This window comes from Lytechinus variegatus, chromosome 5 (genome assembly GCF_018143015.1).
Source record: "Lytechinus variegatus isolate NC3 chromosome 5, Lvar_3.0, whole genome shotgun sequence".
Taxonomy (NCBI): domain Eukaryota; kingdom Metazoa; phylum Echinodermata; class Echinoidea; order Temnopleuroida; family Toxopneustidae; genus Lytechinus; species Lytechinus variegatus.
The window spans coordinates 30,927,378-30,983,747 of record NC_054744.1 but is presented as its reverse complement, the minus strand read 5'-3'; the positions used below and the strand labels follow the sequence as shown (position 1 = coordinate 30,983,747).

Sequence of the window (56,370 nt, the reverse complement as noted above, 5' to 3'; positions counted from 1 at the left end):
GCAAGAGCCAAAATTTTCCTGGTCATATCATGGTATATTGCCCAAAGCATTGGGGGTGAAAGATGAAGAAGAAGAAAAAAGAATGCACAGGAAAAGCCCACGGAAATGACCCTGCCATGTTAGTCCCGGTCCCGAGTAGCCGGGACATCGGGACAAGTACCTGCAGTATCTGGAAAATAGGCCCTTAGGCAGGTTTATATCTAGTTCGTCTAACTCGAATTTGTCCAATTGCTAACTTGTCTGGGCAACTCGTCTACTACCATTTCGTCTACTCACCACATGGTCTACTTTTATTTAGTCTAATGCCATTCTGTCTTATAACCAGTTGGTTTATTAGCCATCTAGTCCATATACCATTAGGTCTAATTAAACTATAGTGCAAAATGGATGAAAAGAAAATGGGTAAAAGACCTATACTGGTTATTAGACGAAATGGAAATAGACGAAATAGTGATTGGACGAAGTGATGATTAGACTGATGGTTAAATTGGACCAAATCGGGTTGTGAGACGAATGTCTCCTGGCATTAGACTAAATGAAGGTAGACAATGTGAAGAGTGGACAAGTTGGCAGTGGACGAATCAGCAAATTTACCCCCGGGGGGGGGGCACTTACATTGAGGAGTGGATACCATGCGCGACCCAAAAAAAAACGCGTAAAAAGGATGTCTTTTTCACGATAGGGCACGTTACGTACGTAACGTGATAAGGGTGTCAAAAACTAATGAAAAAAGGGTATCTATTTTGCTAGGAAAATTATGTGTTTAGGGTCGAATTTGCGGGGATGATAAAACAAAATTAAAATGTTTTATAAAGGATGCCCTTTTTGCCCCAACACTTCGTGTTTAGAGTCAGATTTGCGCGAGGTGTATAAGGTGGGGTCGTACTAAACCAAATAAGGTAAAACCGACGACCGAAGGACCCGTAACAATAAAACATTCCTGTACTTGTTTAGGGGTTCATTTCAGGGAACATTTACCAAGAGTATCGTTTTGTTTCCAATATAGTTAAGGGTAAGGTTTCACACGCCAATGCTTGTTAAGGGGTGCATTTTCAGAATATGGAAATTACGTGTTTAGGGTGCTTTTTCGAGACCCCATGGTCGCGCATGGTATCCACTCGTGAATGGAAGTGGCCCCCCCCCCGGGAAATTTACCCTTAGACATGGGTCTGTATTTTGAGAAAAATCCTAAATCAGTTCACGGTTTAAAAACTTTGAATGACCCTAAGGGTTTCAAGCCCCAATGCCTCACCGACAACCCCGTCCAATCATAATCCAATTACCCCCCCCCCTCCCGGCCCCCGGGGCGGTTTAAATTACTTGTTTCCACTGAAGAAGAAAATTTCCAGAATTCTGGGAAATCCGGATCAGCATTGAATTTTCTGGAAATTAAAAAATACAGGATATTCCTGGAAATCAGAAGATTACAATTAAATGTATATCATGTGTTTTGAAGAATTGTTTGTCTCATAATACTACTGGTTGCTCTGTCAAAATTTTCCGCTCGCGCCAGTCCGTGCGCTCGAATTTTGTAATTTTGTTATTATTTTTAAAAAGTGCATTGAAGAATTAAAGGTTAAATTTCTTGATTTTTTGTAAAGAATTTGGTCACTTGGACCCCGGGGGCCACTTACATTGACGAGTGGATACCATGCGAGACCAAAAAACACGTAAAAAGGATGTCTTTTTCACGATAGGGCACGTTACGTACGTAACGTGATAATTAAGGGTGTCAAAAACACAAAAATAATGAAAAAAGGGTATCTATTTCGCTAGGAAAATTACATGTTTAGGGTTAAGGATTTCCTTTTTGCCCCAACACTTCGTGTTAAGAGTCCGATTTGTGCGAGGTGTAGAGGTGGGGTCGTACTAAACCAAATAAGGTAAAGCCAACGACCCGAAGGACCTGTAACAATAGAACATTCCTGAACTTGAAAGTTTAGGGGTTCATTTCAGGGAATATTTGCCAAGAGTATTGTTTTGTTTCCAATATTTGTTAAGGGTATAGGGTTTCACACGCCAATACTAAATTGTTCAGGGGTACTGCATACACGTGTTACACCGGTGTGTTGGCTCAGTTGGTAGAGCGTCCGTCTCACAACCGGGAGGTCGGGGGTTCAAACCCCGGCCGCGTCAGACCAAAAGACGTTAAAAGATGGGAGTTGCTGCTACTCTGTTTGGCGTTCAACAATTAAAGGGATAGAGCCTCGTCGATCTGGCGCTGCACGGTGGCTGCCGGGCCCACGATCAATTGGGCAAAGCAAATTTTCGGAGTATTTCATTTCATGTCTATTTCGAACAATAAATTATGGATTTTCATTTTTTCATTTCATTTTCATTTTCAGAATATGGAAATTACGTGTTTAGGGTGCTTTACGAGACCCCATGGTCGCGCATGGTATCCACTCGTGCATGGAAGTGGCCACCCGGGGACTTTTGGACCAAGTTTTTTTTTTATTATGGTCCAATTTTTGTTTAAAAATACTATTTGAAAATTCCAGGATTTTTTAATGACTATATTATATCAGGAAATGTTTAAATTTATTTGGGATTTGATACTGCGGTAAATTGGGAATCCGTTTTTTTTTCTCGCCTGCGTAGCAGAGCGAGACTACAACGGCGCCGCTATAACGGTGGCGGCCGGTGGCGTCGTCACTGCCCATATTATATACTGAATCCCTTTTTGAAATGTCATCACAATTTAGAAAATATATGGACCTATAGTTCATGAAACTTGGACATCTTGTGCTTTTTAAGGGGCAGCCGGGGGGGGGGGGGCTGGGGGCTTCAGCTCCCCCTCCACTTTTTTTTCTAAAAGTAAAACAGTGTACTGAAACGTAAAAATTACCATATCATATGATTGTGATTTTTTGCAAGTACGTCAGCCCCCCACTAAAAATTGGGGCCATGTTTAGAGATCTTCCAGCATAAAACCATACCCCATGTAAAGGGAATTCTATAAAAGCGACACATTCCAGCGGCACATCCGACATCCCTATGCCTTATTTCGTGAGTACCCCCCCCCCTCGGCCTCCCCTCCCCGGGGTTCCATGATCCAGGTACCGGGGGCCTATTGCACGAGAGGGTCTTTCAAAGGACCGTCTTTCGTGTCGCCCATCTTTTATGATGCGCTGTATGCGGGATATTTCTGAAATGTATGATAAACAAATACAATTTGTTAGCTAGCATTTAAATCAATTTGTAGACAAATTCATGATATATCACATCATTTCATAAACAAATATTTTGTTAAAATTAACGGATGAATGAAATATTTTTGCAGGTAATTTATTTAAAATGAGTTTCACATGGCGCATCATAATAAATGGGCGACACGAAAGACGGTTCTTGCAAAGACCATTTCGTGCAATCGGCCCCAGTACTACACGAATATAGCGCGCTACGCGACGGTTGGATTCGGAGTCTTTTCGGACGAGCGGTAAATACAAAAATCGAAAAATAAACATGAAAACTCAACCTGTTGCTGAGTGAACCTTTGTATTTTACTTTTAGGTAAGTGGGTGAAGTATAGCGGTTTATGTAATTGATCAGTCGTATTTTTGACGTAGATATATAACGTATAAGTAAATAACAGATCGAATTTATGGGTTTGTAAAATTCGTATTTTATTTGCCTAGTCCCACACGTTGATAATGATGTCATCCGATTCGGGCAATGCCTTGAAAATGATGAACACTGACAGACAAGACAGTGACCCCGGGGGGGCACTCAGTATATAATGGCTGCATAGTGGGTATGTGCCGCGGAGGTTTTTTTACACTCAAATTTCCGTTCCAAGGCATAGTATTTTTGTCTTATTGAGATTGAGAAAAAGAACGAAAGTCGCTCCAACATGTCCAACACTAGAGGCGCACAGCCAATATTGGAGACTGTCTCCAATGTGGGAAATTATCTCCAATATCAGAGACTTTTGTAAAGAATTTGGGTATCCAATTTCAGAGACAGTCTCCAGTTTTGGAGACCAATTTCCTTTGTTTACATTTGCAGCAAAAGGATTACCTTGGCGGCAAATAAAAATGTGATAAGCAGATTCCTCATGACAAATTACCCCTTTTCACCGTCTACTTGAAAAATTCACCGTCTACTTTTGTTTTGATAAGGATTTTTGTTGTCAATCACACACAAAACAAATGGGCTTCTGACCTCAGTGAGACAAAATTTTGGGCGGAAAAAATCATGCTTTTGTTGGTGTTGTTTCTTTTGTCCTTTTGCAAAGCAAGTCTCCAAAGTGGGAGATTGTCTCCCCTATTGGAGAGTCTCCCATATTGGCCGTGCGCCTCTACTGTCCAAGGCATGATTAACCCAAGGAACTCCAAGGAGCCCAAGATCGTACGTGCAATTTGGCATACTCACCTGACAAGCGTGAAGTATGGTAAAAATAATTCTCCGAATAAATAGTTAAAACAGAAATCGAGCACTTACCGCGATTATATGGATAATGGTCTAACGAGTGGCAGTTTTTCTGACATCCGGGCCGGGCACAGACTGGAACCTCAAAAAACAAAAAGTTCTCTCCTTCTACCCCCGTCTCGATCGGCCATTTTTGTTATGAATTGTAACAAAATGGCCGATCGAGACGGGGGTAGAAGGATGTGAGGGAATAAAACATATTCACTCAGAGTAAGACACTAACTTGAATGTTAAGGCCTTCATAAATTTAAATCTTAACTTAAAATATATTTAGGAGTCCTAGAGTCTAGATCTAGTTGAAATTTTTTATAAAAATGATTTTTAACGCTTAACTCCGAATCTCGGCCAAGATACTCCGTCCAAAGATCCTTAAAACTGTTGTGGATATTACGCAAGCAACAATCAAAATGCGAATTTTTCCTATCGAACTGTGTCGATTCAAGTCGTCGGCGCTGATGGCGCTACAACAGAAAATACCACTTGATAGCCCCCAAAAAAATAAAGAGGAAAATAATGTTGAGCGCCTTGAATGCAGCTAGCAGTACAAGCTTCAGAGCCGTAAACAAACCGGCTTATAAATAATATCTCGCGCCCCCTATAGGCCAAAATTGATTTTGTCGCTGATCGAAAGGCATCTACATAAGGATTGAGAAAAAATACATTTTTTGTCTCGCCTGCATAGCAGAGCGAGACTGTAGGCGCCGCTTTTCCGATGGCGGCGGCGTCAACATTAAATCTTAACCTAAGGTTAAGTTTTTGAAATGACATAACTTAGAAAGTATATGGGTAATGGACCTAGTTCATGAAACTTGGCCATAAGGTTAATCAAGTATTACTGAACATTATGCCCGAGTTTCAGGTCACATGACAAAGGTCAAAGTTCATTTAGGGTCAATGAACTTAGACCATGTTGGGAGAATTATTTTCAAAATCTTAACAGAAGGTTAAGTTTTTGAAATGACATCATAACTTAGAAAGTATATGGACCTAGTTCATGAAACTTGAACATAAGGTTAATCAAGTATTAGAGAACATCCTGCTTTAGTTTCAGGTCACATGAACAAGGTCAAAGGTCATTTAGGGTCAATGAACTTTGGTCAATTGGGGGTATATGTTGAATTACTATCATAACTTTGAAAATTTATGGATCTAGTTCATGAAACTTGGACATAAGGTTAATCAAGTATTAGTGAACATCCTGCCTGAGTTTCAGGTCACATGACCAAGGTCAAAGGTCTTTATAAAGAAAAAAAATTCTTTCAGGTCATGTGTTTGGATTTTTAAAAAGATGATGTAATATAGGGAAAACTTTTCAGCTGATTCCGGAAAGGGTTTTCAAGCGATCATTAGCCGATTCTTCGAGTAGTCTAGGCTTTCAGACCCTTTACTGACTAAATAAACCAATGTCTATGGACAATTACTCGCACTCAATTCTGCTCGAAAATTTGGCCAAAAAAGCCACATTTTGGGATGTATTTCCACTTTCCTATCTATGTCCTATATTAGGGCTAGATATATTAGAACTCTATTTTGAACCTTCTCCATATTTCTATTTTCAATTTTGAGTGGCTGTTGCAAAAGGAACTCATGCCAGGATATCATTGTTTTCTGGGAAAATCCCAATTTTTGTATCAGTGCCTCTACTGTCTTTTCTGTACTGATTGTACTAAGCCTAAGTCTTGCTTTACGAAATTCTTCATTTGCGGAGATATCAAGATTTGGCTGCTAAACTCATTTTCACTAGCCAGAAGCAGCAGCACCATATAACTGAAACTAAAAACATTTGTTTCACACAAAGGAACTATCACCACAAGAAAGTCCAGATGTCCACATCAAATTCCCCTTTGAATTTGATAAGTCAAATTTTGCCTTTAAAAATGTGGAAACTGTGCCACCTGGCAGTAAATTTTTCCCTCTGATAATTTACCAATCGAGTTAGAGATGGTAATGTGTGTTTTAGCAAAACTTAGTTAGAGCATCAGGGCTCTGTAACACAAAGCTTAGCAATGATCGTAGAACATTTTTCTACAATTGATTCCATTGACTACACTGTACAATCAATCGTGAAAATCAAGTGTATGATCAATCACTAATCTTTGTGTTACGGGACCCTGGTCTTAAATTTTCATATTTTAAAGCATGGCCACTGCTTACAGATACAGGGCACATTTTTATAAATAGAATTAATGGGTAAAAAAAAATGAATATCCAAGATAAAACCATTGATAGGTACGGGCATCAAGGCCAATCTAAAGAACATTCAAGTACATGTCTGTGTGTGTGTGTAATGGTGTTTAGTCAGACTCAACTATCAGATATGATTATTTACATAAAAGCCGTGGCCTTGATCGCCTTAAATTGATTTAGGATGGAGACCACAATTTATCGTTCCGTAAATTGCCTATTCAATGATCTTTGGTGTTTGAAACATGATATCCCTTGTTCTTCAGTGACATGTACAAAATACATTAAAAATAGAGAAAATCTTAGACAAATGTAAATTTCCATGCAGATAAAACTTTGGCAAACACATACATAACACTGAACATATATGATGGGCGGATTTCACTTGATATGCACTTTTTTTGCTCTTGATTTTCATGACTCTGTATATTTTGTGATTGATTTTTTTTGGGGGCCTGAAAAAAAAGCATTTTGTATCAAATTCTGTGATTTTCCCCCCATTTTCCAGATTGTAGAAAACTGGACTGACTGGACTCTCATTTAAGCCCTGTAGAATTAGGTTCAGCCAGCATCACATGAGTTAAACAATGTTTACCTGTCACTGTGTGACGCTAATACAGATTTTAATTGTTTTTTTCATGCAGCTGAAGAATTGGGTCATTGACATCTTGACTGGGCGCAATGGCATCCCCTTCATCCTCCATCAATTTCTTGCCGTCTGAGGTATCACCGACACCAGAGCCAAGACGAAGCCCCTCTCCCTTCAGCAGGGCTAGGAGCCCACTCCGGTATAGAGAGTCTGGTTATGGCCACCTGTCCTCTCTTGGCGCACTGCCCCTCTCTACCAGTGATCCCGCCCAGCTGCAGCAGGTGGTGGTACAGCTCAGCGCTCAGGTTAAGGGTCTTCAGCAGGAACGTGATCAGGAGATGGGTAAGCAGAAAGATATTCATTAACATTTCAAAGCTCTTTTTTTTGTTCCAGAACATGTGTATTGTATATTATGTTTATTTGGATGAGAAAAAAAAACAACCAGGGAGAGAAAAAAAGTCAGTATGTGCAGACATTATCAAGGCATTTGTGACTGAAAAATCATTTAATTCACAGTTTTTATATATACTATTTCATCAGTGATTAAACTTACAATTGATGGAAAGTTTGCCATTAAATAAAACCAAGGAAACCTTGTGTTTGATTGGTTGTCATTGGTTGCCATTGATAACAGACTTATTACAATAGGCTTTGTACTACTGCATCCTTGTGCAAAATTATAATAGTTTTTGAGAATCATCGGTGACTACCTAGGAGCATTCTGAAAACATATCTGTTTAAGAGTGCTTTTTGACAGACATTGATTTATCATTTTCATTGTTAAAGTTTGAACATACATGTATTAAATTTTTTTTCTCTCTCTCTAATGCTTTGAAGTAACTCGTGCATCTAATTAAGATAGAAAATGCACTTTACAATTCTTTTATTAGTATTTGTTTTTATTCAAACATCTTTCAGATAATATTACACAGCTCAGAAGAAGGCTGAATGATTCGGAGAGAGAAAAATTAGAACTGACCACAGCTTTCAATTCAGAGGTATGGTATCCTATAGATAAAAAAAAAATCAGTATTCATTCATGCCATTGCCTGTTTAACAATTAAAGTGTGCACATGATCACTGAAATTGCGATACACAGTAAATCTGGAATTCTAAACAAATTGGCCTATTATTTGTGGCTTGTTCAAGGTCTACCTAAAAATGTTGTCATGTATGACAGAATTATATTAATGTAGGTAATAAGCTTTCTCTATGTCTTATCTGATTTCTTCCAAACTTTCCTCATCCTAATTTTCTTTTTTTTTTGGTGCTTTTATTCAAATTATTTCATTACCAAATTTAGATTGCTCTTGAATTTACAATTTTGCCTTGAAATCTGTTCATGTGTAGTACCAACTAGTACCAACTTAACTTTGCTGTAGAAGGAGTGATCTTGCCTTTTTTTTAGAATTGAGGATTACCTGTTTTCTGCCACTTTCAGAACTCTGACCTGCAGGCCCAAATAGCCAAACTCAGGGCCCAGCTTGAGAAAGGGGAAGCTGATAAGCAGAATGTTGAATACGAGCTAGCAGTGGCTCGGCAGTCCGTGAGCAGGGAGAAGATGGGGGCATCTGAGAAAGAACAACAGTTAAAAGGCATCATCTCTTCTCAAAGTGGTAATGTTAATTTTATCAGTATTCCCCGTTCAAATAGCACTTACCACACCGGAACAACGTATCTAAAGTGCTGAACAGACATTGGGGAGTTTTCTCAATTGCGACGAGGATGGATTCTACAACATAATAAATCTATTGTCAAAAACTCTTCATGACAAAGCAGTTTTTGCCTGAAATTGAAGAATCAAAACAGCAGTTTCGTCCTGGATTCTGGACAAACGACTTGCATGTATTTGCAATTTTTTGTCAGCTCAGATTCTTACTACGATAAGGTGTCCTGGGTTCACTTATGTAGATCTCCCTGGGAGTAACTAATATAATGGAACTAACAGTAACTGTTAGGGGTCAAAGCATGTGGCTTTTGTGAATTTGAGGATGGAAAACAGATTAATTCAAATCTTCAAATGTGTATACTCTTTGTAGGTTACACATCACTAATGCTACTGATTTATTATGTTCTTTCAGAGAAACTATCCACATTGAGTGCTCAGGTGCAGGAGCTACAGATCCAGGCTAGCCAATATGAAAGGGAGATGGTTAACATCAAGAGTAAACACCACAGAGAACTGGATGAGCAGGTATGTGTATATGGCGGGGGGGGGGGGGGACATTGACACCTTTGATATGAAAGGGAGATGGTTGACGTTAAGAGTGAACATCACAGAGAACTGGATGAGCAGGTATGTGTATATGGCGGGGGGGGGCACATTGACACCTTTGATATGTAAGGGAGATGGTTGACGTTAAAAGTGAACATCACAGAGGACTGGATGAGCAGGTATGTGTATGTGGCGGGGGGGGGGGGGGGAACATTGACACCTTTGATATGGAAGGGAGATGTTATAACTTAAAGGACAGGTCCATCCCAACAATAACTTGATTTGAATAAATAGTGAAAAATTCAACAAGCATAACACTGAAAATTTCATCAAAATTGGATGTAAAATATTAAAGAAAGTTATGACATTTTAAAGTTTCGCTTCATTTCACCAAACAGTTATATGCACATCTCGGTCGGTATGCAAATGAGGGAACTGATGACATCACTCACTCACTATTTCTTTTGTATTTTATTATATGAAATATGAAATATTTTGATTTTCTCGTCATTGTCATGTGAAATGAAGTTTCATTCCTCCCTGAACACGTGAAATTCCATTATTTTAACATTTTGTGCTTCAGGCAAGGAGGTCCTAATCATCAAATTCATAAAAATTGAAATATTGTATAATTCAAACAATAAAAAACAAAAGAAATAGTGAGTACCATCATTCACTCTCTCCTTTGGATGTAACTGGCTCGTTCATATAGCTATTTTGTTAAAAATAAGCGAAACTTTGAAATGTCATAACTTTCTTATTTTACATCCGATTTTGATGAAATTTTCAGCATTGTGCTTGTCTCATTTTTCTCTATTGATTCTAATAAACATTTTACTGAAGTGGACTTGACCTTTAAAGAGTATTGTAAGCATCATAGAGAACTGGATGAGCAGGTATGTGTATGAAGGAGGGAGGGGAGGGGCTCATATTGATACCCATGATCAAGTCGGCCTTAAACAGGCTTAAAGGTGCACATTCCCGGGATTCAAGAAGACACTGTTGGAATATACGTACTCGCTGCAGCTGCCCATTGACACCAACGTTATACGACACTTACACAGATGCCATGTCTTGAATGCCAAAACTCTGACGATTCTCAGTTCACGTACTGTATTTTTCGACTAAAGGTCTTGGCAGATTGGCTCCACCTCCTTCTGCTGCGTGCAGTAACATCAGCAAATGTTTGGGCCAGCGTTGATTTTTCCCAAAGCAGCGCAGCTTATGTGTACCTTGCGTGACTGGCGGATAATTGACAGCTGCATGCAAATCAATCCATTGATCTTGGTAATGAAGATGGTGGCGAGTACAGCACCGTCCAACAGCGCCCTCTTGAATCCCCTTGAACATACACCTTTAAATTAGGATAATTGGGGTGGAGCCTAGGACTTATATAATAAATGATAATGATAATAAATAATAGTAATAAATAATTTGTATAGCGCAGCCACTATATAAATATACTCTACTGCGCTTTGGTTACTCCTACTGCCTATACTAACTAAAAATGATGATCTTATGACATGAGTTAAAAGCTTCCTTAAGCAGATGGGTCTTCAATAATGCTTTGAAAGAAGAAACAGACTGGGTCATTCTAATGCTAAGGGGAAGTTGGTTCAATAATTTCGGAGCTGCATAGCTAAATGCACAGTCTCCAAGAGTAGCCTTGGTTTTAGAGTAGGGTGTTTCCAAAAGGAATATCTACACCCGATAAAATTCATGCTCCTCACACTTAACCACTCTGTACTACATTTATTACTCTATGTTTTCTATTATAATTTAAAATTCAAGAGCACATGAATGATGAATAAACAACTGATGTTATTAACTTCACAAGCACAATGTCACGGTATTGCAGGTATATCATGCAAATAGAGCAAGCAAGAGATATGAAGGAAGGATGAGCGCCCTATCACACCATCTGTTGAAAATCATAAAATGTCATTTCAGCTCAAACATTACCAATAATGACAACTTGCACACCTAAACATACTAAATTGAACCTGAAGTTAAAATATTAAATTTCTTTATTAATTTTACAAGTTTCAGCTGACTCAATCCTTCACTTTACATATGATTCCAGGGTTTTAATGAGAAAGGTTGCATTTTTATGCTTTTGCGTGATATTGTCAATTAGTCACCTATTTGAGTCAAAATGTATAATGAACTTCTGTCTCTGAATTCCAGATGTAAATTTCTTGGTCATTGCATGTCTTCTTTGACTATAATAGTTTACATATATCATCGGCGTTCATCCGAAGCGTCGTATCAGTCAATTTTGGTTTAAAAAAAAAAAATCGATTTTGAGATTTTTGCAGAAAATGAAAGTATAAGTCCTATTCTATTTATAACTAAATTTATAGGCAGCAATTTATTTTAGTTTCTAGTGTTTTTTAGTGTTCCCTAAGGCGTTTTTGTACAGGGGAAATCTAAACCGCTCAAACCCAAATTACAAGCATGAACCTCTTTGCGATATTTTCTATGATCCTTGGTTTTGTGTAAAAATAAGGATACCATTGTCTTGGTCTTTCCAACCATGTATTTTTCTAGCAATGAATATGTTGTAAGGCTGGAGAGTGTGAAAATAACAGTAAATTTTGAAGTCGATTTTCTCTGAAATGGGTCGTATGTGTGATACGACAGTTTGGATGACCGCTGGTGATACGTATATGCCTAGAGAAAAGGGCACTCTGCAGACACTACCCCATCCATTAAAGAAATAAACAGGGAGATCCATAAGAACTTAACGTTATTAGGTTTTCACTATTCAGATATTTGCAGTTTATATGCTCAAAGAAAAGGCAGGGTTGGAATTTCACCTTTTTAGGATGTAACATTGTAAAAGTGAATGCTACACGTATGCATGGCCTTTTTATGCTACATGAAAAATACCCCAATTTAGACAAAAAAGCAAATGAAGCAGAAATTTACAAGTGTTTAAACAAGCTTGAAACAATGCCAATTACTCTCCCCTGAATGCCTGAGTGACTGATAACAACATGGATTATTGTTTGTAGAACTGTCATAATGTATACCTGTGCCAAAATTACTTTGGCACAGCAAATTAGTGTTAAACAAAGGTAAGATTTACCTAAAATATACAAAAGATTTTTTTTTTATTTAGTTTATTACAGATTTTATTTTGTTTTGTTTGCTCTTTATTTGTTTTCTTTTGCCATGTTGATGTTTGAAAGCTGTCTCAAGTTTTTATCAGCTAGTCATATCCCCAAGACCTGTGGTACATTATTCATTCCAAATATAGAAAGAAGTTAATCCAATAACAATGTGTTTATTTGAATTATTTGTTTTAAAGCTTGTGTATAGTTTTGGTAAATCCACCAAACTGCACCTATCACTATTCCAATTCATTGCTAGCTAATATGAATGGATATGCCCTATAACAGTTATGATGTGGAGGATATGAAATAAAAATGTGTTTTACAGGATAAATTTTGCGATTTTACATGGAAATTTAACTTGATCGGGTCACCCGATCAAATTAAAATATCTGTGTGTTTTTGTCTTTCAATCAAATCCTATTCCAAATCATGGAATGGGCTGAAACTTTCAAGATATGTTCTTTGTCTGTAACTTTTGGATATCTAATCACTAAATTTATAAGATAGTGCTTGAATGCCCATTTTTTAAATTTAAAACAAGCATCGCCGAGAGAGGGCGCTATATATCCAAGATTTGAATATTTGAAATTTTCTCAGAGAAGTGCAGTTGGAAAAATATCTAACGGTCTCTACGCTTCAGTAAGACTGTCATATTAGATGATATTCGATTATCAATCACATTATTGACCCTTTACCAAAGCTATACACAGGCTTTAAGTAATATTTTATTTCAATATGAATATGTAATCTCTAAAATTGCATAAATAGTGTTTTGAATCATTAGTCTAAAGTGCTAGAAATATTGAAACTACTATAATTATGAATAATATGATAAAACTTGAAAATTCACAATTGTTTTCATTATTCCGTCAACAGAGTTCCTTTTTTATGTTATCTCTGTACTTTAGCCAAGTTTTTAGTGTATTTACAAAGGCAATATGCCATGTGACATCAAACAAGAAAACAATGTGCATTAAAATGGCAGTTTAAAATGAAAGTTCACAATGTGATGACAATGACTTGTCAAAAAGATTTAAAAAAAACTTGGCAGAGAATACTGTTTATGATATTCTTTTCAGCAGTGGGGGGAAATGGTACATGAAGCCGTAGAGTTCATAGTCTTGACCCAGTTGTGGTTGAACTCTTTTCCAGATTAATCATTGTCAAAGTCAAGTTCTCCGATGTCAATATTGGCGATGGTCTGTTCTCATGGTGAAACATGAATCATTTGAACTAAAAACTTGGCTCATGTGTGCACCTGGTTTCAAATTAATGGTGATCTGTTCAGGGCCTGTCTTTCAAATAGTTACGATTGGTTCGATCAACTACAACTATGGAAAGCCAGCAACATCAAATTCTAAACTACATGTTTGTTTAAAATATTTTTTAAATGTGTCTATGCTTTTCTTTGTTTACAAAGGACATTTTTCAAAATTCCTGAAGAAAGAATTATGACATTGATGGATTTCCATATACTTGAGGTTGATGGGATCAATCGCAACTTTTTGTAAGACAGAGTTCAGGTTGGGTCACAGAATACTATACTGTCATTAAGGGCAATCAAAGAAATTGCTTGGACGTGTAGTAACTCCATAGATTGAATTAACAAATTGAATTCAATTTCAATTTATACATGGGAATGACAGTCTAATTAGATTATGAAGAATCTCACAAGTCTAAATTTCAATGTGTCACATCATAACACATCATAACACAAAACATAGCAATGATCGTACATTTTTCTTCAATTGATTCCATTGACTACAATGTATAATCAATCGTAAAAATCAGGCGTACAATCAATCGCTAACTTTTGTGTTACAGGACCCTGGAGATGGCAAAGGCATACATTATTAATGTTGACTGTGTTTTGCGGAGAATCTACCTAGTTTGTTATGAACAAACAGTGGATTATGGACAATACATTGTAAATTATATGAGTTCAAAATAGTATATAATAGCAGGGCCCGCTGGGAGAACAGTTTTCGGAACTGCAGTGGCTACCATGGGTAAATATACCTTTATTATTATTATCATTATATATCCTCATGTATCATGGATATGATTTGATATTTTATCAATCAGGAGAAGCGTCTGGCCAGTGTCATTGCTGAGAGGGATGTTCTACAGACAGCCAAAGATGAAATAGAACAGGTCTTCCATGAACAAGAAAGGTATGAGAACTCTATACTACACAATATTTTCTGGGTGTAATTTTATAGTAAATGCTATTTGGATCGGATGATGAGGAGGAGGGGAGGAGGGATGGGTGTTACAAAAATTCAACAATTTTTTTGTTTGTTTATTTCTTGATTACGTGGGAGGGGGGGCGATGAGGAGGAGAAGGGGAGGTTGATGATTAATCATGGAGTTATCCTGTGGAATTTGCTTTATGTTGATTCGGTTCTTAATCTCCTACTAATAAAATCCCATTTTGATTTCCTCCTGTTTCTTAGTCTATACTCTGATGCTCAGGAGAAGATCACAGAGCTGCGAATTGAGAGGGATACCCAGAGCCAGACAGTGAGGCAGCAGCTTCATGATCTTCAGCTTGCGGCTGAGAGAGATGAATCTACCAAGAGTGAATTAGTGGTCAGTATGATTATGATGATGATGATCGATGATGAAGGTGATGAAGATGATGATGATGATGATGATGATGATCGATGATCATGATGATGATCAAGATGATGGTGGTGATGAAGATAATGAGGATGATGATGGTGATGATGATGATGATGATGAAGGTGGTGGTGGTGATGCTGCTTCTGCTGATGTTGATGATGATGGTGATGGTGGTGGTGATATTGATGATGATGATGATGATGATTGATGATGATGATGGTGATAGACATGATGATGATGATGATGAAGATGGTGGTGGTGATGCTGCTTCTGCTGATGTTGATGGTGATTTTGATGATGATGATGATGATTATGATGATGATGATAATAATAATAATAATAGGTCCATTTATATAGCGCAGCTACTATGTGCATATACTCTACTGCGCTTTGATAATTGGTATCATATTATTACCCCGGCTGATAGACATGATGATGATGTGGTGATGATGATGGTGGGGATGATAATGTTTTGTTAGGTCTTTGAAGGAGAAAGAATCAGAGAATTAAATGCTAAGAAATTCATGTTTAATTTTTTTTATTTCCATGTAGGCTGCAAAAGAAGAGCTGAAAGAAATGCAGGAGAGAATAGAAAAGGAGAGAGCAGCACACACAGAATCCAAGTTTAACTTTGAAATAGTCCAGGTAATTTCTTAGATGAATGTCAATCTGCACTTACTTGAAAGCTTGATTATTCTGCTGAGATTATGATGAAAAAGAATTTTCAGTAGAATTGAGTTTTTAGTTCAGGGATCGTGTGTTACGATTTCTTCCCTTTATGAATATGTTTAAAGTTAACGAAGTGTATCGATTCTGGTTGATATATTTTATTCGGCACTGAACAACACATGATATCAAACACATGTATATTTTGCACATTTACTGGTTAACCAAGATCTGTTGAAGTGCCATATACTGCGATCTGTGATGTTTTGTATTTCGATTATCAGTTCTCTTACCTCGCTTGCATTTGTAGTGTCAGAAACGGGATCTGGAGGGAGCCCTCAGTGTTGAGAAGTCTGCCAGGGAACAAGCTATTTACAACATGGATGCCATGAGCAAACAAATCAGGTCAGAAATCAAACAATTCAGAGAAAGTAAACCTGTTCCTCATCAGTTTCAATGAGCGGCCCTATATTCTTAACAAAGTTTGAATTGTAACATCATTATGGTACAAAACCATGGACAGTGCAGAATTGTTATATTATTGTGCTTCAGTAAGGCACTCTTTGCCAAAACTCTGCATTTATGATGTTACTCTTTGTAGTTTATGTGATGAAATATGAAGCATACTTATGTACACAAATCTACATAGGCCACAATTTTGTGCCATGGTACAATTGAAATCTCTTTTGAGAATATACATGTAGGCTGATGAGTCTGCACTTTGTCATTGCATTTGTTTTTTTTTTGCTCATGCCTTTGTTTTGATACATAGCACATGTAGTTGGTAATCCATGCAAAGTCTTTAGATCACTGAAAGATATCTTTCTGATTGATGTGATGACAGGAGAAAAAAAATTCTTTAACCATAATGAAATTTTACGGAGGAGGGGGGGGGTTCATAAATGTCAGTTGAAAATATTAAAATTCACAAAGAGTTAAGTGAAACATAGAGTCGCACTTAAATGTCAGTTGAAAATATTAATATTTTAATAGGCCTTTATATTATGCCATCTATCTAAAAATAATCCATTCCGAGGCATTCTATTACAGGGTTCCCAGCCCATCAGGGAAATCAGGGAAAATTATTTTAGCTTTTTACAGTTGGGGAAAAAATTGATAAAAGATACCTCAAATCAGGGAAAAAGGAATCAAATGAGGGGAAAATCAGGGAATTTTGATCAGCCCAAAAGACAAAAGCATATTTTGTTGCATATCTAAAACAACATCCATTGAACGACTGGTTATTGTGGTACTAATCAGTTTTACATTGTTTTTATACTGAAAATACATGTAATTCACTGCAACAACTTAGAAAACTAGGAATGGGTTTGAATTAATATCAGGGAATTTTTAAACTTCATCAGGGAATTTTGTTTTGTTGAAAAGCTGGGATTCCTGTGTTATTATTAGCCAGGCTTTAGCTCAAGCTGCCATTTCCAGTGCTGATGTGCATTCAAGAAATAAATCCCAGTGGCTGATCCAGAGGGGGGCGCCCCGGGCGCGCGCGCCCCCCCTATTTTCGCCGGATTTTTTTTTTTTTGGATGGTTATATTTACTGGATTGGTACAATGTAGTCAATTACAAGGGCTAGATCTAGTCAAAACTACATTTTAACTTACGCTCATGGCCTTTGTGTTCGCACAAATGCACCTCTGTCATACTGTATTGCAATATGTAAATTCCGGAATTCCAGGGCGCGCAAGTCGATTGGTTGGAAAGTTGCACCACTTGTAATCGGGAGTTGCAGTGCAGTGACCAGTGTGAGGATGTTGGATTGGATATCATTTTTTCCCGAAATTTTGTGTTTTTTGTAACATGCGTTTGTCCGTCTTTATGGCAAATACATGTAAATTGTAAGTAACAGATCGCGAGAGAAATTGTCAACGATGCGAATGATAATGTCTATCCCCGAGATTATTCTTCACTCAAAGATGAAGCCCTATATCGGGCGCCACGTGCGCAGCATTATCATTCTGCCTTGGTCATGTACGTTTTCACTGAAATGTATAGGTCAGACATATTTGTATTTAATGTAAACTAACTTTTACACTTTCTGGTAGATTCAGAGGCATATTATCCAGGGCGCCCCAACTAAGTTTCGCCGAAGCAATCATTCCAACGAATTATCAAGGAGCAAAATTGTATATTCTCAATCACCAGTCGACCCCACTCCGCGTTTGCTGTGTATATATAGGCAGCTATATGTCAGCGTAAGGAGCGAAGATTTTATGTGACGGGGGGGGGGGAGAATAAAAATACTTTCGTGCTGGGGAAAAACGTCCCGAGGACACATTGTGTATTGTTAAAAAGTAGAAATTGTGACATTAACCCCCCCCCTTACCCCATTTTTAATGTTTGATAATCTATAGGTTTGCTGATTACAATATATCTTTTAAAAAAAATTGCCAGCAAAATCGAAAAAAAAATAGTTTTAAAAATCTAGGGGGGGGGGACGACCTCCCCCGAAATATTTGAGGGAGAACACGTCCCCCGTCCCCCCCCCCCCCCGATCGCTGCATGTTGCCATACGACTAAACAATTCTCGTTTGAAACACACAATGTAAATACACAAATGACAATAAACAGAATGGATTATTCGGAACTTATCGATTACAAGTCTCAGTTTCGTATCATTTAAATTTGACGTTTCAATCACACGATGCAAGCAAGTGAAGAGCCTTTGCCAAATGTATGTTTTGAATGACCGCTTATACGGTGTGTGACTGGAAACCAACTCCTAAATGAGTCAGTATGTGTCTTTTATTCATGAAGTTAAAGTGATTTAAGTGTGCATTTTTCTTCTAAAGGTGCTCTCAAAATACGACTTTTGGACATGATTTTTTTAAAAAGTCCTTGCCGTGGGAGGGGGGTATCCCCCCTCCCACACCCTCCCCCCGCTCGGTCGATTCGCTCCCTCGCCGCTGGCGCCCCCCCTATTTCAAAATCCTGGATCCGCCCCTGAATCCTGCCTGGTACTTTTCACCTCACCTGGGTTGAGTGCAGCTCAATGTGGGTAAATTTCTTGTTGAAGGAAAACAAGCCATGGCTGGGATTCAAACCCATGGCTCTCTGATTGCGTGACAGTCAGAACCACTAGACGAAGACACCCTCACTTTCATTTACTTCCATTTATTTCTTGAATAGTATATGTTTGGTATTTTAATACTTTTGAAAACAGAGAACTTGAAGCAGCTTACCAGGAAGAAAGAAGGGAATGTGCATACAACAAAGAACAGGTTCAAAGGTTAGTAATACACTGGGTTGAAGGCATCCATAATCAAAAGAGAGACTTCACAAAGAATGATTTAAAAACAGTCAGTTTAAACCATGGTTAACACAGATTTCCTGTATAAATTAACGCCTAATTTACCACCTATATCAAAATGTCCAAAGCTGATGCATTCTTTTGTCACAGTGCACCAAATCGACGCCTGTTGCCATTGTTATCCATGTTATTTCATTCATGAATCCAATGTTTTGAACCGTTGATTCATCAATTAAAAAAATTGTTCTATGCTATCTCACCTCAGCATATGAGCTAAGTAATTCGTAATCCTCCTTATAAATTATAAATCAGTGAATAACTGTATTATGGTGTATCTAACTCCAGAGCATGCACTTGTAATATAAACCCCTCAAAAAAGTTTGGAAATCTGAGTTTGGCAATTAATTTCTCCCAACTCCCAATTCCACACAATGCTTATTTGATATCATTCAAAAGATCATTTGATTCTCTTTAAAATGATACCATGCTTGTTATGATCATGCCATCACGAAAAGAGCAGGATTCAAAAGTGTTGGATGATGTCTGAATTGAAAAGCTGCAAAACGAGCAGAAATAGTCATGAAGGGTCAATAAAGAACATGATTCTTTTGTCTGTGTCAATAGAGATAAAAATCCATTCAAATCAAGACCCTGCTTCTTTATTTTCGATGTTGTGGTTTATATAGTGATGGTTCTGTGAGATAACATGGCTTAAGTCGTGGTTTGAAATACCCATGCATGTTTGTTTGTTATGTACTTGCTTGTGCAGAGGTGTGTTTGATTCCATGTTAATGTTGATGTTAAGGTGCATGAAAACAAAAGAAACCACTGAGAAACTCACTCATCACCATGGAAAAAAAAGAACAGTGACTTTCAATATTGTGTCATTTTGCAACTTTTGAATTTTGACCTTGCCCCACATTTCAAGGCACTGCACCTCCATGAGAACCTTAATCATATCATGTAAAGAGCATTCAATGATCTATTCATTGATATCAATAACACATTGATAGTCACTAAAACCCAGGAGGGATTATCGATCAAAGTCAGATTTCCAAACTTTTTTTGAGGAGTTTACATATATGTGACCTGCCACTCCTAAACAGCACTAAGAGGCCCAAAATCAATTTTCAGATTTGTGAAAAGCTTTAAAATAATATATATAACATTTTGATATTGATCAGATCAACAGTAACCCACACAAGTAGAAGAAAGTTGGTGAGAGCTTCAAAGAACAAGGAGAATACAATATTTGAGGTTCAGGGTTCACTAAACCATGAGATGTGGACACTGTACAATCTCAGCAAAACTTCCAAGCAGTCTGAGTAAATGATGTCAAAGGAACTCTTAGACTTTGTCTTTGAGTTAACAGTTACTATTTTAAATTTTGACAGTATGAATAATAATAATTATGAAGCGCTTTGAACACTCGTAGATTGATGAAGCGCTATATAAATGCCAATTATAATTATTATTATGAAGGAGAAGAGTTACTCTTTCAGATATGCTAATTTTCAAATTTTTGCTCTTCAAACACCAAATTGCTATTCTGGCTTTTTTTCATAAAATCTTCTCTAGTGACTTATTGGCTTTTGGTTGGCTGGTCACAAATAATGATAAATAATAATAATTAGACATAGGTCGTGCCATATCCACTCTGTAGAGTGCTCAAGGTGCTTTTTAGGAAATTATAAAAGAAATTAAGAAGAATTGAAGAGAAATGTTTTAAGGTATTGTTTGAAAGTTTAAATAATACTGCCCAAATATTGCTACCCATGATGATTTTTTTTCATGAATAATCTTTTGATAGACTCACTGCTGAATACGAGACGACTAAGAACGCTCTTACAGCTGAGGTAGATCAGAAAAGAGAGGTATTATCAGGAACATCAAAACAGATCGACCTCTATCAGAAGAACTTCAATGGTTTAAAAGATGAACTCACAAGGGTAAGTATTCAGTCTGAAAGATACCAATGCAATTGCAAATCTTTTCATCCCAAACATGCAAATTTGGGCTTAAAACTACCACCCTTCTAATCAGATACAAATTGCCATCATTTGATATCAGTTTTTACTATCAAATTCATATCAAAATTATATTTATAATTTATGATTTTCAAATACTAAATTTTAAGATTGCCACAAAAATTGCCAACTTTGAACTCACTGGACAAGACATGATAAGAACTCTCTCCAAAATCGTGTCCAAGTATTTGAATATTACATGATTTTATTTTGACAGGCCAAGAAGAGACAGATCTATCTGGAGGAGACCTACGGCGGATGCATGCGAGAGCTTGAGCTACTCCTGACAAACTTCCATGTGATGGGGGAGGGCAACCTCCGACCAAAGAGAAAGACGGTGAAAGGGAAGGGAAAGAAGAGTGGGGTTGAGGGGAGCGGGGTGGGGTCACAGCCGGAGCTCTCCCCCTCCCTGGTGCTAGAGACCCTCAGACACACCCTGACAAACTACCAGCAGAGGTTGGATGAGACGACGCAAGAGGCAAGTGTGGATTTGAAATTCATAAAAAGCAAAAAAAATTGTACAGATTGTTTTCTACGACTTAAATAATCATTTTTCAGTGAGAAGTGTGGCTGCCTTCCTGCTTATTTTAGAGCCTGAGTTAGACCTACATTATTAAAATGGGAAATGTTGACAAACATTTATTTGATAATAGATGATTTGTTTGGTATATTATTGTACATCTCAATGGAGCTTGCACTAGCAAACTACCTTCTGTGAAGGGAGGTAGACAAATGTCGGAAATGTGAATATATCCCCAGAAAAAATTGTTATTCCTGTCAAATGAATTTATTACTATACCTAGGAAATATGCTACCTTGCAAAATGTTCTGCAGGAGGGGAAACACCTCACCCCCTGGGGGCTCAGTTGCTGCAATTCTTCACAAGCAGCAATTCATCTCTTAAATTTATTTTTCAGTCTCCTACAACTCATGCCTCAAAAAGAATGCGTGAGGAAGAGGTAGTTAAGGTTCACAGATGTACATGAAAGATTGATTCCATGCTGTTTGTAAGATGGATGGTGAGAATGGGGATGGTGTGATGTTGTAACTGATGTTGATGGGATATCTTTGTTTAATGATGGTGATGGTGATGATGATGATGATGGTGATGATGATGATAGCGATGATAAGGATAATGCTTATGATAATGTTGGTGATGATGATGAAGATGATGATGATGATGGTGATGATACTGATGATGGTGGTGATGGTGATGATGATGGTGATGATGATGATGATGATGGTGATGTTGATGGTGATGATGATGATGATGATGGTGATGTTGGTTGTGGTGGTGATGTTGATGATGAAGATCATAATGATAGTATAGAGAGGAATGTAGAAACAAACTCTAAATATTCAACTTTGCACCATGATAGAGATCAATTCTTATTTATGCATGTTGAACCAAATATATACTCAACTGCATTTATAACCTCAAACACTTCCTTCTCTAATAATGATATTTCTTCTTCCCTCTTGCAGTTAAAACGTATGAAGGTTATCCATGAAAAACTTGCCAATGAGTGTGAACACTATAAGGAAGTCACATACTCAAGAGACCACATGGTCAAGGTGAGTTCATTTGCAATTTGTAACCATTTTGCCGGGCTACTGGTTTAACTTGATTATGAATTAATATTTTTCAAGGTATAATAATAATACTGAGATGCTGGTCTTCAGACTTCTACTGTATCTTGTTTCAGGCCTTGACATCTTCCCCTTCAAGCTTTTAAGGGTTATGATGTACAGCACATCTGTCGCTCTCAGATGGAAACTAACTGGCATCCCTGATAATGACATGCAAATTTTTAAAGTACTTAATACAGTATTTCAAAGCAATGCATATTCTATCCCTGGTTTCAACATAGCTACTGTGATCAGATGTTTGAGCATTCAAGGAATTCCTTCCAACTGGGTACTTATTTACTATTTACTACAATTGTGTGGAGAGTCACAAATGTAGATAAACGCCTTCCATATGATGTGAGTGCTGTGGTAGGATTTGAACCATGGACCTTGTGATTCAAAGTCCAGAGACTTATTTACCGAGCTACATCACCTACAAAAATAAAAATCTTTCACCCTCCCCCCTCTCAGGACCTGCAAACCAAGCTATCATCGACCGTCAAAGAACTGGAGAAGGTCAAAGGTCAGTTCAGCGAGCAGGAAACGACCTTGTCTCGCCTGAAGGTCAAGCTACAGAGGGCGCAGCAGGGTCACGAGAATGAACAGACAAAGGCATACAACATGGCCGATGAGTTTGTGAGACAACTGACTACCTTGGAGAATGAGCAGGAGGTACATGAATTACAGATTTTTATAATGAATAGATAAAAAAAATGTGTGTACATAAATTATATTGCATGATTTCTGTAATTCATGCTCATATCCACATTGGTAATAACAGAGCTGCCAAGTAGTACGATTTTTCCGTATTTCATACGGAAATCAATTTAAAATACGGCAGTACGCTTTTTCATGATAAAATACGGGAAAAAACAAATTAGAGGAGAAAATGTATTCCGTGTGTTGCTGCCCTCTACGTTCAATGAGTTATGCTTTCATCAAGGCTTTCCGATTAGAATTTTCGATATCCTGGCGAATCAATGCGGGTGACAAGTTCCGAGCGCACGCACGTAGTTTACAAGCGCAAAGCAGCGGCTCAAATCGCGATATTTTGCGACTGGTAAATACGTCTGTAAGGATGATGACGTCATCCAAGATGGCAACTTACGTTGACCGACGGAAGGATCGAAGATGACGATGTTTCGATCATAATTTGAAACGAATTAGCCGTAACTGCGGTCTAAGGTACGATATTTCTGAATTTCATACATTTTTCCGTAAATATGGATGCAATTTCTTTTTCATGATGTGATATTTTATGATTTTATGTGCAAAAAACGATCGGAAAAAACAGGTTTCCGTCGAATGTTAGATCTAACGTTACTGCTAATACGTTGTCTGTACGTACGGGCCTCCAAATTCTTCAGTCTATGTATTGGTGAGTCAGCCAACGCAGTTCAATTCAATTCAATTCAATTTATTTTTCTCAGTATAAAAACAATACAAATATAGTACAAACATTAAATAAATCAGACATGGATATAAATAAAATATTATACTGAAAGGGTAGCAGCCAAAAAGAAGTTAACCTTATGTACGGCCGACCCAAATAAAATAATACATTATTTGAACAATTAAAGTAGAAAAGGGGAAAGAATTACCTAACTAACCCAAACAAACAATCAGAATAATAATTAAAAAATGAATAAGTAGTGATGATTTTATATTTACAATTTCTCCTAAAAACATTAAGTTCAGCGGAACAACCAAAATCTAGACTGAAGCTTTCGGTCTCGTGTCGGTGTGGGGCGCAAAATAATGTAAGAAGTGATCGAACTTTGCCACTATGCATGCATATTTATCTCATGGTAAAAATACGGATTTTTTGGTCAAAATACTGATTTTGGGGGATAAGAATACTGAAAATGCAAAATACAACTTGGCAGCTCTGTAATAATAATGATGATGATAGTGATAGTAATAATAATATAGAGGTTATTTACGGGGTACACATTATATCCACCTTGTAAGGGTGCTCCTATATTACCCCAGCTATTAAAAGCCATGCTGAATATGGTGCTTACAGCCTGTTCATCCCGACACCCATTTACCTCACCTGGGGTAAGTGCAGCACAGTGCAGATGAATTTCTTGCTGTAGGATATATTGCTATCATGGCTGGGATTCAAACCCTCTGATTATAAAGCAAGAATCAAAACCACTAGATCAAGGTGCTCCCGCTATTTATTTACTTATTTATATACTGAAATTGATATTCTAATTGGTTTAAAATGTTGCTGACTGGAACATGGCAATCAAGATTCAAGGATGAGTCTGTGGACATGTTTCTTCTTCCTTGAGATAGAATGAAATCCATCATTCCATGGATGTATATTGAATTATTGTGTTTATTTGTACTTATCAAGAGAAATTTTGAGACTGAACAGAGGACTGCTCTCACAAAAGTCAGTTCTTTACCATTGTAAGATTCCCATTTGAAACATGTAGTGTAATCAGTATTTATATTGAATACTTTGACCCTGGCTTACAAAGAGATGCAATAGATTAAAATAAAAATCAAATTGTGATTGATTTTTGTAGTTTAGACAGGAATTTCAGGACCATCATAATTTCAATTTTTTTAAAATCTTATAACAAATCTCTTTCAGACAAGAATTTTAGGACTGTCATGTTTTCAATTTTATTTGTATTTATGACGAATATTTGTGAGATGCGGCCCAATAATGCACTTGAGCATATCTCTCAGATGTAATAAGCATTATTTAAAAGCAGATACTTATTTGTATTATTAAATTCTGACAATTCTAGAATCGGAAGCTGTACCTTCACAGTATCTACCAGCGCCTGCTGGCTGGTCGGGTGGTGATGCAGGAAGATCCGGCCAAAAATGGCGCCCAAGGCCTGGGCTGGCCTGAGCTTAGTGCTGGGGTGCAGGAAGAGGTCATTCAACTCATGTCCAATGTCAGCAAGGCCAATGAAAAAGTGAGTTGGTCTCAAGTGTGTAAAGGTTCGGCCACACCTGGCGGGTGTTTCATAAAGCTGTTTTTAAAGTTACATGCGACGTTAGAATGACTGGAACATGTTCTTTGGTGATAATTCAACTTCATAAAGATATATCATTCAGCACAAAATAAGAGTCACCTGTCTAAATGAACAGTGTTATAAAAACTTCACCTGGATGTTTTACTCAGCTTATGCCGACGTACTGTACGTGTGGGCAGCCGCTATCTCATTTAATCCATTTCTTGGTATCAAGTATTCTATTATTAATATCAAGAATATAAGATATCAAATTATTCACATGAAGAATATGAATAATCATTTTTGTTAACAAAAGGTAAATCTTGATATCAAGGAATTAGAATGAGAAGAATTGCTTGCCATATTCTATGTATATCAGCATATGCTGGCTAATTTCCAATACATTTCAAGTTAAAATATACTAAATTACCCACAATATTATGATATTGCTTTCAGAAATTAATAAATGAGTCTCTGTTTTGTGAAACCTATTATTTTTTGTAAGAGATATATTTAAAATATTTTGCTCTTGGCCAAATGAATACATTCATTGCAGTAACATTTAACTGCTTTTTGGAAAACATGTCCAAGTTATATATATTTTGAAAAAGAGTTGTGTTATTTAAAAAAAGGACCAAATGTTAGTTTTCTCAGTTGCAACCTTGTTTATGATTGGTAAAATATTGGGATTATATAAAAAAAATCTTCAACTGTATTCAGTTATTATTTTTTGTTCAATTTTCAACTTCTTTTTAACAGATTTCAGTGACCGGTACCAATAGATTTGAGTTTGGCACAATCACCTGTATCTGAGTAATTTAGGATTTAAAATTGCAAAAATACAGTAAACGTAATACTATTTTGATAAATGTACTATTTCAATTGCTATTATTTTTAATCAATAGGTTGTTCTTCTAGAGAGTGAGTTACGGACCAAGAAAGAACAGTTCATGCGACTTGAAGACAATCATAAGGATGCACTGGATAGACTGGCACAATCGGCTCAACAGAGGGAGACAAACTGGGTCAGAGAGAAAGAAGAACTGGAGCATAGATACCAGAAGAAAATAGAAGAATTGAAGATCAAAACACAGGTATATAAGAGTTTCTTATTGATTTCTTTGACTAGAAAACCATGCAGGATACTTATACCAAATACCTGTTAATCGCATGTAAATCATTAATTGGTAAAGTTTTCATTGCATAACAGAATAACTAAAACTTAAAACCCAATCACATAGTTGAAGCCTGAAAAGTTTCACAGATAGACTTTCGTTCAAACCCCCTTTCACAAAGCTAAATTCACACTAGGCCATCAACGTATTTGCTCTTTAAGAAAAAGAGCTCTGAGAAAGCGCAGCTGAATATGTTCATATAAAAGATGCTCTATACAAATTTATGTTTGCTCATTATTATTTAGGGTATATTGAATGGCCTTGAGTGGGATGCGTTGAAATATTGTTCTTCAGGGAGTAACAATATTTCTAAGCATCCCACGAAAATTGGTCATCCAATATTCATACTATTATTTAGATGCCCCCACAAAGCTAAACATAAATTAATAAAGAAATTGTTGTTTAGTCATGTTAGTAGTGTAGGCCTAGTGTCGTTTAGTCATGTTAGTAGTGTATGGTACCTGTACGTAAACGACAAATTCACACACATTGAATTGTACATAAAATTTTCACATAAATTACATGTAGATGCATAATTATGAAAAGCGCAACTCATATGCCATGCAATTTCGTTGTGACGTTACAATAGCTTCATGCGCACAATCATTTATTAACCAATGATAATCTTGTGGGCGGGGCAAAATATTTAATAGGCATGCACGTTAAAAATCAATTTCAATATTTTGTCTCCTCGAAACAACCTCGCAAGACGTCAAAAAATATCTGCACCTCTAGAACCCTACATCTAAATAATATTAAATATCACTGAGAATTGTCATCTGAATGAATGTTCGAGTAGGAGGAAAGAGCATGTTGCCCGATGACCTATTGTGTTGCTGTAAAATCACACCATTAATTGGAAAGAAAGTTCTTTACTTGCTTGAAACAACGTAAAGACTTGTGGATTAGTGAGGCTATCCATATTTGTGCGGAATGGAACCTCCTTATGAATAGAGACTTGGGACAAATACGCTCTGTCCTCGACATACAATCCCATTTAAAATCGTGCTGCAGCAGTAACTATGAAACTTATGACAAAGGTCTGATGAATCTTGCAGTCTCACAAGTGAACATTTACCAAAATAATTAACATGATATGATTGTAAACAAAATAACTTTTCTCAACATATGAATATCATGTAAAAAAGTTATTTAATATGAGGAAATTAAAATAAGAAGACCTAAGCCAATCCTATCCTGGTATTTTTATATTATTTCATTTTCAAACCCTTGATATAGCAGATATCTATTTGCCTAATGAGATATGCTTGGGAAGTTGGAAAAAACAGAAAACCATTAAAAATACTTGGTCATGATTCTAAGTAGGATAGATGAAAATATTGACAAGCAATGTAATGAAAGATATGTCAAGTTCTGAAATGTGTAATAGACATGTCATCAGATGTTTTACAGAAAACTAGCAATCATATTTTCTCTGGTATCTTCAAATAGAAATCAAAGAACCTAGCAAGTGATGCCCTCAGCAAAGCAAGGCACGACGGCTCAGCCAAGCAGGAGCTTGAATCCCAGATGTCACAACTCAGCGCCACACTCACCACCCTGCGAACCGAGAATTCCTCCCTTCTGGCCGCCTGCGCCCTTCTCGGGGGCGCCCTCCTCCCAGTGTACACCCGGCTCGGACAGCTAGCGGCTCAGAGACGCATCCTTGAGCAGCAAATTGGCAATGTTGATGCGTTCAAGCGCCAGGCGAGGGAGCTTGCACAGATGCTGGCGATGGAGCCTGGGAAGGGGGAGACGTTACCAGGAGCCAACAGAGATCCATCTGGTACGAAGAGAAGGAGAAGCAGTCGATGTTTGCTGATGAGGTTTAGGGTTGCTGCCATAGCTGTCATGGCTGCACATAGGTGAGTGGAGTCTAACTTTTGCAATTCAAACAGACATAAATAAATTGATTAATGAAAAACAAATGATGATGATAATGTATGTAATACAGGTGTGTGTTTCATAAAGCTGTTCGTAAGATACCAATGACTTTACGAACGACTGGTGATCCTTTCTTGTGCTCTGTGATATCCCTATGTAATTGAGTTATGACCTAAGAACATGTTCCATTTGTGCATAAAGTCGTTCGTAACTTTACGAACAGCTTTATGAAACACACTCCATTAAAGAAGAAGCTAACATCATGTTGTCTTTTTCCTCAGATTATTATATTTGGCTGGCCAAACTGATCTACTGTTCACCACAAGTGAGAATACGAGTGGATCTTATGCAGTACCGCTATGCCTTGGCAATACACATATGCCTCAAAGAAGCTTTTCAGGTACATTTTTTTTCCTTCAAATATCATATTCTTGGCTATAATACATTCTTATTTTTTCTGTGCCCTTCCCAAAAAAAATATAACATCCACCAATATTTTTAATATGATCATATTAGAAAAAAATTTATTTATTGATGTAAATTCTTCTGAAAGCAGTTTTACGTTGGTATCAACAGGCAAGGGATGGGGGAGGGGATCATATCGTTTGCCCCTCCCCCATGGATGCCAACCTCCCCCCCCCCAAAAAAAATAAACAAATAAAAGAATCAAAATAAAATAATATGTCAAAATCTATCACAAAATTCATTTTTTTGTACTAAAAAGCTCAGAACTTTTGTTCTTCTCCCTCACAGGTTATTAGAAATATTGCCTCCTTTTTCATGTCTTGGTCTGAGAGGTTTTGGTTCATTACATTACTGTCTATGTTACTCTTTCAAGATAAGCAGGAAGCAATGGATGAAGACAACAGACCCTGTAAATATGCACCAAATTGCAATATTTTAAACAAGATATGTAAAAAAAAAAATCTCTACCTTAGGAGGGAGACACCCCCTCCCACTCCCTCCTGGCTCACGTCTTGAGCTCAGGCTTTGTTTCACTCACCCCCCCCTTTTAGAACTGGTTGACACCCTTGGCTTGGTACTCTAATAATATTTCAATTTTACTTGTTTAATTTTACCCTGTCTGAGCAAAACAATGCATTTGTAGGTAATTGTGTAACTCGGGCATTTTGTTTTGTTTTTCATTAAAGGGATGGTCCAGGCTGGAAATATTCATATCTCACTAAATAGAGTAAAATTCACAGAGCAAAATGCTAAAAATTTGATCAAAATTGGATAACAAATAACAAAGATAATGAATATTCATGACGATGTGCATATAACTCTATTCACAAAATATTGATAAACTTTAAAATCCAAATGTTATTTGCTATCCAATTTCGATGAAATTTTCAGCATTTTGCTCTGTAAATTATACTCTATTTATTTAGATATAAATATTTTCAGCCCGGATCATTCCTTTAAGAAATTGTGTTGTTGTTGATTTATCCATACTATTAGGTATGAACAGTATCGCAAGCACGAGGTCTCTTCTAGAAGCTCAGGCAGCTGGTTGGTTGACTAGTCCTGATCTTCAGGCCAGGGTTATAGCTTCTGTAGCTGATCTTCAACAGCTGTTAGGACAATCTGGTAAGATATTCCTTTACTTGATAATCTCTCCTTGAAGCTCAGAAAGCTTGTTGGTTGACTAGTTCTGATTTTCAGCCCAGAGTTATTTATGATCCGGAATAATCTGTTACTGACTGGTAAACTTTTCAAGTTTGTCCAAGGGAGGGGTATATAAAAGTATTAAGTTATTTATTAATCAAACAGTACCCTTTAATACAGGCTTCTGATGGCTGTGAAACATGCTTTGGTATTTGATATTTTAAAGTGATATTAAATAATAAAAAAAAATTTATAACAACGTTTATGTTTCTTTTTAAAAATATCTTCATACATGTAGATAAAATTATTTTCAATGTTCGTACTGTAATAAACTATTAAAAATGGCAACATAGGCTATTTTTAGAATTGCATTTGAATGCAAATAAAAAATTGAATTTGACATTTATGATGTTGACTTTAAAAGTATGATATCCCCTAAAGGTACAGGCAATTGCCCAAGCAATCACTCCATCATCCAAGCTTCCATGTCAGCTTTTGAGAGCCTGGTGTCCCGGCTGGCCCCCTGCTTCACCACCGTCTCCACCCTGGCCCCCACCGCACCCTCTAGTTACCCCCCATACCGTCAGCCAACCTACATGGTGAGGGGACCCCTGTTGCGGTGCCTGGGGCATGGTCTGAATAGACTCCTAGCGCATACATCACTGGCAGGAGTCAAGAACCAGTATGTCACTATTGAGGTACGTAGGTTTGTGTGCTTATTTGTCCTCTCTTTCTCTATCCAAGTATTTCAACACCAGACCTGCCAACCAGTACGTTTTTGCAACCAAAATATGGCAGTAAGTTTTTTCTTTAAAAAATTTTTTTTTTTTCACAAAATCGTAATTTCTTGTGAAAAATCATTTCTATTTGTCTCTATTTCATAGATTTTACACAAATATGGTTATTACATCAATGTAATTTCAGGTAACCTGTTCAATCATTTAGTTAAACCAGGGTGAGATGTACACATGTTTAAATGTTGTTTTTTGTCATCTGCAAGAGCAGTGTGCATATTAGCTTGCATGCAGCCTGAGTGCGCCACGCATTAATTATGAAATACACTTTTTTGGGGAAAAATACATTTTTTTTTTAGGGATCCTTGAAAAAGTTATTTGTCCTTTTCTTGTTGCATACTGGAAGTAGAGTGGTGTACATTGATCTGAATCTGAGTCAGCATTCCACATTTTCTTCTTCTTTTCCTTTTGTAGCAAACTATGATCACCTTGCAGAACCAGATGGTAGACTTCTTAGACAGGCTCCACCATGCAGAGGTAGATAGAAGGTCACTCAAGAAAGAGAATGGCAGATTACGGCAAGAGACTGGCCAGCTAAGACTCTCATCAGACATAGCTTCAGACCTTCAGCAGCAAGTGGCTAAGCTTCAAGAAAAAGTGGGTTTATTTTACTTCTAGTCCTGTAAATGCATTTTGCTGTTATTAGATGACATTGGGAATGTTCATTATTGTTGAGACGCTGTCAACTAATTTATGTGTGGTTTGTTTTGAAAATCATTGTATTGAGAAGTATTGACAATTGACAAACTAATGAAAATATGATTGAAGAGTACTGAAAGGAGAAGGCCAGGGTCAACAAGTACAGTTTGTAAAGTTTTGCATGGTTGTACAAACCTCTCAAATATGGCAAGCAGTTTGAATGGTTTACAACAAGGTTTTTTGCCTCCGTGAAGGGAAGGTAATTTGTCTGATATTTTGGGGTCACAAAATCAAAGGGAGTAGTGTTATTGGCTTGTCACGATGATTCATAGGTCCAATCGATAAATCATAATTTAAATTGATTCATGCAAGGCATGGGAGTGATGATCTGATTAGATTGTGAAAGTTACTATATATCTAGTTATTTGTACTTCCCCACTCTAAATCCACTAGATTCAGGATTCTGTAGAAAGGGGTAAATTTGAGAAAGTTTTCCAGGAGCTTCAGCAGGCGTTGGGGAGAGAGCAGGAGGCCCAGAGGATCCTTACGGAGCAGAGCAACAGACTGGAGGAGATGGGAATACAACTCAACGTCAAAACAACGGAAGAGCTGGAGAAAGATCATAATATTACAGAAGCCATCAAGGTAAGAGGATAGGAGGATGTGATAGAAAGATGTTGATAGTGATGGTGGTGAAAAAATTGATAGTGGTGCTGATGATGATGATAATGAAAGTGATGGTGGTGGTGATAATGATGATTATGGTGATGATGATGATGGTGATGATTAAAATAAAGTCACGGTGATGATGATGATAATAATAATTGGCATTTATATAGTGCTTTATCAATCTACAACTGCTCAAAGCGCTTCACAATTATTATTACCCGATCACTGGATTCATAGCATTTCAAGCAGCCTGATGATGATGAGGATGATGTTGTTGAAGATGATGATGGCGACTAATAATAGTGATAATGGTGACTGATGGTGATGAGGATGAAGATTATGATGATGGTGATGAGGGTGATAATGATGATGATGCTGATAATGTTGATGATGTAGACTGATAGTAGTGATGATGGTAGTGTTGGTGATGATGATGATTATAGTTACAATGACGATGAGAAGGTGGTTGACGAATAGATGATCAACAAACTGTCTATCTTTTTATAGGGCCTTTCAGAAGCAAAGATGGAGCTGAGACGAAAAGAGCAATCAGTGCGACAATTGAGCAGGCAACTCTCACAGATGGAAAATGAGAGACAATCTCTACAGGATAGTCTAAACGCTGCAGAGAGCGCACTCAAGGCCAATACAAGGTACACTTTCACTCATCACTGTATTACGTAAAAGTACAAGATCGTTATAGAAATGAAATAATGATAACAATAGGTATTCTTTTTTGTGCAGCACCCATCTTAGTTATAGAGCAGAGAGTCTCATCTGGTCCTTCCAGTTTTAGCTGGCCTCTGACCAGTTCAAATAGGCCATGGCAGGCCATGTTGCTGTAATTATTATACGACGTAAGAATGAACTTTAGTGAAGAGTCCAATTTCAATTCATTCATCTAGTTATAGCTATGTAGTGTTGCAACGGTGGTGGCGTGGTGTCCTGCATGGTGTAGCAAGTCCTTGACAGTTTAAATTGCTTTTCACCATATGTTAAAAATAAAGCATACCTTTAAAAGACTCATGTTTATGATGTCAATCTGGATACAGTTCAGAAAGACTTAAAGCATTCATTGGTTTCACATTATTTATTGTTTGTTTTCAGAGATCGCGAGAGCATAGTTACGCAGCTGAGGTCTCTCCAAACAGCTGTATCTAACACAAAGCACCACCTCCTGGCCAGGGCAGACAGCCAAATCATTGATAGTTCATTAGCAAAGGTACATGATTATTGAAGGTGGAAGAGTTCACAGAGGTGGTGATGATGATGATGGTGGAAATGATGATGGTGATGATGATGATTATGATGATGGTGATAGTGATGATGATGGTGGTGGTAATGATGATGGTGGTGGTAATGATGATGGTGGTGATGATGATGGTAGTGGTGATGATGATAATGGTGCTGATCAATGGTGACAGTGAGGATTGTGATGATACTGATGATGGTGATGATGATGATGATAATCATGAATCATTCATACTTCTGACTTTTGGTTGCTTGTGTATAGAACATATTCGATGATATCTTGTGTATTTATTTCAGATTGAGGCCCAGCTTCTTGTTACTGCCATTTCCTCTCCTGACATGATAGCTCTTCAGGTAAGTGAAGAAAAATTATTAAATTTGCATTTAAAAAGATAATAGACCCCCCCAAAAAAAAAAAAAAATCCTCACTATCAATCTTAAAGACTCTAGGCAGAAATTATCTATTTTGATTAAAGAAGCAATGGAACTCTGGCATGATTAAAGTCTCAATATTTTAGTTTAAAAGGTATATTTCAGATTGGTCTACAACCCTTTGGTCTACTTTCCATTAGGTATCATCCCATTTGGTCTAAATGCAAGTTAGCTTCATTACTATATTTTTAGGCTGAACCCATTTTACCTTGTATCCACTTGGACTAATATAACTTAGTCAATCCATATGTTTAGATTAAAGGTATTGTTTAACTTTGTGAGCAGCCGATTTAAAAAATTCTTAAACCAAGATGGAACATGTGTACAAGTGCATGTATTAGAACTAATCTTAAACTCTTATAGACACCTAAATAGTACACATAAGTGTATGGGATGAAATTAATATGGTGTTTCCGGTCACTTTATATTTCAATTTTTGAATTACTAAATAATTATTTTTGAACACAATTTTTTCTGGGCTTCATTTTTGTAACATATCACAGGCACAGGTGACAAGTGTGACCTTCTAGCTCAGATTTTTTAAAAGTCAAACCAATGTTAACCAATCACTTAAGGGTTTTAGGATTCAATTTAAATTTGACAAAGTAAAAATAGATAATCAGATGAAATGAAATTAGAATATTTGGGCATTAGATGACAGTTAATAGACCAAATGACTGTTGGACCAAGTGGTAATTAGACTTAATTGAAAATAAACCAATTGTATTTAGCAATGATGATGTAAGATGATATGAGAATTAAACCATCTGGTAGTAGACCAAGCGGTCATAAACTTATTTGAATTCTAATTATCTACCTTGTTTTGCCTTCATTATTCTTCATGCTTGTATTCTTTTAGAGTCTTGTGAGTACATTTGTTGAGACCCAGAAGACGGCCATCTCGCGACTCACTACTTTGGAGCTAGAAATCACATCTCACAAGCAGCATATATCCAGGCTGAAGGAAGAACTCGCCGATGCTTGCAGTAGGCAAATGGCGGAAGGAGAGGTAATACACAAAAAAATTACTTGTCACTTTCCGCCTGTAACCAATTTCTCTTGATGCATATTTCATTTGCTAGAGTCCCGTGTAACATCAATACATTCTGCAATAATCAAAAGGGTCTAGGCTGCAAATTTGACAATATAACGTCTTAATGAGTTTACACACAACGTGGATGTCTCCTACTCCTGATCAAAAGCTGATCGTGGAAGGTCTGTTGCGACTGAGAGGCCAAGGCTGTCTCGTGGAAACGTGGGGGATGTTTCACAAAGATTTAAGTATGAGACTTAAATTGCACTTATATGCAGAAGCGTATCTCAAATGCAACATGCAGTCTAAGTGATCAATACGCTGTAGTATGCATCCTCTTTGCAAGATCTGACCAATACGGTTATGCCTTTTATACCACACACAACTAAGCATTTAAGTGCTACTCTAAGTCATACTTTAATCTTTGTGAAACACCCCCCTGGTCACCCTCAAACCGATGTCATGTGTCTCTGAAGAGGCTGGTTGCATATGGCAGAGTGCTACGTATTGATAGGATACTATGGCACAGTACCAAAGACACTATTCCAGAAATGCCCCTCTCACAATTGCTTATGGGACTGTATTTGCAACCATTGTACTTGGGTGCAATGAATACTGTTACCAAGTGGATGTGAATATGTGCTTGACTTTGTATACATTTTATCATATGTTGTAAATAGTAATCCTGCATGAAACTAGACATATTTACATTCAAGAATACATGTTTTCTCATAAATGGTGGATTTCCATGTTTTTTGTTCTTGATCAGGTAACGCCTTGTGTGAATGGATATATGACCTCTACCGGTGACAGGTCTATAAGTAGACCATACAAACCTTTCTATGATACAGATAGGAGTAATAATGATGTCTTTCTACCACTAAGGTTAGTATGTAATTATGATTGGTCGATAGAATAAAATAGCTACAATAAATGATAAAAGAGAAAAAAAGAAGGAAAATTAGAGTGTGAGAGAAAAAATAGGGAGAGTGTGAAACAGAGAGGTAGAGAAGGAAAGACATGTATATAGGGGCAAATAGTGTTCAGGAGGATATACACAAGTGAAACAAATTAAAACCTAAAAATTCAGGTGATTTTGGCTTTCTGTGTTGCAATATTGATATTGGTGATTAATCTATGGACGTATAACCCTAGTAGCATTTCTGTCAAATTTCTGATTTTTTTAATGATGTGCAAACAGGATTAATTTAACATTTGTGGACATTTAAAAAACATATGAGTCAGATTCTGTATTGTATTTTGATTTTTTTTTTTTTTGGGGGGGGCAGAGAAGTGAGTAATCATTGTATGCAAGTCCTGTCCTCTCCAGCCATCGTATTGTCATTAATATGTATTAAAGACATGGTTATCTGTGATCACATATTATTTGTGCACTGCAGAACAGATTCAGTTTTAAAAATTAGTTCCTATAAAGGGCGTAGGCTGAGGGGGGGGGGGGGTGCACCTGCACCCACAAGCAAAGGCAGATGAGTTCCGACAGTGGCAAGCAAAACAAAATTTTTACCCCTTCTGCTTTCAGTAGCTGATTCTCCAAACTTTAGGTCCACCACCCAAGGATGTGCACCTCCTCAAACCAGCCTACGCCCTTAACTATTATTACTGTTGCTGTTATCCTTACCATTCATATCTCTATTTTAATTCTATTTGGCAGGGAAGTGAGTGATCACAGTATGCAGATCATGTCTACTCCAGCCATCGCAAGACAGGATTATCTTGCAGGTGTTGGGTGAGTAAACCAGTCAAAATCATCAAATCAAACAGGGGTGCATTTCATGAAACGATTGGTATGTGGTTTTCACTGACTACTGTTATAAACTACTGCAAATCCTTGCATGTGATTGGCTGAGAACAATTTTGTCATTTATTACCAAATTTATACATTATATAACAATACTAAGGGAGGATATGAACTATGCTGTAAAAAGATTTTCCCTAACTTGGCTATCATAAAATATAATGAATTATAGATCATACAAACAAGGAAAGTATAGCCTTTGTTTGGCATGGAGTTGCAAAGTGTGATCAGTCATGCATGAATAATTATGACTCATTGTATGCGATGGTGTATATTTTCATATTTTAGATGCGATCATTTAAGCATTTCAATGATTATAACTTATTTCATACTTTAGTGACGAGATGAGATGATATGCTTTCATTTGATATGCAACTCTTAGTGTTTTGGTTGGCATTATGCATTTCTCAAATTTTAAGCTAATGAGGGGGGGGATGACGTGACTTTTTGCAATTGAATAACAGGTATACTGGTAATATATGGACTATTAGTACTTTCCTTTCTTCTTCCTTTTATTTTTTGTAAAGAAAATCTCCTCCTTGTGTACTACATGAATAATCATGGGGGGGGGGTGGCTGTCACCCCTGCTGCCCCAGTGGCACAGCCCCATTGAGGATGATACACATTCTCCATAAACCATTGTTGGAGTATCTTAGGCATTGGGCTCGATGGATTAATCTTTCATTAGATTTGTTTACAAAAGACAACCTGTAGCTGACCTAGCAATGGCCATGAGCCAAGCATCCCTTTGTCTCAAAGGAATGCACGACATGTGAAGTTATCTAGCTTACCTGTAGGTCATTGTCTTACCAAGCAACAATCATAAACCATGCATTCATTGAGGTTTCACGTTACATCATTATCTTACAAATTCCGTTGGGTGATGCACATATTTACTATTCTGTACTTCGATAGAATCATGAATGGAAGAATACCTAACCATTGAAATTCAAAGATAGCCTGCTCACATTTTTTTTTCATTGTTGGCTCTCTGTTTGAATGGCTTTGCGAACTGGTCTTTAGGAATTCAAGTCTACTTGCAGAGATATTTGTATAATGAATTCCTAATTTGTATTCATGAATACATGATAAAAGATTCTCACATCCTCTCTGCTTATTGGATGATTGCGTTTGTATCTATTGTCAAACATCATGTTTATGCATTAAGTTCGGGAAGTCAAACCATGACGTGGTAGTTTCTTGACCAACCATCAAAAATTTTGCCTATCATTTGCCGAGGTATATAGGACAGGCCTTGCTTGCTTATTAGCTGGAGGCAGTGAGCAAGCAAGGTCAGTGTACAGTGACACATATAACAGAACATGTGACCAGTCATGTGATGATGTCATCGCATCAACATAACAATAAACATACACAAGACTCGACAACATACCATAACCCCATGCTAACCTTTATGCTGTATGCTGGCCTTGTTTATTATCTATTTATGTCAGCCTTTTTTCGGCTGGCATGAATAGGTGATATGCTAGTGGGCTGCGTTTTCAACTCAAAAGCAATTTATGCTAATTAGATTTGGGCATTGTAAGCAGATTGAGATAGAGTGGCCATTCTAGATTGTTTTGTATTTTTGGTGTATCTTTGTTGGCCAAGAACAAAATTTTAGGTAGACATAAGCAGGGATGCAAACTGTTCATTTTTTTTTTTTTTTTTTTTTTGCTATGAATAAGGAAATATGTTTCAGGTTTGTTGCCTTTTTAATGCCATTTTTTATCATGGATTTCCATAGTCAAGTATTATGCAAAATCTAATTCGATAGACAGACCTGCAGTGCCTGCATATTTTGAAGATGGTTCTGAGTTTATTTGATGGTTATGATTGAATTTCAGGTCACCTGATAGGTATCAGCAATTAGTATGATTTTTATTTTGGATTACTGGGGGCCAAGATGAGAAAAAACAGAGTTAAATTTAAATGGATGTCACAGTTAAATTTAAATGAGATAATATATTACAAATAAAGTATTATTGACTTTAATAATTTGCACACAAGACTAGTTGAAGCATTCCACTTGTTCATATTTCATTTCTTGTCAAAATAAACATTGTGATTTACACGACTGATCACAACTGCAACTAGGTGAAAACAAAGGCTATACTTACGATAGATAAGGAGTTTGTGACTTCCACTCATTTTACAGTGTTGTGTAAAGTGTACAAATTAATCCTATATATAAGTGTACAAATTGTCTAAATGATCGATTTATATTGCATTGTACTTGTTTTTTTAATTACAGGATGAGTACCCCAGCAGGCATCAGTTCTTCCCCCATCAAACAACCAAGAGTATGAGCAAGCAGTTAGCCTGATCTGGTGGGAGCGTATGGTTGACATACCCTGTGATTGATAGTGGACCCTGATCAGCTACAATGTTGAATGTGAAACGGGCATTAAACTCGGGGGTGTGAGTGGTCACCCAAAAAAAAAAATCTGAAAAAAAGCTGAAGAGTGTTGAAAAAGTCTGAAAAAGAAAGACCTCTCATACTTTTTGCACAGAGGAAAGCCAAAAAGAAATTAAGCTGAAAATCAAAACAGAAAAAATAATCTGATATCAGATAAAAATCTGAACTCTCACACCCCTGTAAACTGCGAAACTTTCAAAATTAATGTGATGGAAAATGATACCGAAAATGGAGAGATCTTGAGCAGCTTTGGCATTTGACTCCACTACTTCCAGTAAGAGAATGAATCATTAGAGAGGCCATTATTAGCTCCAATGTGAAATGGGTTGTACACTAGTTTGAATGCTAGTATATATAAACAGCCTTGTGTTGTGATGGGGAAGACGTAGACCGTCTGTACGTAATGGGACAAGGAAGAACCATGAGTAACGATTTAGAATTGGGATGTTGAACTGAAGTAAGCAACCTCCTCCTTTATTGCCAGTATTAACCACCTTGATTTTGTTACAATTACCTCAGTTGTATGTATAGACCAATGAATGTTGGCTTCTTAGAGAATGCTCCCCAGGGAGTGTAGAAACTGTATAAACTAAGTGTGAATGCTAACCAGAATCCATGGTCTGGGGTAATAATGTATATACATGTATGATATATAAATGTATTTAATTCCTATATAAGCTGAAATATTTTTAGTTCCCGGGTACTTTTTTTTACTTGATGATCACCATTTTATAATACACATTTTCCTTTACCAAAGCCAAGTTTGAGATTTTAAGTGTGGATTGCCACTAATAGGCACAGTGCTGATTTGGGTGGATTTTTGATCTCATTTTCCGAGTTGGCAGGTATGTCCAACTTTGTTTCATGTCTGTTTGGTCTAACACGCATAATGCTGACAATTTCATCAAATTAGGACGTAAGTTTTGCTTATTTTTCAAAAAACAGTGACATGAGAGAGTCAATGTCCTTATTTCTTTTGTTGTTTGAATTACTAGTATACACAATTTTACAGATGTTAAAACAATGAGAGGACAAAAAATGTTTCACAGGACAATGAAGAGCATAAAAAGAAATGTCATGAATTTGTGAAATTAAGCAAAACTTAAAATATTAGGATTTGATGAAATTTTCAGTTTTATTCTTATTAGGGTGGACTTGTTCTTCAAGAGTAGGCAAGACAAATATATCTATTACTCCTTTAATTAATTGCAATTTAGAACAATTTCTCTATATACAAGAACACACATTTCATAAATAACAGAATATAGACATTAAAAGACAACAGCTGGTTTCTGCATTAATCATTGATACAAGTTAAGATTGTACATGCCAGTTTGTATTTCTACTTCATTACAAGGATATTTCAGAATAGTAGATGTCAGCTGCAATAAAATTGTATGAAATCCCCTCACTCAAATCAATTAATGCAAGTACTTCAATTTATAAAACATTTATGAATTGTAAATAATGTATATCAGAATTCATATTGACATTGAATGTGTGTATTCATATTTGTTCTGCTAAAATTATTTCCTATTAAAGCTGAAATGATTAGCAAAATACTGAGCACTTGTTACTCCTATTACAATAGTTTTTCCTTCCTACATAGAAAAGATTACAGTTTCAACTCTTGGGCATTTCAGAAATAAGCAACTGGTGATCCTTTCTCACGGTAAATTATACACAGATTTTCATTGGTGTTAGGTATGAACAGTTATGACAACAATTCCTAACGCATGTTATTTACGATGCAAATGCATATGTCAAATCAAGAGACTAAGATTGAGCATGTGATACACCACTTGGGTATTAAAGAAAATAATAAACCTTGGTTTTTCTCTACAACTATTTGGAGAAAAGTTGATAGAATGCATTTAAATGTTCTGTCATTGTAAATGGGAAGATATTTGATGTTCTTGTCTGCGTTTTCTCCAAGCGTGGGCAACATGAATATTAATAACATCAGATATGCTGACGACGATACCACGCTTTTAGAACTTGTCTTTGAAAAACTCCAACTCACAACAGATGCCCTGGAGAAGGCCTGCCAAAAATGGGATGAAGATTGATGACCATTGTGACATTACCCTAAATCACAAAGTTTATTCTTTTGTCTTCCTCGGAAGTGGAGAATGACGTAAAACGTCGCATATCCTTAGCCGCCTGGGCATTTGGGAGGCTAAAAAGCAACATCTGGTCCAACCAAAACGTCCAAAGATCAGGATCTACAAATCCCTCATTCTTCCTATTGCATTATATGGTGCAGAAACGTGGACTAAGATAGGTTTGCAGTCTTTGAAATTAAGATGCATTTGCACCATGTTAGGTGTACATTTATTGGACAAAGTCAGATATGCGGACATCAGGAGATTATATATAAAAACCGCCTGACGTGGATATAGGCACATATGCCGTAGGTCACAAAACCGCTTTCCAGTTCAGGCATAAAGAAATGACTTTGACAAGGGGAGACCACCAAGACGTCCCCTTCCAGATGGAGGGACCAAGCAAGATGAGATGTGGGACTCCTAGCCCAGGGTAGAACTGAATGGAAAAGGAACACCTGTAGGAGAGCGAAGAGACACACCGTCCTATGCGCATTAGTAAGAAACTATATCTGATTCATCTCTTTTGTCATCTTGATCCTCTGGCCAAAGCAAGTGCTTCATCTCGTGAGTGTAACTTCTCCATTAGCATATCCTTCAACTTCTTCCTTTGAAATTTCTGAAAAAAATCCAAGAAATATAACCTTAGTTTGCTTACATATGAAATTGAAGGGGGGGGTTTAACCCTAAAAAGATGGGGGGGGGGCTGATTCAGCCCCCCCCCCCTCGACATTTTTCGCGATAAATCTGCCGCGCGAAATTTTTTGACCGTGTCACTTGCTGACTTTTTACTTTTGAGACCAAAATCGTGACCCCGGGTAAGCGGTTCCGAAATTACGCAACATTTCGTAAGTGCATGCAGACCCAAAATTACTCAAAAACGTGAATTTGTGTACAAATCCAATGCAAATAGTGTTCTTAGCCAATATTCACAAATGCATCATTATTTTTCCTTTTACTGCTTAAAATCAACTAATTTTATCTTTTTTATGGTCAAAATAAAGTCCCCAACAATTTCCATTGAAAAAACAAAAAGTCGGAAAACTTAGAAAACAATAGAATACATAAGAAAATAAATGTGATTTTGAATTTTTTTTAAAATCAATTTGATCAGATGCCTATCTAGAGTATGTGAAACAAAAATTAGCATTTCAGGGGCATTTTATTAATTAGAGCAAACTTATGATTTTACGCATAAATTAGCATAATTAATGAGACATGAGATTTTTTGCAGAATTTGATGTTATAGTTTTGTAGATAATGCCATGGGTAACGCGTGTGCCAATTTTCGTCGCGATCGCACGATCGACGGCCGAGATCATAAGGGGGGGGGGGCTGAATCAGCCCCCCCCCCCAGTCTTGGGCGTCGAAATAGCCCAGTCTATTTAGGGTTAAAACATGTACAAAATTGTAAAAATGACCATCTGCGTTTTTGTGTAAACCATTCCGCAGCCCCTGTAAAGTATAGGTAACTTTCTATGAATTGTCACGTTGAAACAAATTCTTTTTAGAACATACATGTATTCACAGATTATACAAAACGTGTGTTATATACAGACACATCTCAAAAAAAAATTGTTTCTTTTTTTCAGGGGCTACTTTTCACAACCTAATGCCTAAATCAGTTTGTCTCAACATAGCAATCGCCAGCCTGTTGTAGTGAGATCGGTGAAAAAACTGAAATGACTCTACTTGATAATTCAACCTTGTGCTCATAGTTGCGCTTTTTATGCAACAAGTTACTGGCCGCACAGTGAATTATACCCGTCTGTCGGACCGGCGTTAGTGTCACATGCTGTGTATAATACATACTCCATGATCGGAAATTTAAAAAAAGGTAACAAATCATACAAGAAATAGTGTTGTATTCATAGCAAAAAAGGGAACAGTTGAAGACATGGAATCTCCCCCTAGCCCCCATGTAATTATCTTCTAAATTGGATCAGATTTGTGCAGTCCCTCGCCCAAGCCAAAGTTAGCCATACCAGCATTCATAGCAGAAGTTTCCACTCTTTCAACCTTTAAGCAGACACACCTTTTAACTTTAGAATTTGAAAATGATATGAAAAATGCAGAAATTACCTTTGAATTGAGAAGTGACTTTATCTGTTGATGCCACTCGGAGTCCTGGTCATGAGAAGGCAGCTTTATCTATGTGCATAAAAAAAAATCAAAGAACAAACGAATCTATCAACCATTACTGTCAAACAAACATGCACAAATAAAGACTACATGAATGAATATATTCTACTTGGATTGCTCATAACTGTTTTAACTCTTAAATGAAACCGACTCTCAATAAGACTAGCTTAATTTTTTAATCCATACAATGCTTTTAAACCTACATTTATATCTAATGTCTCCATACCTTTTACTATGATTCTTGGGGGGTAATTATTGATCATTTCAATTTACTGGGCCAATAAAGTTCTACAAATCATCCATGTTTCCTCTCTTGGCACCATCAAAATATCCCTAAAATTCTGATTTATTGAAAGTTACTCTTAATACCCCCCTTTCCGTAGTATATGTTTATACAGTCCAATCTATCTCATCCGAGACATGTTTGGACCAGGACTAATCTTAATAAGAGATTTAGCCAGATATGGGAGACTGTTTAACACTAACTAGGCCAGGCTTTTTTGGCTGTTCTGTGGCGGGGGGGGGGGGGGGGGGGGGGGTGGCGACAATCGCATGAGCGCCGCAAAATTTTCCAAAATAATGAGATTTTATTATGAATTTAATATGCTAATTTATGCATAAATCATACTTTTTGCTCTAATTCACTAAATAAAACTCATTGCCAATTTTTGGCAAAAATATTTTTTGTAGCATTCTTAACAATCGCAATTGAAGAAAACTTCGGTTTGGAAATAAATTTCTTGTGTATTTAATTGTTTTATGAACGAGCAGGTCTATCGAGCAGGTCTTGGACATTGGGGAATGTGTCAATAAAACTTAGTTTCATAATACGATCATCAGGGCTTTGCAAAGTCACCCATTGTTTTACTGTAGGTTCAAACATAAGAGATGGCGCTGTTTGTAAATGCAAGACAACAAGTATTCAGACTTCCACCGTAATACAAAGCTCTCTCTTCATTCTTGTCTTAACTCAGTGTTTTTGTGTGGTTGAGCTTGTTTACAGAAAATCCACACAAGTTGGGAATATATGACATTTTCATCTAGAAAATTGTCATAGATGCTCATTTTGTTTGATTTTTGTTCTGATTAGTCAAATGAACTATGGTGACTATGACGGATTGACGGCACATGAGTGTGATGGTTCCTTGACATTTGCTCCGGCGACAATTGCTTCACGGCAAATTCCACATACTAATCGAATGACTACATGTAACTTCAACCCTGGATTTACTACTAGATATACCTTATTGCAACCCTAACCCTACATCTTAGACAAAATAAAGCTGAGAGCAAATGTTGTGTCACCAAGAGTGATATCTGCAGAAGAGTATATGTATTAACATATTCTAACAGGCACGTTAAATTAATAACTAGCATAACAGGTATTTATATATGTATATCTAAGAATTGATATTAAACTGTTTGCAGGGAAAAGTTGAAATTACCGGTTGAATGGCCTCCCGTTCCTTCTCTTCTTCCATGAACTGTTCAAGATCTTTGGTGCTCATGTTGAGGATGGATGATGCAATGGACTGGGCTCTTATCATGGACTGGTCCTTCTCAGGCTCTGGTCCAGGGGTTGGGGTCCTGGAACTCTTCGCTAGGGCCTGGTCTAGGGCAGCCTGAGCTTGTGATGAGAATTCAGTTGCTAAGTCCTGAAAAAAGAAAATGGGGAAAATACTGATCAATGGTATATGCCCAAAATACTGCATTCTTTTTATCCTGTTTTAAAGCATAAATTAAAAAAAAAACATACCCCAAATCACAATTGTTACAAGTTTTAAAAATCCTATTTCTGGGAAATAACTGTTTGACTGGAATAAATCATAACTTTGTAAATTCTTTTCCGATTTTGATCAAATTTTCAGTATTTTTTTTCTTATCTGTTCAAATCATATCTTCATCCTGAGGTACCCTTTTAAAATCCTACAAATTGGCAGCTCTGATGTACCATCAACCTCAAAAGCCGATTTTCCAGGCAAGATACTGCCTAATGAATTTACACCAAATCCTTACCCTCCAGAGATATGCCATACGTTTCATTGTTTGGTTGTTAAGACCTTGTATATCAAACTTTTCAATTTTCGTGTACAGTTCAAAGTTGCAAGCTCGTATTGAATGAAAACTGTCTCCACATTCCTGTAGAAAAACACCTCCTATAGCAAGGATGCCACTTATTTTACAACTGATAAAAAATTCTGAAAAACCATCTAGACTGACACCTTTTCTACATGAGGATAATGTTCAAATGGCCGAAAAAATATGTCTGAGTTCAGATTGTTTTCTAAAAAGTGGCATTCCTGCTGAGTGCACAAGACAAATTTTCAATTTATCTGTCAAATGACTTATAAACTATTGCTAAAACAAAAATTGATGATCCAAAAACATGTAGACAATTACAGCAAAAATACACCTGCCGCCCGTTTTCAAAGAGTTACAATTGATCCGATCAATCACATCTATGGATGGCCAGCAACATCAACATTGTTCAAAATATTTTAAAACTGTGATGTATATTCATGCATTCATTGTTTTCTTGCAAAATTCACTGTGCTTCTCTTTGTTTACAAAAATTATGACACTGATGGATTTCCATAGACCATAGAGTTACGATTGATCGGGTCAATCATAACTTTTTGTAAGATGAGGCCCTGGATCCCATTTCATAACAAATTTGCAATAACAATATAGAAATCATTCAATTTGATTGGCTAATCATAAATTTGTTATATTAACTGTGCATTTGTTATTATAACAAGTCTTTATGAAACTGATCCCTGTACCTCAATGAAGGCTTCCAGCTCACGGACTCTAGATTGGAGCTGCTTGAATTTAACATGAGCGGCATCTAATGCTGTCTCTGATTGGCTGGCTAGCATTTGAAGCTGCTGGGATGCTGTCGTCTCCATCTCTGTGAGGGCGCTCTCCGCTTCACTCAGTTTGGACAGTGTGTCCCGGAGTACCTTAGCCTAAATCAATAGAATCATCAAAAGGTTGCAGAAAGACATACTTTCCATATACAATGACTGTAATTGAGAGGGGAAAATTTATAGATCTAAATTTGCAATATTTTTTTTTTACACCACTTCTACATGATAAGATGTGAGCATTGATAACATTCATTGATTTTGAGCATGATGAAATACCCCTACAATCAAAATGTGGTGGGAATTGGTCCATGGGGGCATGAGATATGACCTCATGAATACATAATTAGCCCCATTTAAGTTAATGTATTTTGGCCTGGTTCTAAAAGTTAGGAATCAGGCCAATAATACAATTTTTAGTGGGGCTGATTATGAATTCAAGAGGTAATATCTAAGTCCCCCATGGACCGATTCCCACCAGATTTGATTTGTGGATGTATTTCATCAAGTTCATTTGAAATATGGAATAAAAAATGTTGAAATGCAAAACTAAGTTTTTTGTGACATCACCACTTCAGTTCTCTATACATAAAATATTTATATCAGATGTATTTTAACTGACTGTTAACAAATTCATATATCAGACAGAGCGGAACAAAATGTTGAAAAAGTGAAAACAGTTGTAATAAAACACAGCTGTGATATACTATAATTTTTAACTGGATGGTCTTATTTGAAGAGATTAAGCAAAATCCATATTTCTAGACTAAAAACAAGAAGTCAGTCTCGTACCTTTTTGTCTAGTTCACTCTGAAGATCTACTGCCTGCTGTTCAAAATGATGTTTTTCCTTGGTTATCACGGCAACCCGCTTTCTTAAGGAGTCTATCTCTACCTTTTTCTTGTCCAGTGTCTCTGTTAATCCCAAAATTTTGTTCTCTAGCATATCCTGTGACAAAGAAATAAAAGAGGAAAGTATAGAACTATGACAATGTGTCTCACACACGATACAAATACTGAAATAACAAAGGCAGGACAAAATAGGACAAATTGACACTTTTCACCCTCTAAACCTTTGCCACATTGCTCTGGCGTTAAGAGGTGGTGAACTTATTTTTAATCTCAGAATTTGATAAAGTTTGTAATTTCTTGCTGATAAATATTGCTAAATCCAAAGTAGGCAAAAATACTTTGGGATGCAACCCCCTTTGTGTTGTGTTCCCCTGGTACCAATGCTGGTAAATGAAGTAGAGAGAGAGGGACAAAGTTTGTAATGCAATGGAAGTGTGGAGAGTGAGGAGAATGATCATGACATGAAATAAAGAGGGGGAGGGAAAGGGTGTGGGGCTGAGAGGGGACATAGATAAATCATGAAAGGGAAGATAGGAATGAAAAAGGGACTCTAAAAAAATCCCAAAGAAAAGCAACATCAAGAGATACTCAGCCATAAAGAAATGATGTAGAGAGGGGGGGGGGGGGGGGGGGGGGAAGAAACTGATGGAAGGAAAGGAAATTGAAGATGAGAAGAGATCAATTGATAGGGGAGATGGGGGGGGAGAGTGAAAGTGATAAAAAAGGCAAAGAAAAGAAACGCAAAGAGAGACATCAGAAAAGAATTGAACAGGTAGAATAAAGGAAATACAAGAGATCGAAGGAAAGGGGAAACTGCAAGGAAAAAAACAGAGAATATGTGATAGCAGGTATGAAAGATTAGAAGGAAGTAACATGAATGGTGCTGAAAAAGACAAGATGTAGAAAGAATCTTGAATGGTGGAAGGAAATGATAAAGGACAAAAAGAAAGAGGAAACAGAATGTGAATATAGAAAGGGAACATCATGAAAGATGGAAAGGAGAAAAAATGAAATGAGAAGGACATTGCAAAGAAAGGAAAGGAATAACACTAAGATGGCAAGAATAAAACATTTGAAAGAAAAAATGTGAATGGTAGCAAAAGGAGATACTGATTGAAAAGAACAGTAAGGAGACAACGTGAAAGAGAACATGAAACAAAAGATAATCAGAGAGTATATAAAGAGAGATTGAAAAGAATTTGAGAAATGGGACAGCAGATTTGAGAGATAGAAAGAAGAAAAGAAAAGAAGTAAACAGAAACAGAGAGTATACGACATGGAGAGAAAAGGAAAGGGGTAAATGGAGATTGCAATGAGAGAAGGGGGGGTAGGATGGTGGGAGTAACATCAAAGAAGATAAAGGAATGGTAATGGGAGAATAAAGACAAGAAGAGGAGACGGAAAAGCCACAAGAGTAAAGGAAAAAGGGACAAAAGATAGAATGGAGAAAGTAGAAAGGTAGAATAGAATTGAAAATAGAGGGATTGCATGGGGAAAATGGTAAAGAGGAAAGCTAGAGAAAAGGATTTAGAAGAATTAGAAGAAAATAAATGGAGGAAGAGAGAAAAGACAAGATAAGATGAGAAGTACAAAAAGATACAGAATGAAAAATTTAGACATGAAGGAAGAAAATAGAAAGAGGGGTTGTTAGAAAAGATATGGGGGTAAAAGAAGACTGAGAAGTAAAAATGAACAGTGGGGAGAAAACAAAAGGAGATACAGGGTGTAACAGATAGTAAAGAGAAAGACATGAAAAGAAAGATAAAAAGGAATGAGAAGCAAAAGATTGCAAGGAAAAGAATGGGAGAAAATTAGCCAGCGAGAGTAAAAGATAGGAGGGAAAGTGGGACAATGAAACATGGAAGAAGTAAAATAGAAGGAAGAAACAAGAAAAGAAAAGCACTGAAGGAAAAGAAAGTCGGAAAAATGGAGACAAGAAAAGAAAGATAATGGCGGAAGAAAAAGAAACGAGAAGAGGGAGATTGTGTGGATAAAAGGAGATAGCAAGAGTAAAGGGTAGAAAAGAGAAAAAGAATGGTGAAACGAAAAAAGGAGCAACAAGTAGAAAGCTCAAAAATAATAAGAAAAAAAACATGGAAAGAAATGACAAGCAGATGATTTAAAGACGAGAATGGAAGAAAATTACAGTCAGTGTAAAAGATAGAAAATGAAATAAAGGAGAAGATGAGAAAAGAATAAAGTAAAAGATGAGGGATAAGATAAGAGAGGAATCAAGGAGGCCAAATAAAGAAAATTGAACAGAAAGAAAAATATCAGGCAGTCATGTCCAAATCATTTTAATTTCCTACAACCTGCTATCACTTATGTAAAGACCCAAACTCGACATACATCACTAAGGAACTCAGACAACAATTTCAATTGATACTTTTTCAACACAGATGCCTTATCTTATAATGATCTGATCCATGAAACACATCTCATATAAACTGATTCTAAACCTTTCAACACAGAAATCAAATCTCATATAAAATCACTATCTGCTCTTTCAAAACAGAGATCATATCTCTCATAAAATATCTCTATTTGCTCACTTAAGTTACCCTCTTAAAGCTCAAAATATAAAACAAAGACAAAAGATAAAACAAATAACACAAGACTCTACTTTAACAAGGTTTATTCCCTATGGAGGGAAATATTGCAATTAAAATCAATACATGAATTATCTTATTTACAATATTTACAAAAATAATTGCACATTAAAGCATAATGCAATACATCAAAGGTGTGAATTGGAAAGTTCATATCTCGAAAGGTCACATTACTCTTCAGTAGCGGTGTGCATCGTCCTGGTAGCCACAGTCAAGAAGATGGCCAAGTTGTCACGAAGAGCCTCCAACCTCCTGGTAGTCTTGGTCAGATTGATGATGCACCGAAGACAAGGCACTTCATCCTCCAGCATGAAGGCAGTCACCGAAGCCACCCGAGGCATCAGCTCCTCATCGATGCGCTTGATGTTCTGGCTGAGGAAGATGTGGAACCGTTGAACTGTCGACAGGGTGGAGTCCTCGTGGTCGGGAGACGCCTCAGCGCTTCGGACGATGCCCTCTAGGAGTTCGTCCTCGATGCACTCGTGGTAGTCGACAGATGAGGTCGGTTCGGTGGTCGAAGAACGCAGTCTGATGTGGTTATCGATCATCCGCTGGGCATGCTCCCGGGCGACCTCATCCGACTCCTGGCTGGGAATGAAGTTGGGCACATCCTCAGAGCCATCAGAGTAGTAAGAGTCCACATCGCTGTCGTAGGAATCAACGTCGCTGTCGACGACATCAGCATCGAGCTCAGTCCCAGGTACAGAGTCTGTGATGGAGTACTCAAAAGCAGGTGTGGCCAGTTCCCATGGTGACTGCTCTGGAAACGGAACCTCAGCGGAGTCAAGTAGCGAGTCTGGAGGAAGCTGGAACTGAGATACAGGATAGAAGACCAAGGCACCGTCTAGAGCTGACTCATCGACATCGACGTGGTGGTGTGGCAGGGTGGGTGGCACAAGGGGCGTCGATGTTAAAGGATCGAAGTACAGCAGCTGGGGTGGAGGCACGGTTGCAATGGGTCTAGGAGGGCTGTCCGGGGATGATACCACCAGCGGGTCTTGCAGACGAGGAGGAGACGCGGGAGGAGAAGCAGATCTGCCAGTTTGGTTGGTGAGGTCGCTGGAAGGAACTTCTGAAAATAGATGAAAAGAAAAGAAAACAAAAATTAGAACAATTTGAATTTTACCTTAAAAAAGCAATTCCATTATTATATGTAACACTTAATGAACAGAATGAAAGGTTGGATAAACATGATCAGATGTTTTCATATAATTTCTGGATGTGGAGTTTGATGATGAATTATTCTGCTATTCAGAATGTGCAATTTTAACGCTAAATCTTTTTCTTAAAAAAAAACTTTTTGATCCTTTGAAATTCTCAAAAGTATTTCAGTCTTTGGTCAAACTTGAATATATTTTCCAATTTAGTGATATCTTTAATTAGTCATTCAAAATGACATAATCATAAAGTAAGTAAATCATAAGTATTTAAGTCTCAGTAAGATTAATCTGGGATGATTTCATTTTATTAATTGACGTTGTTTTCAAAAGATGATTAAATTTCTTTACTCACCACCATTATCAATGATCTCTGCCTTGTAGTAGCTACGTTTGTAGCGAACTCGAACCTCTTCGCCAACACTGAGAGGACCTCGTTGTCGAACTCGACTACGAGAGACCGTCTCTTCCATGCCGCGGTAGCGGGGTGGTTGAAGCCAGCGGACCGTAACAACAGCGGTAGGCATTCTTGAACTTGAGTTAAGATAATATTGAAGACGAATAAAGCTGAAGTTGAATAACTTTGCGAGGAAGTGCGAAGAAGTGATGTTTGCTCGACCGAATCTAATTCTGATATGAAACCCTTCAGTCAGGTCAGAGATGATTAAAGGTGATGGTTGGATTTGCGCTCAACGGTAATTGGACGAAAGCTTGGACCAATCACAGACCTCTGTTATATAATAGGAGCCCTATTCATCGCGCGATGCGAAACGCCTCCTCCAGCCCCACACAAGCCCCGGACGAGCGGTGACCGGATTAGCGAACAGACAATACGCGGCTGACTTTGCGCTTTTGTTAGGCCCAAAACAGCGATCATTGCCTATTCATTGTTAATTTCAAGATATCCCTTTTAAAGCATGCTTTATATTCGAAGCTTTCGTTCGTGAAAGGTGTATGAATGGTATAATTATTACCCATAAGAAACGTTCAAAATTGTTAATTCCTCGTCCTCTGCAGTGTAATCCAATTCGGCATACATGTGGTGGATGAGATTGAGAAAGCCAAAATGATAATAGAAAAAACAAATCATACATAGGCCAACTAATGAACTTAGAAAAGAAAGGGGTTTGATCTGTCTAAACTTTTTTTTATTAATAATAAGTCGCCTCTATGAAAATGTTGGAAATTGTACTTTTAAGAAACAACAGCTTGTGATTGTTTACTCATTTCATTCATCTTTTTGAGGAGGGCATGTGCTTATGTGAAAGTTTGAAGAGTTTTAATTTGCAAATCAATTTCTTCATAATAATCTTTGAGTACTATAGACTATAGTTATCAAAAAGTTCGCACTTAGCAGTTATGAAATGGATAAGTTCTACATAGACCAGTTCACAAAACATTTGCAATATTTGAATAAACGTTAAAATTCAATGCATAGACCTACACCCGCTACAAATTTATCATTATTATAACCATCGTGAATTTTGATTGGCAAATCAATTAAGTTATAACAATCTATATTAAGTTAACGACAAATTCGCCTTCATGATGGAAATTATCATAGGCCTATTCACAAAACATTGCAATCTGAATGTTAAAAGTATATTCTATGATGATATCAGTGGGCCCCCATTCTCGCAATTTATGACGGGGTTTTAAAAACTGTGCATGGATTGCTACTGTAAAAAATATTGGGTAATATTTTAACCAGCACGAGATTAATTATGTGTCCAATTTGGGACAGAATATTACCCAATGCGGGAGGCATATTGTCCAGTAAGGTTAAAAAATAAGCAGCAATTACTTTAGAATGGGCAAAATTTTCATCACACTGGATAAATAAAAATGCCCATGCAATATTGGCTGGACACATATACCCTTCACCTCATGGATCATTATACCAAATATTTTTTTAGAGTGCAAAAAAAAATCAACTGCACTGTTAAAGAAACCCTGATTTTACAGAAAAAAACCCAGAAGATTTTGCAGAAAGCAATAACAGAATCATTCTGTAAATTCCTAAAACAGGAATTTTTCTGAAATTTATAGAACAGGTCTGTTAAAAAGGGGAAAAGGGTGTTTTATTTAAGGAAATTTGTAAGATTCCATACACCAAATACCAATTTCCTGTAAGATTATAGTACGCAATCTGGTAAGATTACAGGTGTTCTTGAGACTCTTTATTTTAAGGATGAATTTTCTAACAGCGTGGTAATCAATTTAATAATTATTGTGCATAAATATCCATTATTAATATACAATTAAATTTGATAATCAATATCAAGTCTATAGGAGGAGCAAAAAAAAAAACACGAAGAAATAATAATGGATATTGTAATAATAATTTCAATACCAAATGGATTAAAGAAACCAGTGCGTTAGTGAATGTTGTGTCCGACCGACAAAAAAAAGATTAATGCTGTTCAAAATCAACTGTCCCATATTTCCTGCTATTATTGATCATGATTTCTGTTGACTTTAGTAAACGATTTTTCCGCGCAAAAAAGGAAAGGAGAGAGAATATCCTATATCCCAAGATGCACTATTAAGACTAATTGCGAGTAAAGAAAAATGCTAGTAGAAAGATTAATAAATAAAAGTTATAGAAGAAAAGAAAGACAGTCCTCTTCGACCAAGAAATATACTTTAAAACCATGCAAACTAAATATTTCATAAAGTTTGATATGATAAAACAAAATCATATAGGTTTTCGTAAGCGAAAAGGGGGAAAGAACACAACAAACATGACTGTAATCAAATTTTGAGAAGAGGTAAATTTGATATATTTCATGGCATCGAGTTAACATTGTAAGGCAAATTGATTTTTATTTGTCAATCAATGTCAACATAGTACAAACTACGTCTTAGTATGATGTATTATCTTTGAATTAGATATTACGCTAACATCTTGAACATATTTCATACGTAATCCTTTTCTGTGTGTGTGTGTTGGGGGGGGGGTCCCGCATCCAGCTTATTTCTACCAAACGCTTAACTTGGCTTGGTTTCTGAGCAGCATGTGATACATAATGATAAAAAGGTTTTAACGCTGATTGGCAGGGCGATGATTAAAGCCACGCACCGCCGTCCAATCACAGCGCTCCAACTCGGTAAGTGGCTGAAAAGAATAGGTCAAAGGGCACCGCTCATGATCAATGGACGGAAGGATTAGGCCTACGTTGGCCTTTCAATCAACAATAGAAACACTACGGGGGAACTTCAGCGGTCTGTATGCAGTCAGAGAAGGAAGCGATTAATTCATATATTGAATTGAATATTGCATAAGCACATCACAATAATCCAACTTTTTCACAAAGAATTTATTTTCGAAATATCTTGAATAATTCAGAATTATGCTGATTTTCCGACCATCTTTGAAGAACTTGGTGAAGAACCTCATATCATATACCCTATCACCATAACTGATTATTTGTCATGATTTCTCGGTATGTCAATGAATCGAACATGAATTATCGAGCATGAAATGAAAATCTTTTCTTAAAAAATGCAATTTGAATAAAGTTAAATGATATTGTCATGATGACAAGCTGAGCATGAACACCGGTTGGCAGATGAGCAGCCATAGTCCATGCAATTAAAAAGTGAATAAATAATAATGGAAATAGTATCAATACCACTATTACACACTCTCCAAAAGGGATTGCTGAAATAGCCGATGCATTGGTGTGTCACACAGACAGAAATGGTCAAATCAATATTCTACTAAATTTTGTTTGATGTTTACCATTTTCGATGGTCGGACACAATTATTCACAGATAATCAATCCTTTTCAGAGCAATTATGACTACAATACAATGATAATGATATCCATTATAATATAATGATCAGAACTTTACTGAACAATTTTTCAGAGGGAGAAAAGAAAAGGGAAGATGAGAGGAAAAGAAAGAGAATATCAGAAATATCAAAATAATAAAAGCTGAATAGAAGAACGGGGGCATATTTGGCTAAGAAGTACAACTATTAAATAGGGTAACATTATTAATCAACAATGTATTTGCCGGGGGGGGGGTGAAATAACAAACAACTGTAATTAAATTGTAAGAAGATATGTGTATTTATTATTAATAGGTGATAGAGGAAGGCCTATGATTCGTCAATCAAAAATAGTTGAAAGTCTTATCATTAATGTGTCGATGTGACCTGGTGTTGACATTACCCATTTCTTTTCCTTGAATAATACAAGTTTTGATTAATATGTCATCATTCATTCACACGTAATCATTTTTTTGTGAATGTGCGTATTTTGGCAGTTTTTATAGTTCCATCTCTATCTATCGTGGCGGCGGGGGGGGGGGGGTCCGCATTAAGCTTTTGGCCTTTTCTATAACGCTTAATTTGGTTTAGTTTCTGAGCGGCATATGATAAAAGGCAACCATGCTGATTGGCGGGGCGATGATTAAAGCCACGCACCGCTGTCCAATCACAGCGCTCCAAGTGGTCGAAAATAATAGGTCAAAGGGCACCGCGCATGATCAGTCGATAGAAAAAATCGGCCTATATACGTTGGCCTGTCAATCATCAACAATAGAAACGCCGTAATGGGGGAATTTCAGGAACAAACCCAAGCAGTCCATATTGGTGAATGATACCACAATAAAAAAAGGAAACGATTCGTTCATATGGTTGAATAATACATCGCAACAATTCAAGTTTCTCGCACAGAAAAGTATATTTTTTCTCTTTATACTCATAAGAGGGACTTCATGGGTTCATATTTACAATCGTTTTATACAAAAGTCACATACATAGATGAAATAACGAAACAGGAACTAAAGGATATAAAAAAACTTTGAGATCTGTTTTAAATCAAGTCTGTTCTGATTACACTTCTTCTTAAATAACTTCGAATTTCTACCTTTAGCTCTTAAATAAAATAAAAAAGCATGAATCATAATAATGCTTGTCGTTTCCAAAACAGTTTCTCATATAATTGCTATAGATTACAAATTGTGAAACAAATTAAAATAAGGTTAACCACATTCATCTCTGTTTTTTCATGACCTATCATAGGATATTTTTTCGTTCAAAACAATCTTTACATCGAACAAGGCATTTATTAATTTAGAAACAATTTTCCAAAATACTGTTACCACTTGACAGGTAAAAAATATGAATACTGGTTTCTGGAACTTTACAAAAATTACATAAATATCATTTTTATTT

The 56,370-nt window shown here is 36.9% G+C and overlaps 3 protein-coding genes across 3 annotated transcripts; 1 reads left to right on the top strand and 2 right to left on the bottom strand.

Moving 5' to 3' along the window:
• Window positions 1-3,391: 3,391 nt before the first annotated feature.
• Window positions 3,392-40,386, top strand: LOC121415920 (coiled-coil domain-containing protein 171-like). The gene is made up of 29 exons (XM_041609314.1): window positions 3,392-3,513; window positions 7,260-7,546; window positions 8,123-8,202; window positions 8,646-8,820; window positions 9,286-9,398; window positions 14,624-14,712; window positions 14,995-15,130; window positions 15,716-15,808; window positions 16,140-16,234; window positions 19,008-19,073; window positions 20,905-21,043; window positions 21,339-21,599; window positions 22,607-22,696; window positions 23,222-23,422; window positions 25,519-25,692; window positions 26,637-26,825; window positions 28,359-28,771; window positions 29,072-29,190; window positions 30,252-30,380; window positions 30,840-31,096; window positions 31,607-31,789; window positions 32,285-32,476; window positions 33,008-33,153; window positions 33,608-33,722; window positions 34,049-34,105; window positions 35,043-35,192; window positions 35,986-36,101; window positions 36,889-36,963; window positions 39,287-40,386. The coding sequence occupies exons 2-29, from the start codon at window positions 7,297-7,299 to the stop codon at window positions 39,339-39,341; spliced, it is 4,158 nt and encodes a 1,385-aa protein (XP_041465248.1). The 5' UTR covers window positions 3,392-3,513; window positions 7,260-7,296; the 3' UTR covers window positions 39,342-40,386.
• A 950-nt stretch (window positions 40,387-41,336) lies between these two features.
• On the bottom strand, window positions 41,337-50,218 carry LOC121415919 (centlein-like). Its single transcript, XM_041609313.1, has 6 exons — window positions 50,200-50,218; window positions 47,358-47,513; window positions 46,482-46,667; window positions 45,144-45,353; window positions 43,639-43,707; window positions 41,337-42,175 (listed from the first exon to the last, which is right to left on the bottom strand). The coding sequence occupies exons 2-6, from the start codon at window positions 47,508-47,510 to the stop codon at window positions 42,086-42,088; spliced, it is 708 nt and encodes a 235-aa protein (XP_041465247.1). The 5' UTR covers window positions 47,511-47,513; window positions 50,200-50,218; the 3' UTR covers window positions 41,337-42,085.
• LOC121415918 lies at window positions 49,918-51,907 on the bottom strand. Its single transcript, XM_041609312.1, has 2 exons — window positions 51,538-51,907; window positions 49,918-51,097 (listed from the first exon to the last, which is right to left on the bottom strand). The coding sequence occupies exons 1-2, from the start codon at window positions 51,707-51,709 to the stop codon at window positions 50,196-50,198; spliced, it is 1,074 nt and encodes a 357-aa protein (XP_041465246.1). The 5' UTR covers window positions 51,710-51,907; the 3' UTR covers window positions 49,918-50,195.
• Window positions 51,908-56,370: the final 4,463 nt, after the last annotated feature.

Excerpts from the sequence above, each read along its gene's own strand:
- LOC121415920 (XM_041609314.1), top strand. The coding sequence starts at position 7,297 with ATGGCATCCCCTTCATCCTCCATCAATTTCTTGCCGTCTGAGGTATCA. Across the intron at positions 8,821-9,285 it reads CATCATCTCTTCTCAAAGTG|AGAAACTATCCACATTGAGT; the intron begins GTAATGTTAATT and ends ATGTTCTTTCAG. Across the intron at positions 26,826-28,358 it reads AATTGAAGATCAAAACACAG|AAATCAAAGAACCTAGCAAG; the intron begins GTATATAAGAGT and ends ATCTTCAAATAG.
- LOC121415918 (XM_041609312.1), bottom strand. The coding sequence starts at position 51,709 with ATGCCTACCGCTGTTGTTACGGTCCGCTGGCTTCAACCACCCCGCTAC. Across the intron at positions 51,098-51,537 it reads AGAGATCATTGATAATGGTG|AAGTTCCTTCCAGCGACCTC; the intron begins GTGAGTAAAGAA and ends ATCTATTTTCAG.
- LOC121415919 (XM_041609313.1), bottom strand. The coding sequence starts at position 47,510 with ATGCTAGAGAACAAAATTTTGGGATTAACAGAGACACTGGACAAGAAA. Across the intron at positions 43,708-45,143 it reads AACGGGAGGCCATTCAACCG|ATAAAGCTGCCTTCTCATGA; the intron begins GTAATTTCAACT and ends TTATGCACATAG. Across the intron at positions 42,176-43,638 it reads AGTCACTTCTCAATTCAAAG|AAATTTCAAAGGAAGAAGTT; the intron begins GTAATTTCTGCA and ends GATTTTTTTCAG.